Source organism: Akebia trifoliata, chromosome 12, assembly GCF_017979445.1.
Source record: "Akebia trifoliata isolate Shusen 1 chromosome 12, ASM1797944v1, whole genome shotgun sequence".
In the NCBI taxonomy this organism is placed as follows: Eukaryota; Viridiplantae; Streptophyta; class Magnoliopsida; order Ranunculales; family Lardizabalaceae; genus Akebia; species Akebia trifoliata.
Window position 1 is genome coordinate 27,466,978 of NC_141386.1, and position 72,089 is coordinate 27,539,066.

A 72,089-nucleotide genomic window follows, 5' to 3' on the forward strand; every position below is an offset into this window, starting at 1 on the left:
GAGGATCAACAGATTTGGCTGGAACAATCTTTTGAGGAGGAAGAGATGTTCTCCACTATTAAGAGTATGACGAATGACAAGGTACCTGGACCAGACGACTTTTCTATGGCTTTCCTCAAGTGTTGTCGGGACATTATCAGAATGGTTCTTTAGCGGTTGTGGATGACTTCCTCAAGTTTTGTATGTTAGATCGACCTTAAAAAAGTCTATGACCATGTCAATTGGTCCTTTCTTGAGTATATGTTACAAAGGATGGGGTTTGGTAATTTATGGATCAATTGGATAATGAAATTTGTCACTTCTCCTTCCTTTTCTATTTTGGTGAATGAGTCTCCCAAAGGGTATTTTAATAGTTCAAGATGTCTAAGACAAGGAGTCCATTATTGCCCTATTTGTTTTTACTTGTTATGGAAGCTCTCAGTAGAATGATATTGAAAGCAGTTCATAATGGTAGCTTGTTGGGTTTCAAAGCGGAAAGTTAGGGGCATCTCATCTCCTACATTTAGTTTGTGGATGACATTCTCATTTTTTTTAGATTTTTCTGCATCACAATTGAGGTTCCTTAGTAGCATCCTTGGGTATTTTGAAGCAGTGTCTAATATTCACGTAAATCTAAACAAGAGCATAGTGATGAGGGTTTGTGTTACACAAGGGGTTGAGATATTGATGGCATCAATTGGGTTTAATATGGGATCATTGCCTACCACCTACCTCGGATTACCACTTGGTGCTAATTCTAGAAGCAATGAGATTTGAGATCCAGTTTTGGAGTGGATGGGTAGAAGGTTGAGTACATGGAAAGCAACGTATTTATCTGAAGGGGGAAAATTGACAGTAATCAAGAGTATACTTGCTAGCATTCCCAATTATCTCTTGTCTATATTCTCTATTCCCCGTAGTGTGGAAGTAAAGATGAACAAGATTTATAGGGACTTCTTCTAACATGATAAGGAGAATAGAAGAAAGTATCACATGGTGAGTTGGAAAAAGATTTGTTTACCAAAAGTTAGAGGGGTTTGGGGCTTAAAAACTTTGCTACGTTGAATTCTACTTTATTTGTCTAAGTGGTTGTGGAGGTTTGGAGAAGTAGGAAGGTAGCTTGTAGAGGGAGGTAGTAGTTGATAAGTTCAGGTTGAAGGAGTTAAGTTGGGAAATAAAAGAATCTAAAGGGGCATATGGGTATGGGGTTTGGAAAAGCATCTTACGTCGTTTACCTTCTTTTCGTAAGAAGGTGAAGTTTTAGGTGGGGAAGGTTAATAGGGTTTGCTTTTGGGAGGATAGATGGTGTGGAGACACTCCGTTGAAAGAAATCTTTCCGGGTCTTTTGTGTGGTGTCTGTTAAGAAGGGGGGACAATAGACCCATTGAAGAAAGCATGAGATTTTAGTTTTAGGAGAGATTTTAATGATTGGGAATTGAGTAGAGTAGAGCGTCTCTTGGAGATAGTTGATGTGAGTCTTACTCTTTTTGAAGAAAATGATCGTAGGTTATGGGATAGTACAAGAGAAGGGGACTTTACCGGGCGCTCAATGTATATGGCTGAATTACAAACTTCAACATCCTTATTCCTTGTTTCCATGATTTGGGGTACAAAGGTTCCTTTCAAAATCTCGATCTTTACTTGGCAAGCATCCTTGGGTAGGTTAACCACTATGGATCAACTTAATAAAAGAGATTTTTCAAACGCCAAATTGTTTTGCTTTATGTATGAGAAATCAAGAGAAGGTAGATCACATTTTTATGCATTATGGAATAGCACATCGGTTGTGGGTCCATTACCTTAGCCTCTTGAGTATGGTTGGTTGTCTACCAAGTACAATTCAGGAGCTTTTTGACTGGTGCTTGTTTTGGAGTGTTCCTCTTCGCCACTCAAAACGTATTTTGTGGAGCCTATTGTCATTCGTTGTTTCTTGGGGTCTTTGCAAGGAAAGAAATAATCGGACTTTTGAAGGAAAGAGTTATCTTCTGAAGAGCTAAATTTGAATGGGTTGGGACTACTCTTTTTTTTTGGAGTAAGGCTTTTAAAGAGTTTAAAGACATTTTCTTTGAAGACTTTGTCGTTCAATGGGATCTCATTTGCAATTTGGGATATTAGTAATCTCTTTTATTTTTTTCTTTTTAATAAGCCTTGTAATTAAGTGACATCTCATCCTCTTTTTTAATAAATTTTAACTTATAAAAAAAAATTGGGTTAATAATGGAGTGAGGATGAAGGATTATAACCAGATGAAGAACGAGGAGAATGAAGATCAAAGATTGATGAAGTAATGTACATCATAAGTCCATTGGACTTTTGATCATGATTTATTCATTAAGGTTCATTATTTCGCAAATTTTAATATATCTTTAAATTAGAAGGCTGATTCATATATTTTCTTATTTAATGGTTCATTATGATACCCTTTTTAGATCAAAATATAAAGGGCAGCTTAGTGAAATAACCTGGGAAATCATTGTATGCAATGGATTTTTCAATAGGGTTCACGATGAAGATGAAGGACAGGTGTTGAGGGTGAGCGCAGCTTGTTTTCGTTGTTCACAATATTGATCGAGGAGAGTTTGCACGAGAGAGTTTACAACTTTCACCCAAACCATGGTTTCTAAACTCGTCCGAGACCAAGACGTATCACCCGAGTCGTCTCAGTATCAGGCATGGACGAGATGCACAGGTCAATTTTTCAGATGAGATATTAAACCTCACGTTCATTTTTCATTTTTTTTTTAACGAGATATTTCAAACACATCAGAGCACTTGTCTGAGACGACTTGGTATCTCGAATGGACAAGACGAGACACGAAACCGAGTTTTAAAACCATGACCCTAACACGTGAAGTTAAGCAGTTTTCAAACACACGCTAGGTCTTTGTCGCTTGACCAAAAATCATTGGCTGATTGCATGTTCATGAAAAAACAGTGATTTAAAAACAAATAAATATCCAAAATATCCCCATGATTGAATATATATGAGAAACATTTTCCTAACTAACTTAGTAAAGATTTGGGCCTTACTAAGGGTCGTTTTGCTAAAATGGATTACCACCTCAGCAATCTAAGGCATTACTCCGAAAAACTCATAAAAACAGATATAAAAAAACAAAACAAAATCGAAAAAACAGTTCTCTTTTTAGAGATTTTATTTTTCAAAGTTGATAGAATTTTATCCTTGGCAACCCTGAAGCATTGGACCATGCTTTTAGATGCCAAAAGTTGAGCCCAAGGACCCTTAGTGAGGGTGAAATCATTACGATCTTAGTAAGGCTAGTCAGACTCCATATATATTGTCCAAATCCACATAAATACTTGTGTAACAAATATTTTTTACAAAAATATCATTAAAAATTTTGAAATATTTACAAATAAAAAATCATAAGAAAAAAAAATGTCAGTATAAAAGTTCTAAAATACCCTTAGTTTGATTTCAAGGAATTTGATTTTAAGAACTTTCAAAAATAAAAATGAAATTGGATCTCTCAGGAAGAACAGTGAGAAAGAGGAGGGGTTTGGCTGAGATAACTGACATGGGAATAGTTTGGGGTGGAAATGACTCATCTGAGTTGCTTCTGTATCATCCACCAATGAGACGAGCTGAAAAGTCGTATCAAAGACATAATTTGTTCTAATTTAAGACTTTTTTTAAAATCTTGTCCAAAACAACTTAGTCTCGTTCATGGACAATACGAGACGTCAAAACGAGTTTTAAAACCATGTTTTGTAACCCTATAATAACTCTTTTATGGGATACGTCCTTGGTAAAAGGCCCCAAGTATGATGAGCAGTACAGTGGGGAAGCCAATCCCCAGAATAAGCCAAGCAATTCCCCTATCAAAATTTTCATGTAAGCTGAAATGCAAACCATGCACACAATTCCTTATAAGAATTCTCCAAATCAACATTGATTTTTTATTCCAATAAGTTTACAGAACAGGAATAATACAATTTAAATACCAAAACAGCATAGAAGATTGCTAAGGGCCCGTGTGGATACAAGAGTCAGAAGTACTTAAAACATAAGTACTTCTAGAAGTACTTAAAACATAAGTACTTCTAGAAGTACTTAAAACATAAGTACTTTTTCTGAAGTACTGTCTCAAGTAGCGGAATACGTGTTGTACGTTTGGATACAGGATCTGAGAAATACTGTCAGAAGTACTTCTCACAAAATTTTGTGTTAGGAAACTATTCTGTATTCTGTTAAAATGACAAAAATACCCTTATATGTAATAATTACTATTTTTAACATTATAACTCTGACATATGCTAAAAAAAAGTAATAGTTAATGTTTTTATTAAATAAAAATATTATAACATCATTTTATATTTAAAATATACTTATTCTTTTTTTTTTTTTTTTAATTCGATAGAACCTCCCATAAATATTAGACATATGAAAAATAAAACCTATATAAAAACATGACAACTATCATATAATAAAACTTTTATCATCATACATAAAACCATATGTAATAATCACACCTACATATGTAAAATGAAAAGAAAACATTCATAAATAAAGATTATTTATAATTAGGATTAAGCTCATATAAAATCCTAAATCTAGCAAATAGAAATATAATAGAGAGAGAGAGAGAAAGAAAGAATACTTTAATAAATATATATATATAATAAAATTATATTAAAAAATTATAAAAATAATTATTTTCAATTTAAATAAATTTATAAATTTTATAATTCTATCGAAATTTCGACAGCATCTCCTCTTAAAAATGGACATAATAAAATTTTCCTGATAAAAAAATACCTGCATAATACACAATCTAACATCCACGCAACAGTTCATATAAATATTATCAATTTAAGCACCCTAGTATGTCACCAAAGCCTAGACCACGACCTCGAATGAACATGGGACTAAATCTAATATAAATTCATCCCAAAACATTAGAGGATTTTCAACATGAGCAAACCATGAAATTTTTATCTTCAAAAGCCAGAATGAAAAAAATCAAACACATCTGTGGATGAGGAAACAAAGTAAAAAAATAGATTTTGTGATAACCCAATCCACCACAAACTACAATAGAAATTATAATTGCAGGAAACAAAAAAGATATCATATTCAGCTCTAGGAAACTCCATTGCTAGTGTAACCATCTTAGACGTAGATGATGAGTGTTAGCTCATCCATATAAATGAAGGTTTTGAAAAGGTCCTTAAAACAGTTTAATGGTGTGCTAGTGTTACTGTTGTGGCCATTATAATAGCAGTAGCCATAACAACATTACCTTGTTATAGTAGGTTTCATTGTTTATGTTACATAACATTCAGAAATGTGTGCTAAAATAGGAAAATGAAATAGAAATTTGAATCTGGAACCATCATGATATTATATTGTCCATCTTCAAGAAGTTAAAAGAAAAGAAAAACTATATATTACAACCATTAACATTGAAAATGGTATGCTAAAATAATGTTTGGAAAAAAATACCCATTATGATTCGTTGTTCTCACTTATTTTATTAACGTTAATTTCTCAAGAAAAAAAATCATGAAAATATTTTCCTAACAAACCAACCGACACTAATAGATAAAAGAAAACAACAGAAGTCATGAAGGCACACATATTTTACATGATTTATACACACTTGTTACATCCATGAGTCATTGGAACTGATCGACATCATCGAAACAATTATTGCATGCCCCTACAATGGCAACTTAAACAAGTAAGATGGGAGGTTTGAGCATGTGTAAATGCAATAACCCTTGTATACAACAATTAACACATACCCCTTATAATCCATAGGTATACAACAATTTTCTTGATGGTTGTACCCATTGTCCTCAACAACCTCATCTTCAAAAATCCATTCACCCCAAAACCCATCAATCGCACGGTTAGGATTATAAAAATAAAAATAAAATTCTCTAAACAAAAGCCTTTTGTTTGGTACAATGCCAAAGTGAGTGTTCACGAGCTTCACTTACTTTCTTGTATACAATGTATAACATGCAAACACAAACAGTGTTAGAAATGCATGGTACGTGTCTCATGAAAATAAAAATGTTTTCATTCAATGAGTCTTACTGAGATGTTCATCAAGAACCAATCGAACTGGATGAAGTACTACACATGTTTTTTTCAGGCTTGGAGGCGTATTATGCACATTTTGGTCATTTATTAGATATGTAATAGCTAATACCATTGTGCCCATTTGTTCATTTTCTGTAGAAGTTACATCTATTGACATGACAGGATTTGAAATGTTGTCTGAAGTGCGAAGAAACATTGAAGGAAGAGGGATGAAAGTCTATAATGGATTCTCCCACTATAAGAGGGATGAAAGTCTATAAGAGGACTTAGTCGAGATTGACTCATCTAAGATCTGAGATGACTTGTCCACTACTGTAAAAATCTTGGACGAGCCAATTTGTTTAGTGGTTTTTGACATTAAATTCTATTTATTTTTAATGATTTAAATGTTTGTAATCTATACAAACTCGACCATCAACTGAGTTAGGAGATTTTTTACTTAAAATAATCAACTATTTTAATGATTTAAAGGGTTATTAATCTATAAGAAAATAAGCACAATGTGGGTATCATTCAGAACTAAAAAGTGGGGATCTCATCTACAAAATGTCAAATAGCCAAGATTCAAATCACTTAAAATAGATGTTTGCATTTCAGCTTTAAAACCAAAACCCTTGCTGAAATTCCCAAAGGAGGCTTCAGATTGACTCAACTCAACCAAAAATTAAATAAATAAATAAGTAAATTCAAGAATGGTTAAAGAATCAGTTATAGAAGAAATACCCAATTGATAGATACAAATTGGACTCAATTCATTGAAGAACAGATAGAATTCAAGATCATTCAACTGTTTACAATACAGATTTGAAGGGAAGTGATTGAGAACTTCAAAGTGGAAATAAAAAATCAAAAAGATAAGAAAAAGAAATCTTACAAAAAGAAAGTTCAAACGAGGATACCTCTCTCTGTCGAGGTTCAATCGAGGGTTCTATGGAGGGTATCAAATATCAGAGAGATCTCGCCATTGTTGAGGGTTTTCGAGGTTCCTTGAGGGTTTCTGTTGATGAGGTACTAGCCACCGTAGTCGTCCGAAGAAGGTTACTTGTAGGACGGAGAGAGATCACTCTCGAGGGTTCTGTCGAACGAGAAGGTTCCGTTGGGGTTTACGTTGATGGAGGCCTAGCCACCGTAGTCGCCCAAGGGAGAATATACCGTCGGAGGGAGAGAGATCACTCTCGAGGACTCTATCAAGGGCTGCGTCGAACGTGAGTCTCCTCTCTGTTTCGTGTGTGAAGAAGGGAGACTCTTTCGATATGTTCTGTTCTTATGGTTAGTGTTTAAAAAAAAACGATAACAATTGGGGGTAAAATTGGAATTGCGCGAAATTTTTTGACGGAAGAAGTGCTCTCCGCAAAAACAAAAATGAGAAGTATCAATTTCGATACTTCTCCTAAAAGTATTATTTTTACTTTTTTTAAAAATTATTCTTTCCAAGCATCCGATATCCAAATAATAGAGTAAGTGCTTCTGACTCCCTGCAAAAGTCAGAAGCACTTAGAGAGTCAATCCAAATAGGCCCTAAGATTCTCTGAAAATGAGACTTCAGGACCAAACCATTCTTCAAGAAAAAGTTTATTGCATCCACAGATTTTCCCTGGAATGAAGACAACCCAGCAACCCATACTAACATACAATCAAAAAATCCAAGTCAAGGGAACCCATGCAATCTGAATTTGCGAAAGATAAATTGAAACAAATGGAAATAGAATAAAACAATAACAATTATCACTGTGGAATAATACACATGATCATGCCTGTAAAAAGTTTTCATTTTATGTCCATATATCCCCCAACAATGATTTGTGAGAGTATAAATGTTTAGTGTTGAGATGCAAGGATACATCACTATCGCACATTTTGTAAATACAGTATCCATGTCAAGCATTCTCCAATTATGCAGCCAGGAACGTGGATTGGAAAACTTTTTAATACAACACTTTCTGCCTAACCAGCAATCAGTCCGACATGTCATCTTCTGCTCCACTATAGTGATCCATGTCTTGTACTCGGGCAACCTTATGTCGTGGAACTGGAGTTTCAAGGCCATCTTCAATGGCAGACCTTCCTCTCTTTGAATTTGAACTGACATAATCCTGAAAACATTACAGGTCCAAGATATCAGAGGATTACATAACACATAAAGCTTAAAATCCAACACAATGAAACAACATTTTAATGATTTAATGACTTGAGGACATACTCCCGATTCCTTCAATTCCACTGCAGCAACCGTTGATCTCCGCCTTACAGTCACTCTTGAAGGTACTGGATATTGTTCAACCTCTTCATTGGACCTTCCCTCTTTTGGCCTCTTTTTCCTTAAGATGAGCTTTGTCGGAAGAGGCTAAATCACAATGGAAAGTATTAGAAGTCAAACCCAAAACGATTTAATGTAAAGCATACCTCCATAGTTTATTTCCAGTTGAAATACCAAATAGCGTGCTTCTTCTTCATCGAATGTAACAAGGTACGTAGTAGGATCATCTGCATCGTCACCCCTTACCTGTGTGGCATAAAAGACCATTTTCAAGTCTGAATTTAATAGGTTACTTTAATAGAAAATAAAAGACTCAGATATTATCGTTGGCACATACATCCCATTGGTACTCCCTGACCCATGTATACAAGATATCTTCATGCTCATCATACACATCCTTCCATAGCTGACAATGAAAGTAAAATGAATCAGTAGACGCAAGCAAATAAGTGCCAAACATAATAGAAGCATGAAACACAACAACAGCTTAGAAACTCCAAGATTAAGCAACATTAGTGCAGTAGATGCAAAATTAAAAATTAAAATAAATAAATAAATAAATCCTACAAGAAACCAAATAAAAGGATATGTCAACCTCATCTGGCGAAGGGACCATGTACGCCAAAAATTTCTCTGGCTTAGCCTGTTCAGAGCCAGCTCCAATGAAACTCTTCATAATTGCCTGTAATGAAGCATGATTGGTCAGTTTAGCGTTTGATACACAATTAAGCTACTCGCAGCACTTCGGCAATCTTAATAGGCAGAAGGCGACTTCTTGAAATCAAAATTAATGCCGGTAAATTCGAGATCAATATGGTATAACATCAGGCATCATCACTTAAGAGGGATCTCCATGCAACCATCCTCGAGAGCACCAATCACGTGGCCTCTTAGGGCTACCCAACTATTACTCTCACCACAAAGTATGAACTAAATTAATCAGCATTATTTACGCAAAATGTGATGTTGGGGAGGACAACCTAGGCTTTGTCTGAACACCCATTAAAGAGAAAGGAGGTTTAGATCCAGGTAGTATCTTAAGTTCACAAATGGATAACCAAAATAAAGCAAAGATAGATTTTTTCAGTAATGTACAACCGCATCACAGAGTCACAGAGAGTAGATAGTGAACTTGAAGTCACAGACCTAGTAAAGAAACAAATATTGAGCCTCCCGAGCAACCTTAAACAACTCACATGTGATTCATGGTCATCACGGACAGATCTGTCTAACTTGCTGTAGATTTCCGAATCAGCTGTAGGATCACCATCGAAGGCTGCTAAAACAAACTGATCATCATACCTGGTGCAGCAGCATTGTGGTCCAATTAGCTCTCAATTACCAAAAAAGAGAATTTATAGTAGTGTCAAAACGACAAAAATTGACTAACTTATAAAGTAGCACAATCACACAAGATACAACATTAATGTCATTTCAGGCACACAAGTTGATGCAAAGATCAGAAAAACCAACCATTTATTACCCTTTCCATTACAGTTAAAAAAGAGAGCATATACATTTTTTTTCGTTAGTTAAAAAAGGTTTTACATATGTTACCTACTAATCACTAGTTATATGATAGGACCCTTCATCTATGACATTAAATAAAACATTACAACCTTTACTCTGACATGCAAATAAAAGGTTTTCCTTTGCATGAACTAAATTGTATTGCCAAATTCATGAACCACCTTTTCAGGATCAATGAAACTAGACTTTGCATCCATGTCAGGTTTTGACACTTGCGGCTTGACTACTTGTACAACTTAAGAAACTAAGAACAAATGCATATACATAAACATCCAAAAAAAATATGTAAAGCCCGTACCGATCAAAATCAGGTAGCAGCGGCAGAATCTCAACAGGTTGTAATTTATCACTAGTTGCATGAACTGGGCGCGACTTGCATGCCTCAAATGATGCTTCAATTTCTTGGATTTGGTTTTCCCTAGTAAACATAATTAATGTTTTAGCATACACAAGAGAAATGCCCATAGAGCATGTTTGCATAGTTTTCTTTGCTTGTATGGATCAAATGAAACAAACCCTTTTTTTTTCTGTTTGCTAAATAAATGAAACAAACCTATTATTGAGATTTTCCAAAAGATTGCGGCCTCCCCTTGTTTCTCGCAGTTCTTTAGCTTGCTTTTCAGTAAGGGACTGCAAAATGCCAACACATTTTGATTAATGACATACATGCCCAATACATCTTCCCCTCAAGAAAAAAAAATGGCATTCTCTTAGATGAACCAGGTGTCTCATACCATTTTCGCTGCATCTGTGCTAAGAGGAGAAATATATTGTGTCTTAACCAACCATGAAACACCTTTATCCGTAGGCCGCTCTTTTCTTCTTATGCCATCTTGTTTGATAGGGGTAGCTAACTCAGCATCAAGCAACAACTTTTCATCTTCTGCAGTATGGGGTGGTCCAGTAGTATTAGAACTGAAAGCAAAAGAAATTATAGTTAGAGTGATGATGGGAATGGGAAAAGATGAGTATATAACATAAAATTTGTTGTACATATCATACTTGTATACACTGATGTCAAGTAGGTCAAGTGGTACCCCAATATCTGGCTCGACAAACAGTTTAGGCTTATGCATTTTCTCCAAGGATGTGATAGTGTACTTGGTGTATCTGCAACATGGATCAGAAAAATTATCATAAAATTGCATACAGGGATAAATGCACTTTAACCCAACAAATCAAAAAACAATGAGGAATACAAGTTGGATGACACGACAACCTTAAGAGAAAATAGGCCTTATCTCAAGACTCACTAAGGAACAAGATTATACAAAACAACCAAAAATAAGAAGCTTTGTGACCCACCAATCACAATAAATCTACTGGTCGAAAAAGTAGAAGATCAGCTCTATGAACTAAATCAAGAGATTGCACGTCCTATACATTAAGTAAGAGAGACCACCTTCAGTAAAGCAAGATTGAATACTTCTCTTACACCTGTGAAGGCCACTAGTGCCACTCCCATCTCATCATTGGAAGTCTATCAAAAAACTTGCTGAACCATTCTCTTCGCTCCTTTTTTTCCTTATTGTTTTTAAAGTAAAGAGAGTATCATATAAAAATGGCTGAACCTTTCTTCTTTTCCTTGATAAGTAAACAGATTTTATTTGTGAGCAGCAAAAGAAAAGAAAAAAAGATTTGGAAAGATAGTGGTCCAGGGTAAAAAAAAAAATATTCCTGTTTTCACTTTCTCCTAGAAAAAAAAAATCAATCTCACAAGACGCAGATAAAAGCCCACAGCTGAATATGGATTCAGGTACTCTCATCAAATAAAACTTGGCTAGCATAAACCGTTTCCTGATAAATTAGTGGAGACAAATCCCTAATCATTCAATAATTTTATTTCTCTTACTGAGACCTCCAAGTTTTTCAAGAATTGTAGTCTTGATAGAACATTGGCAAGAGGAATATGAGGTTCAGAAGTGTGAGTGGGAGCAAAATGTTGAAAATAAGAAGCAACTTCTCTATTTTTTCACACTATTACTCGTTTCAACAGAACTGGAGAACATGCAAGGATCCACATCGAACTCCTATATGTGTATCCAAGCACCAATTGGATTGGTATATAATAATTTTTACCTATAAAAAAACAAAGCCTTATCCCAAAGATTTGGGGTCAGCATATAATAAACTTAAACTAAATAGATTAATTCAATCAATCATAAATATGATGTGACATAACATCCATTTATCAGTATATTGATATCATTATTCAGCCTTCCAACCAAAGGGAAAATAAGCGTCACATGCTCATGTAATACCACAATAACATGCCAAGTCTTTATGCATTGTCATCTGCACATTTTAATATTCTGGTTTTTCATTTTTTTTTTTAAAGGAAAAAAAACTTGAAAGATGAATTTACAAAAGTAACTAGAAGTTATCCAAGGTTCTAAGGATACAATGAACATACTGCTCTTTGTAAGTGTTCAAAGACAATAACTTTGGCTGTGCTGTTGGATCTGGAAGTTCATTCCTAAACCTTCAAAGAGCAACCGATAGATGGAATAGTGTCAGTATTGAAAATAAAGGATGGTGAAACTTACCAACCTAAAAGATGTATAGAAAATCACTTTTTTTTACTAAATAAATAATACTCACTTTAACTTGCACAAAAATGTTGTGGGCTTCTTCAACCTGTTCTCGATCCTCTCTCCACTCAAAAATGGTGTAGCTTTTTTCTCCCCAACTCGTGACCCCACTATCGACCCATGCCCCTTCATCCCAGACGACATAATATGCGTCTTATGCAACACTGTGTTCTGAGATTCCTTCAACAAATGCCTTTGCTTATCTTCTTGCCTCTGCTTTTCATACTCCCTCTTCTTACGCAACCTTCTCTCTTCCTCTGTCTCAACCCTCCTTGCAATTGCATTGGGTACCCGAGGAGCATTCGCTGATGGCATCGGAACAGCAGACCCCTTTTGTTTAGGAGGAAGCCCATGTTTCGAATGCCCTGATTCACGCCAACCGCTCCCATTGGCATCCCTAGGACCCTCTCTATTGTGCGACCGATGATTATCATGGAACCTACTTTCTTTAGCCTGATTTGGTGGAGGAGCTGATGAAGAAGAAGGTGGTGGTGGAGGAAACGAAGGAGAATCCAAGGGCGGCGGCGGAGGAGGAATAGAAGAATTGGGGGGAGGTGAAGAAGGAGGAGGTGGAGGTGGAACAGAAGGTGGTGGTGGCGGCGGTGGTGGTAACGAATGAGGGTCGAATTGGGAATACTGGGAAGACGGGTAGTACATAGAAGGTGGTGGTGGTTGCGAATTTATCGAAGATGGGGGCATGGGGGCTGGTGGTGGGGGTGGGGGTGGATATGGGTACTGTTGTTGTTGGGTTGTTCTCGAAGGACCATGATGGTGAGAAGATGAGCCAAACCCAGTATGGTGGATACTTGAATTGGGTTGAATTTGATTAAAATTTGGGGCAAACCCCTTATTATGATTCTGACGTGTAGGTTGTTGTAGTGGTGGTTGTGGTGGTGGAACGTGAGGGGTCTGATTCAGTGGTGGACGAAACGAAGATTGTGGAGGGAACGATTTGAACGATTCCATGCTCTCTCTTTCTCTTTCTATAATCTATAAAGTGGTTTTACATTCAACTTTTTTTTAATTAAGCAACTAATTAATTGTAGAATTTGAATCTATAAAACCCCAGAAAGAAGAAAAATACAATCTTTTCACTTATTGTTCTTTGAAAACCCTAAGAGCAAGAAATTTGTTATTGTTATTGGGATCAAACGAAGACCAAGAAATCAATATCAGAGAGACAGACAGACAGACAGACAGAAGTAGAGATCAATTCTAACCTCTGGTGCTAGAAATTTTTGCTGGAATTTGATCTAAAAAGCTGCGAATGAAGAAGGGGAGGATCGAAGTAAGCTTACCCTCACCATCAAAAGCGAGATTATAATTGTCATCGTGTAATTTGAACTTGGAAGTAAATGTAGAAAGACCCGGTTATACGCACCCCAATTATTAATTAGGGCACCACAGTATTAATTAGGGCACCCCCATTTACTTGAGGCACCCCCACAAATTGTTTTGACAATCAGGGCACCCCAGTGATCAAAACACCCATTTTTTATTTTATTTTTTTTAATCAAATTGTTCATGTCGTCGTAGATCAGGCAATGTTGACATCTCCACATAGGCCAAAAAGTCTTTTGGAGGGTCAACATATTCATATCGACATAGGTGGGGTGCTCTAATCATGATAAAACTTAAGTTTTCAATAGTTCATGGGCGCTCCTAACGCAGCCTTGCAGAAAACTTTCCTTAAATCACTAATCAAGTCAGATTATTTCAAATTTGGCCGTTATTTCAAATACATAAATGGTCCCACTATGGATGAGACCACCTAATTATACTAATTAATGTGCAAATCATGAGTAGGATCTTAGGGTTTTGATCATTAATATCATTTGTTGATGACACTAGTGGGAGAACATAAAAATTTACCTAGTCCAAAGAATTATAGATGTCGGATATATATCGTAACTTGGGAGTTCAAAATGTTTGGATGATTTTAATAAGTCGTTCAGTAAGATCTATAATCTCAAAATGACGATGTATGTTATAACAAGATAAACAATACATAAACTAACTATTAAATTATAGGGAATTCAACCCGAAATTTCCAACTTGTAAAAAATAAAAAATAGAAAAAAAATACACGTCGAAAAAAGAAAGCAATCACACGCACAAGACAGTATTTACATGGTTCGACAATTTGTCTACGTCCACGGAGTTACAGGGATTTCACTATTATCGAGAAGAATTACAAAGTGCGGCTCAAGTTTCAAAAATGACAATCAAGACCTTAAAAAATCCTAATCACCAAAAACGACTTCTATATACTGTGTACAGGATTCACAATGGATTACAAAACGGGCCAAAAAAAATTTCCCCTGGGGCGTTGCCCCCTAGGAAGCTTGTCCATGAGTGCTCCGGTTTGGGCCTGTCGGCCCAAGCCTCCACTCCATCCCATTAAAATACCACGCAATATTATTCGGGTCAGATCAGATCTTCAACCGGATCAAACATAACTAGACTCCACAAAGCCTAACGTTAAATAAGTAACAATATCACATCTAAGTGTTGGCACGTAACTGTTATATACAAATAAGAGAACAAACAACGGATATATCTCAAAATTTGAGAGTTTGAAAGTTTGGATGATTTCAATATACATCCCGAGAAAAGAAACATGTGAACAAAGCTATTAAATAAGTAGCACTACCACATCCATCGATATGCACAACACGTGATTGTCATATACAAATAATTTTACAGGAAATCTCAAAAGAATCGCGGTTAAAATTCTTCTATATAGATGCTGACAAGAAACCAATGTTTCTAAACCAATGTGTGGTTTTCAAGCTTAATATTTCATCTTCGCAAGATCAGTTTTTTATTTTAATTGCAAGACATTTAAATCGTTAAATAATAAGTATTTTTAAATTAAAAAGGTAATAACCCAATTGACTCGACCAAGTTTTATTTACTCGGATGATATTTTTAAAATATTCAAATAAGTTATTTCGAATCTTGGACAAATCAATGTGAATGGTGATTCACATTGAATATCCAACCCATTCATGAATGGTATCTCAGACGATATTTAAAACCATGATAACTAATCACACAACCCCTTCGATCGTAGTTTTCTCTTATATACCATTGAAAATGTTCTAAATACCCTCATTGGATATAACTTGTTCACTGCCAACTTCAACTTTAAGATCATATCTACTTCTTTGCAAGCCTTAAGAATTGAAAAGTAAAAAAGCGATGGAATTTTGAATGAAAAATTAAAGGTTATATACAAGGCTGATAAGAACAGAGTGAAGATGAGGTTGAATAGACTAAAAATAATTTTACTGTAGAGATTGAAGAACTTGAAGATGACAAATTGTTGGGAGAAAAATTAAGGTTTTGGTTAAGGACTCAAGACGAAGGCATTTAGATCATTTTCGTTAGTGTGTATTAGAACGTGGCATGTGCAAATGCACATGTATTGGAGGGTTTATTTGTAATTTAAAATTTTGTTTTAAGGATTTTTTAAGATTACATAGTAAAAAAATATACTTACGTAATATTGAAAGGGTTGTAATTTTCTCATTTTTACCGAAATAACTTTTATTATATTAAATTTAAATATAAAAGTGGGCACATTTATGACCACTTAAATTTTGATATCAAATCACTTCTACTCCGCCTTCTCTCATTATAATAGTAAAGATGAACAAAAGTTAGCAAAACTACAAATAAAATAAAATAAAAAACTTTGGAGAGTACTTACTATGAGTCAAACATTGAAGAGCTTATTTGTTATTTAAACTATTAATCAAATGTGGTTTTGAAGATTATAATTTACAAAACTAACCAGCACGATTTTACTTTTTAGAGATGTGGGATTGCAAATTTTTGTTGGTTTTTGACATATTAAGTTTAAGGAAAAATTATTAAGTTTGGACAATAGCTTGATAGTCCATTTAGTAAACATTTTTTTTAATGGTCCCTCAACCCCACTCACCTTATAATGTTTTCGAAATATCCAAACTACTATTTTCTCATCTTCTTTAAATTTTCCAATAGGGATTGAAATCAATTCTAGCGATAGATGTTTTGTTATGAATGATGAATGGAGAATGACATACTTCAAATTTTGAACATCAAGATATATTTTTTGATTCAGTTCAATTATTTGTAAGAACATAGGAAGAATGAAGTTAAGATTCTTTTTTTTTTTTTTTTTTTGAAGATTTCATCGTAATTTTTTATACAATTATCCATTTCACAACTATAATATATGGACTTTAGGTATTTTGAGAGATCTATCCGTTTTTTATAACAAGGTGTCTGAATGAGACCCTCCCTCTAAGCACGTGCAACGCCCACACATCACACACACCAAGTAAGTGAGGGAATGTCCTTGCAAGTGGCTCCAAGAAAATATTGCTCATATGAGGTATCAAGCACATAACCTACAGACTCTCACCACTTACTGGATTTGAAATTGTCTTTGAGCCACCCCCTTGGGGTTATCTATATAGTATCATAATAAAAAAAATGAAGAAAAAAAATCACATTTATAGTGTTGAGTTCACCACTTCTTTATTGTCTTAAAAATTGTTGAATTCAACAATAAAAAATGTTAAACTCGATAATAAAAAGTGGTGAGATTGACACTATATAAAAATTTTGAAATCTCAACTTTGTTCTTTTTTCTTTTTCTTTTTTTTTTTTTTGTAATAGAACATCAAAATAAATCAAAAAATACATCAAAATGTATAAAATTAAATATATATCATTTTCATTTATCATTTATGATAACAATAAAAATTCTTTGAAAATGATTGCAATTGCAGTTGGAAATCTTAAGTATGTTAAGAAAATGAGAAAAAAGAGTAATTTGGGTGGTGCAAGACAAACATTGATTGGTAGGTGAGTCATCAAAAATAAAAAATTACTAAAAGTGATTTAAAATCGACAGTCCTACATTGTAAGAAATAGTAGGATTGTTCAGCATTTTAACTTTTTTTTTTTTTTTTAATTGCATGTTCAAAATGGTCCTCTACATAAATTGTTGGACTTTATTGCATTCTAATTTCCCTAAATTGGTGGAAATGTAACAAATTTAAAAAAAGTTGGATTAAAGGTGGGTATCCAATTATCTGATTAGCCAAAGTACTTGAAAGTGATTAATCGGTTTTGGATCTACCATTATGGCTCATATCATATTTTTGGTCTAGTTTCGGGTAACTGTCTTAAGGACTTGGTAAGAATCGGTCTTGTTCAGGTACCTGACAAGTAATCTTATTTCCTTACTACTATAATGAGAGAAGGCGGAGAAGAAGAGGTTCGACACCAAATTTTAAATGGTCATAATTACCCCTATTTTTACATTTAAACTTAGTATAATTATGGTCATTTTGGTCAAAACTCAAAAAAATCACAACCCACATGTTGATTAGTTTTTAAAATTATAAAAATATCCTATTTACTTTATAATCTTTACACGCTCTTTAATCAATAATTGACATTAGGGGTGCAACTTGGTCTAGAATTGAACCAAATCAAGAACTTTGGATTGGTTTGATTCAATTTATAATGAATTTCGGTTCAGTTCTAGGTTAACAAAATAGAGAACCCGATCAATCTGGTTTGATTCTCGATTCATACCTTGTAAGAACCGAACCAAATAAAGAATCGAATTATTATATTAATAAAATTATAAATAAATATTATTAATCTATTTAATAAATTATACCCATTTTTATAGATAAATTGATTTCTTTTATATGAATAGATTAATGACATTTTTTTTTTATGGATGGGATTAATGACTTTCTTTAATTGATGAAAAAACGATTGACTTTTTTCTTTATTTTTTGGAATGGATACGTTGATTAAGGACTCATTATATGAGATTTCATATTCATATTTATTTATTTTTATTAAAAATATGTTGATTCAATTAGATTTTGAAGATATTGACAATCTATAGAACTGAACCGAACCAAACCAACCTTAGTTCAGTTTGGATTGATTTGGTTCTATGATAATTTGGTTTTGTTTTAGTTCTCATTAAATGGAATTGACTTAGGCCGGTTTGATTCCAATTTGATCTCAAACCCAACCAAGTTGCACCCCCTAATTTAAATTACAAATATACCCTTCTTGTACATGTTGGTTTGCACATGCTACCTTCTTATTATTTTTAATAAAACTAGTGGTCTAATGAAATACTAACATAGATATATATATTGAAGTCAATGTTTTTGAAATTAAATTAAATTAAATTAAATTATAAAGTGAATATGAAGCATTTAGTTTTTATCTTTTCTCTATGTGAATGTCCCATTCATTCACACATTATACAATTTCAACGTCAAATAAATGATCTATATCATAATTTTTTACTTTTTTTTTTCTCAAAAATTCATTTTTTTAATAATTCATTGTTGATCTTAACCTTCAATTGAGGAATTACAAGTTAAATTATTACATTTATAAATAAGTATCTATTTAATGGAGTACTTATTTTTTTCATTTAAAAAAAAAATGTTATCTATGTTAATATGACCCGTCACATGGCATACTCAATCGACTCCATGACATGACAATTTTGGGAATAGTAGATATGTATGCCTCGGGATACATGATTGCACTCATCAATCTCAAGGCATGCATATTTATAGTTCCTGAACTTGTCTTTGTCAAGGAGTCGATTGAGTATGCCACCTAGCAAGTTATATTATCGGGACTCTTTAAATTAAGATTTTTGTATTTTTTTTTTTTAAATTATTATTTTTAGAGATAAATGAATAAAAGACAATATGACTCGGACGAGTCAACTCAATGTATTGGAGAACGAGACAGAAGAAAATACCGAGTTTTAAAACGAATGCTTCTGCTGCCCTGCTCTTAATCCTCTAACCTCTCCTCTTCCCCAGTTGAGTTCCTCTCTGGCAATGGCCTCTGCAACAAGGCCATTGTTCTTCTTCTTCCTCTACTCCCACCGATCCTCAGCAGCAGCAGCACCACCACCATTATATCTCAATTCGAATCGAATCCATCGAACCCTTGTTTCCCTCTCTACCACAACTACTACTAACAGAAGCACCAGCAACAACAATGGCAGAAAGAAGAACAACAACAAGACGAAGAAGACCAAAAATCAAAATAAGGCAACAAGTGCTGTTGCAGTATCTGCTTCTGCAGAATCACTGGCGTTGGTGAAGAGGAGAACCCGTTCTCAAAGGGAATTCGACCATCAACATGTCCAACGCTATGGAGACATTGGTGGACACATGCCCGTGATGCTTGGTGAGGTTTTGGAGGTCTTTGCAACTTGCCCATGGCGTCCACTTCACTCCTTTGTCGATTGTACTCTTGGTGCGGCTGGTCACTCTTCTGCTGTTAGTCACTCACTCTCAACCATTTTAAATTTGTCAAAGAATCTTTTTTTTTTTTTTTTACAAAAATAAAAAATTTGTGACTTTTTATTTATTCAATACATTAAAATGTGGCAAAATGTTTGGGACCATTCTCATGTTATTAGATTTTGTTTTGAGAAGAAATATGGTTTTGGTTTGATGAAGACTATGAAAGAGTTTGGGGGTTTTGTTAGATATAATTTCATGTTTGGGGGTCTTGATTGGTTTTTAATTTTATAAGGTTATGGAAGGAGCACTCAACCATGGTTTTAGATGGAAATTCCTAGAGAATTTTTTTTTTTTTTTTTTTTTTAAATCATATTTCTCTCTTCCCACCTCGTTTTCTTTCGAGAATATGTGGTTGAACCATCCCAATTTTGCATATTTATTTAGTAAATGGTGGAGTTTATTCTTATTCAATAGGAGATGTGGGTTTCGTTTCATATGCAAACTCGAAGGCTCTTATGGAGAAACTTAAGACTTGGGACAACAAGGCGAGTAGAAATATTTTGATGATAAAATGAAAATAATAAATTTGAAGGTAAAGTTCCAAAGATATGTGAGTCTCTGGGAGATTAGATGGAGACAAATCATAGGTGAGGTGATTGGAAGAAGCGGGTTACAATGCAAAAAATTTCTATCTTACAACCAATAGTTATATAATGACCAGTCTCATTTCCTGGTTGACAATTAATGGAAATGTGCTATATGGCGAAGATTGTATCAAAGGAGGTGAGGTGAAATTTTACAAATCGTACTTTGAAGTTTGAACATCACAAGGTGAGACCTTTTTTTGGAAAAATCTCCTTTTGAAAAAGAAAATTCTTCCTATTGGTCGGCTCCTCTTGGATAGCCCTTGTGAGATCCTCTCTCAAGACGTCCCTCTTTTTTAGTTTTAATTATTGTTAACTGTTTGCAATAAAACCTATGGGAAGGTAAAAATAAAATAAAAAAACTATACAAGAATTGGAAATTAGGTAGTTGGCATCTTCTTACAATGAACACAACTATAAGTTAGTTTATTGTTTGAAAGTTTCAAAATTGTAGAATTTTTTTTAAGGAAATATTATATAGGAAAAGTATTCCTAGGAAAAAAGTTTATGGGCTTTCATGCACAACCATAAATTTATTTATTTTAAGATAATAGGAATTTCTGATTTATTTTGCATCATTTCTCCCTCCCTTCTTCGTTTTGTACTCTTATTCAGTGAAACTAAGGTATGATGCACACAACAACTGGGGATGCATCCAAGGATGTTCCTTCAGTAACATCTACGTAGCATGACATCCTAGAAGTGCATTTTAATTCATATTCATATTTCATAGGATTGGTGATGAACTTTGGACTCATTACTAATAACAGATCAACTAATCCACACTTGCAGAATTCTCTTGCCTGCCTTTGTGTATATGTTTGAAATTTCAGTGCAGTTTTAATTTATTTTTTATTTATTTCTTTGCAAGTTTTGGTCTTCACATTTATCTTTTGATTTCTAGTCGAATTTGTTGTTGTTTCAATCTTTTAGGCATTAAAGCTCATTTGTTTCCATTTTTTTTATTGCAAAAATTTAACAGATGATTCAGGCCCATCCAGAATTGAAGCTATATGTTGGTTTGGATGTTGATTCCATAGCACATGAAAAAGCTCAAACTCAGATAAATTCTGTCTTAAACAAGGATTCAGATGGCACACTTTCAAAGTTGAAAGTGTACACCCTTTTGAAGAATTTTAAGGAAATAAAATCTGCTCTCACCGAGATTGATGAGCAACTCCTGATCCATGGGGTTGATGGAATCTTAATGGATTTGGGAATGTCATCTATGCAGGTTTGCCTTCTTAAATGCCCTATTGACCTTTGTTGCTTTATCACATATATGGTGTTGCTTCATAGTCTCCTCCATTTTCTTATTTTTTGGTAGGAAAATCTGACAGACCATTCATTCGTAGGATCATTCCAATGTTGATTCCCTAATTTGAGTTTTGATTTGGAATGTAGTTGTCCTAAAAGTTTTGTTGTTTAGAATGTTACAGTTATTTCCAATGCTAGAAGGAAAAAAAGAAGAATTGTTTGAGTTCTTCATTTGGGCTGTCTAGATTTTACTTTCATGTCAAATATTTTATTCCTCAAAGTGCCTTTTGTGCAGGTGAACAATGTCGAAAGAGGGTTCAGTGTACTCAATGATGGACCTCTTGATATGCGGATGAATCCTCAGGTTAGTACTTTTATATTTATTTATTTTTAATTTCCTCATACTTGATTTCTTTGGGCATTGAACTATTAAGCCTAAGATTCAAAAGACTACCCTCAGAATAGGCCCCCATTTGATATACTAGAGCAAACTTCTGATGAAATTGTCATTATTGCCAACTTGATGTGGTACAGTAGTTCTCATTGATGTAGATATTGCCTGCTTGATTTATGGATATTAACTCTTTGAACATAACTTCCCAAGCATGACTTGGGTATTTCGTATGCTGATCAATAGTAAAGGCATTTTACAGATTATTGTGCTATATTTGATACATCCACCACTTCCATGGGCCTGAAGTGCAAATCTAAGTCCCAAAAGAAGGCTTAATATGGGTTCTGTGGTCCGCTTATTCAGCCCAATTGGGGGCCCATTTGATCTAATTTTCCAGCTGCCCCAAAAGGAGTGTTCTCTCAAAGTTCTTGGGCCTGAAGTGCAATTTCATGAAACACTCATGATGAAAACTGGGATCATTGATTATGGGAGCTGCTATTGGCACCCCAACTTTTACTTATTACACCCCAATTAAAATAAAGAAAATAGGTGAATGGTTGAGAATAATAAAAGTTAGGGTGCCAATAGATGCTCTCTCGTATTTTTTTTCCTGCTAGATTTCTTTTTTGGATTTAGGATTTTATGAGTCTAATCATAATTGTAAACTACTGAAATTTGTTTGAACGAGTGTTATAATGTTTTGTAATGTTGAGATTATAATTTGAGCCAAACCTAAGTAATTTTGATGAGTGTATTTTAATCTCTAATTGGAGTGTGATAAATAATTTAAGAAATTGGGGTATAATAAGTAAAAGTTGGGTAGCACCGTCAATATTATGTGGATATGTTATGTTTTCATGTGTCACTTGTCAGGTGAATGGAACTTAGCCTGATCAGTTTATGTAACACAAACCTTTTCTGCATGTTAACCTACACGGAATCCTCCCTTTATTTGACTGATTGAAACAGGTTTATGGCAGGCAAGTTTGAAAGCAGAAGACATCTTGAATTCTTGGCCTCCAGATGAAGTGGGGCGAATTCTACGAGAGTATGGGGAGGAAAGCAACTGGCGTTCTCTTCAAACCAAGATTGTTAAAGCCCGTGTAGGTGGAGGATTGCATTCCACCCGTGAACTAGTAACTCTTGTGAAGAGAATGTCCCCTAAGTCTGGAGGTGAGTTCCTTTCCCATTCTTTCTTTGTAGTTTGGCTTTGGATTTGTACCATTTTCCAGGAATCTTTATGCAAACACATCATTCTTGCGAAGGTGCCAGCCAGCTACGTTGGTTGAAGTCCATGATTGTTGATACCTATGTTACCCAATTCATTGGTACTTGGTACTAATCTGATCCACGAACTGGTACAAACCGAACCAGTTCGTGGTACGGTTCGTACTGGATTCATAAAATCAAGCGATCCACGAATCCACAGAATTTTGATTGGGTTCAGCGAATCGAACCAATTTTATTATTTATTTTTTTCCATTTTTTATATTTAAAATTTAAACTATTATATTAATTTGTTTCTTAACTTAACACTTTTTTTTAAAACTTTATAACTTGTATACTTTAATTATATTATATGCACAAGTGAGCCAAGCTAGCAAACCAATCTATAGGGAACCAAAGCAAACCAAGAAATGAATTATCTCTAGCTACCCCCCACGAACCGGGTTCATTCTAGAGTGGTGAACCAACGAACTAGGTAACATAGGTTGATACCACATCTTGGGTTCAAAACTCACCTTCACTTCCCACTGACCAACCACAAACTTATTTGCTTAGAAAAAAATAATTAATTAATTCTTGCTCTCTATTTCTCATATAGTACGCCTTACCCTACCATTTAATAATTTAATTAGTTGTCAATTGAATGATGAGGACGTAATGTATGTCATGAATGAATTATAGGAAGGCAGGGTTGGATCAAGACAGCCACACGGGTGTTTCAAGCATTGAGGATAGCAGTTAATGACGAATTGAAGACACTGGAAGATGCCCTCTATGCTTGTTTTGACTGCCTATCTTATGGTGGTAGGCTTGCCGTCATCTCTTTCCATAGCTTGGAGGACAGGATTGTAAAACAGACGTTTCTTGACATCATTAACACGGGGAAGGGAGACGGGAGTGAAGTCGAATCTAGAGTTTTAATGCAAGATAGTGATGCAAACGAGGAAGAAGCATGGATTAAACAAAAATAAATGGAAGGAACGGGACTATCCTCACAAAGAGACCAATAACACCAACTGAGGAGGAAGAGAGGTTGAATCGTAGGTGTAGGAGTGCTAAGCTTAGGGTGGTTCAGAAGGTTCGAAGTTAAATATTTCATACCGAACGTGTTTCATTTTGTACTATATCTCCCTTGTACCAAGCTCGAAATGCTAGAATATATCTGAAGGTTATGTCACCGAGAATATTGTCTTATTTATTCATCTTTTTCTCTGAAGAAATCCAGCTTTCATTTACCCAGTTTTCATGAAATCTGTCTAATGCTTTTTCTAAAAGCTAGTTGCAACATTAACACAAGGCTTCGAAAATGAATAGTAAAGATTCCCTTGCTTCACTGTGTAAGATCAATTATTACTATTATTAGTAAAAAAAAAGTTAGTAATCATGTTGTTAGCCCTCTTTTACACTTTTTTTTTTATTGAGTCTGACTAGCCTTACTAACATAATGAGGAAAAAAAAAAGGCTTTACTAAACCTCATCCCGAGACCTTTTACACATCTCGAGGTCTTTTGACAATGGATGAGGTTTAGTAAGCCCTTTTTTTCCTCATTATGTTAGTTAGGAATAAAATATTATTTAAAAATGAATAATGCTGAAGTGACCCCAGGCTAGAATTTCATATCGCTTTTCTTGACTAGAAAGTATATGAGAACCATAGATGCTTTTCATCTCATCAAGATACGAGTGAAAAATCATTTATGATTCCTATCCACTTTCATGTCAAGAAGTGCGATATGAGGTCACTGCAGCACAATTCTTCAAAAAAAACAAAGAGAAATAATGAATTATTTTCGGGAGTCAAGTTGCATGCCATTTTGAGAAGGAAAATGGTGAACTACCATAAAAATTGACATCAATCCTCACATTGCTGATGCGAATGTACGAATGGAACCATAGATACATTTCATCGAGATACAAGTGAAAAGTGTCTATGGCTATGTGTACACCTCCACATTAGCAATGTGAGAATCGATGTAAATTTTAATGTGCACAACTCTTTTGAGAATTCATGTCCATACAGCAGCAGTTTAGAGAAAAAAAAAATCAATATAACGTAAATTTATAGAATAAAATCATAAAAACAACCAATTTTGTAACTAATTTTTTTTTTTTAAAGAAATGCATTTTAAAATTATTTAAATTATTTAAATTGCATTAAAAAAATTTATTTTAATTTAACTTTTGTGATAATTATATAAAAAATTATGATAAAATCATTTTTTTGGGGAAAGATTTGAATTATTACACCAAAATTTCTTAAATTATTTATCACTCCACTTAAAGATTAAAACAAATTCTTCAAACATTACAAAGATTTGGCTAAAATTATAATCTCAACATTATAACACTTATTCAAATAATTTTAGGTATTGTTTACAATTATGATCAGACCTCACATAAAATCCTAAACGAAAAAAATAGATCAAATCTAACAAATAATAAGATAATTTATTTTGGCAGCCCAACTTTTACTTATTATTTTCCTTTTATATTTAAATGGAATCAATAAAATTTAGGGTGCCAATAGCATCTCTCTAACCTTATTTATGGTGAAAAACCAAATTATACCCGAGATTCCTGTACAAGTATTTGCAGGCTGGGAGAGTTGTTGAACTAGTGATAATAATTTGAAGAAAAAGCGGAGCTACTGATTAGAATGTGTGTTAAAGGTAAAAAAAAATTACAATCGATAACTGTAGGGCCTGTAAGAAACTCAAAATAAAATTATTGCTGGGAAATGCTACTTATTCTTTTTTCCATCTATAAATAAGAAACCATTCTACAAAATGAGAAAAATGACAGCAAGTAAACAATAGTAGGAGCTGTGCCCTCCCCTCCCCCCTCGAAATTTTTTCCAAAAAGGATAAAAGGACTTGACTACCCAAATTTAATTTAACAAAGACCTTTCGAAAATCTAAAACCACTTATGTTACACTGGAATAGAGAGGACAAATCAAAGAATTGCCTCAATGAGGCCCAACATGGATCAATACTCGTACTACGGCTAAACAAGTCGGAAGGATATGGTTAGAAGAAGCTGAACTCCAATCATAGATGAAGGAAAATATTTCTCGCAAGTGACATCAATCAACCTTGGCCTTGGAGCATCTACTAATTCAATTGCTTAGTTCTAATTCAACACACGGGCCCCTATTTCTTGCCCTTGTGTGATGGCCATCCGTATATACAAACTGATCACCCGGTGTTCCCCGCAACCTCTGCAGCTCGTTGTCTCATCATCTCATTCACTGCAGCCCTTCGCCGAGACTCGGATTGCTGCTGCAACCGCCTCAAATGTTCTTTCAGATCCCTGAACAATAATGTGTACGTGGAACAAACTTAGAATATTTATCTGAAACACTTTCCTTACTAACCTAGGAAAGATTTTAAGCCTTCTAGTCGTTTTGCTCAAATGGATTACTATTTACTTACATTAGCAATCCAACACCACAGCCCACTAAATATCATCAAAAAGCTCAGTTTAAAAAAAAAAATTGGACTTGATCCAAGGTTTTGAAATGGACAGTTACTAAACTTCCACCTAACTCTGAAAATTAAAATTAAAATTCAACGGTGAAAAATAATTTTTTTTTTCAAAGTTCATATAATTTTGTCCTCTACAACCCTGAAGCATTAGATCATGTTTTTGGATGCCACAAGGTGATCAGAAGGACCCTTAGTAAGAGTGAAATCCTTACTAAACGGTTTCAATATGTATTGAGATTTGATGGAATTAATAAATGCTTAAGATAGGTAGATACGCACTTGCACCGTGGCACATGGCATTGTGATTCTCTACAAGCTCGAGCATGCAATTGGAGGATATACCACATTTTCTTACAGAGAACACAACCTCCAGAAGCACGGACTTTGCATTGTATACCATGGCGGAATAGCCCCTTAACCTTGCGGCAGTTGGGGTACATGCATTGTGGATAACGACATTGAGAAGCGTGCACCAGAAGATCAAGCATTTTCCTAAGCTGCAATAGCAAATAATTACAACATTTGAGTAACTTATCTAAAAAATGTTTCCATGAAAAGTATCAATTTTCAGATAAAAAAGAAATGGATAAACATCTTGGAATGATAAAGAGAACTTACTCAGAATAGAGAAATTGTTAAAAATTATAGAAGATAGGTTTGTATATTTTCAGACACCTCTACCACCCTCAGATTCTTTAATCATCTTATTTTGATCTCAAAATAATTTTTTTTTATTCTAACAATCATTTTTGGAGTCATCAACTCCAACTCCTTGGTTAAGTACATTTCGGAGTCATTCAGTAGTGCTATTCTGAACTGCAATGGGGCCATTATCCTAACATTTAAGGATTAATTTGCAGGAGTCATGCAAAATTATAGAAGCAATATAAACAACTTATTTACCAAATGATGGGGCCTTAAAAACTAATGAGAACCTCGATTGGCACACCAACTTTTAGTTATAACATACCTATTATGAGACACTAAACTCATCTTCTAGGATTTCTTAGAAAAACCTAAGAAAAGAAACTCTAAAAAGAGAAAAGGAGGGCATCATAGTCACCAAGTCAGGGTTCAAGAATAAGTCAGCAAGGGGGAAATTCAGAAAAATCAGGAAAAAATGGGGCTAGGGTGAGAAGTGTTGATATCATGACCACCCACCTTCACATTGACTACTAACTACCATGCTTGACTTTGCCAAAAGTTAAAATGTTTGTGTACCAATAAGTGCTACTAAACTAACATATCATTACAGCCTAAAGAACAAACCCATAACCTTCATTTACAAGAGTAACGGAATATACCTGCACAACTCGTTTTTGCCGAGCTTCTTTGTTCTGTGCATCACGATCAGCAATGGATGGATGAGTTGTCAACTTATGAGGATGATTAACAACCCCATCTTTATAACAAGTACTGCAAACATCATAATCGGGGCAGATTTCACAACGCCAACCCTGACCCGATTCGATGTCATTATGGCAAGTGTTGCATGTGGTCACAAAAGCTGGAGCCGTTGGGTTATGAAGATGATACAAGACCATCATAGAGGAATGCTTTGCTCGGCGTAGAGTATCATATTGGTAATGGTTTCCTTGACAAAGACTCAGAAAAGCCTGTCTCGTGTCGAAAAATTCACTCTCAAGAATCTCATCCTTATCCTTGGTATCTGAAGGCACATCATTCACTTCGACCTGCACAAAGATTTCTTACATTATAAACCTTCTATAACAACTCAAATTTCAACATAAGAAATAGGGAATTGAGTATGTTGGGTTGCAAACGGAGAAATATTTTTCGATTATAGAACTCACAAGATAAAATGTATGCTTGTCCCTAGTATTGCTAGGGTGTCTATCCCTCTCTTCAAGCCTGTGTTCTACATCATGACATCTGCAGTGGAAAAAAAATTAAAACATTAATTGTAAGTAGAGGGCCACGAAAACACTAAAACACTAAAACACAAAAATCTCAGATATGTTGGCACCATCAATTCTCCACAATTCTTAAGTAGTCCTACTGTTGTGCAATTCTGATTGGGCAGAGGAAGATAAATAAACAGTTATTTATTTCAATGGCGGTCTACTGGGGCTCTAGAACAAATAGGTTGGAGGCTAGGAAGTCCATCTCATTAGCTCTATGTAACATCCAGACCGCAGTTTTTCCATGTAGGCATGGATACATGTGTCAACAGTCGACACAACATGATGTGTATGGTATTATCACACTTAATTTTGAATACTTTTTATATGGAAGTAATGACTTGGTTGACCTGTAAATTATAAAGTATGAGTGATGCAAAAGTGCATGTAATAATAAAGGCTCAAATATTTATGTTCCCTTTTCCCTAGTCCTCTCAAGATCAAAGCAATTCCTTATATGCCATCTCTTCGGGCACCGAGCCATGTTGGTTCCCCTTGACAATTGGGAATATGATCAACAAAATTAGATATTTTCCCCATGAATTTACATTTTATGATAGTGGTACTCTCTTTATTATGTAAATAATGCATTGATCTCTAGCCAACAACATGCGCATAGATACTCTCTGTACAAGAACACCATTTGAATAACTAATAATCACCATTTGCCCTGACAATATTATTTTTTTTGGTAGACAAGATACAGTTTTAGATCGAATCAATAGATGACAAACGAACGTATACTTAAACAAGAATAATAAATATAAAAAAAACCTATATATACTTAAACGAATGTATATTCTTCAAGGGTATTAGGTCAGCAAGAATCAAAATCGTTGATAGGACTAGAAATGCGTCTAATCATTTCTATGGATGGTTGTTTTTTCACTTCCTTTTTTCTTTTCTTTTTTTGATAGATAAATGGAAATAAAAATTACAAATGAAGATCGAGATGACCTTCGCAAAGAAAACAAAATGTAAACAAAGAGCTAAGACTCTGACAAATTACAAACACTCTCCCATCGGAGAAGGAAGTCCTAAAAAAACACCGCTTTGAACTCCTTAAAGATCTTACACCAGTAAAACAAGAGCCAGAGAACCGATACAAAAATCCCATGACTAGACTGAACCTTCCCTTCAAAAGATCTTGCGTTTCTTTCCTTCCAAAGACCCCAAGTTATTGGGAATGGATTTAAACCCCAAAGCAGTCTTTTAGAAAGACAGAAGCTCGCTCCCAACTACAACCACTCCACTAAAACCTAGTTAATTGTGCCCGGCAAACAACCATCCACACCAAATAAAGAAAATAACTGGTCCCACGCCTCTTTTGCCATTGATTAGTCATCTCCTCATTGTGTAAGCACAAACAACAATAATTCAGACCACAAAAACCCCTTCTCCTCAACTTATCAAGAGTTAAAATCATTTCCACACAAAAAAAGCCAACCTAGATGGCACCCTTGGTACCCACATGACAACATGAGGAAAAGTAGAATCCCCACCCTGATTTAAATCATTATAGAACTCCTTAACCGAGGACAACCCTTTATCATTAGGCACCCAAACTCTTTATCATCCCCAAGAATGTCTATTGAAGCATTATTAAGGCACTCCAACAACTCCATAACCTCCAGCAACTCCCAATCATTCAACAACCTTCTAAAGCCCAAGTCCCAACTAGTACCACCACTATCCACCCCACAAAAACTAGCAATCAGTAAATTCCTTTACATTGATAGCAAATAATGACAGAAATCTTTCCTTCAACAGACCCACGCCACACCACACCACATATCCTCCCAAACGCTTACTTTATCGTCCCTCCCAGCCTTAAATGCAATCATTTTCTTGAATTGAGGTAGCACCTTAAGGATACCTTTTCACACCCACACCCATAAGGATTCTTGGACTCACCACTCTCCCACCCGAAAGCCTCTTTCCCAAATTTAGCTTTAATTACCTTACGCCACAACCCCTCCCACTTCCTTCTAAATCTCCATAGCCATTTCCCTAACAAAGCAACATTCAAGGACTCCAACTTTCTGAACCCAACACCCCCCAAACTCTTAACTGTATAAACATTCCTCCAACTAACCAAGTGCATCTTGCTCATCCCTTCCCCATCATAGCACAAAAAGTCTCTAAAAAGTTTGTCTAACCTGAGTTCCACTCTTAAGAAGCGAGAAAAGAGAATAGTAAACCGGAATACTAAAAAGCACTCTTTTGCTTAAAGTTAGCTTACCACCCTTTGACTGATATTGTACTTGCCAAGAACCCAACCTTCTAGAGATGCTCAATCACCGGCTCCCAAATGCTTTTACTTTTGTAAGGCTAGCCCATAGGATACACTCTGCTCTTACGTAAATTCACCGGTAACCCAGTTACTTTTTCAAAGCACCACAATAATCCTCTAAGGAATCTAATTTGATTAATTTCATCATCCAAGAATACCAAAGTATCTTCCGGAAACTTCAACTAAGTAACCAAGGGCCCACCTGCACTCAGTCTAAAACACCCCAAGTCTCCATTCTCAACCGCTTTGGCAATCATCCTCCCTAAAGTCTTAGCCACCACCAAGAAAACGAATGGGGATAGCAAGTCCCCCTTACGCAACCCCTAGAGCTCTTATAGAAGCATTTAGAAGAACCGTTAACAAGGATGGAAAAAAATAAAGAGAACTAACACACTTCATAATCCAATAAAACTACTTATGACCAAACCCCATCTGACCCAACAAATCTTAAACAACTCCAACTAACGTGATCATAAACAAACTAAACCCAACACTCTGGATTTTAACCTCGAAATAAAACATTGTTGGCAATTAGGACCTAGTCCATGATCTATCTCCCACTCAAACAGGTTCCTTGACTAAGACCAATACCCCCATTCAACACCTCTTTCGTACTTAAAGCTAATAATTTTGAAATAATTTTTTAGAGGCTCCACCAAGCTAATAGGTCTAAGATATGAAATGTCTTCAATCCCCACTTTTCAGGAACTAAAGCAACAAAGGAACAATTTGACCCGAGATCCAAACACCCCATGCTCAAAGAAGTCATTCATGACCACCATAAAGTCTACTCTAACCGTGTCCCAACATGATTTTAAAAAACCCAAAGTAAACCTGTTCGGCCCTGGTGCTTTATCCGAACACAAACTAGAGATAATTGTCACTACTTCCTCTTCCTAGAATGATCTTTCCAACCACAACCTTTGAGCCTCAGAGATAGAATCAAATTGCAACCCATCTAGTTTTGACTGCACCTAGTGAGTTTTGGTATATAGACCTAATTAAAACTCTACCACTCCCTTCCTGACCTTTTCATCCCCTTCTACCCAAACTCCCCCAATTTTGATTTTGGAAATGTGATTGGACCTCCTATGAGCGTTAGCCATACAATGAAAGAATTTGATATTTTCATCCCACTCTTTAAGCCATCTAATCCTGGACTTTTGACGCCAACACACTACCTCCATATTAACCTTTTTCTTAAATTCCTCTTTGAGGGATCCCCTTCCCCCAGAGATAGAGCCCTTCCTATCCAACTCCTCGAGCTCCAACAAGAGCTCTTTCTTCTTCACTTCCACCCTCCCGAATGTTAGCATAGTCCAACATTGCATGGGTACTCTTGGGATGTGCAATGTATAAAGCAGGGGCAACCCTCTTCTTGCAAGCCAGTTACAAGGATGAGTTAAGCTCATGGGCTTTAACATGGTATCAAAGTGGGTGTACCTCAGGGATGGATCGGGTTAGTATGTCCAACCCTACATTGAGGGGGAGAGCCGAGTGTCTCCAGCCCTGGCACTGAGAGGGAGTGTTAGCATAGCCCATGGGCCTAACTCATCCTTGCAAGCCAAATTACAAGGATGAGTTAGGCCCATGGGCTTTAACGCCAAACACCTCTCTATTTCACACCTTTCATTTTCTTTCACGTCTTTTAACTTCAATCTATACACTTCCCCCATTCTACCAACAAAACTCGAATTTGACTACCATTTATCAATAAGCTCCTGAAAAAACCCGTACAAGAACCACATGTTCTCAAATCTAAACAAGGAGGATCAACTTACAATTAGACCAACCTACAAAAGGATTGGACAATGATTAGACACTGGAAAACACCCTCCCACCTAGATGAAACTAAGGATATGTCGAGCTTATTCAAAGTCAGAGATTCCCAATTGTTAGAATGCCTTCCAGTTAATGGTAAGTCTACCAACTCATTGGATTAGACAAACTCCCCAAACTTTCTCATCTTCAAAGAGATACACGAACCCCCCAATTTTTCAAAAGAGAACCGGATGACATTAAAGTCACCCCCTAGAAGTGCAATTAAGGGAAAAAGGCACAAAGGCCTCCTAGTACCTAAGGCACACGCCTAAGTAAAGTTGGCACAATAAAATTAAAAGTAGTGAAAAGTGGGTTCTAGATATTCTACAATTATAGCATGTATAAATGTGAGTTTTTACAAAAAAAAATTAAGTATTCAACACTTCAAGAAGAAGAACAATCAATAGTGAAAGAAAAAATAGACAGTAACAAGGAGAATATAAATAAGGGAAGGAAAAAAAAGTAAAAGTAGGTCAACAACATAAGTTGTTGATGCTACGGCAGAACAATTACTATGGCTATCAATGAGTGGGTTCTGGTCAGGCTTGGTTGAGCACTAACCAGACCCTAAAAAGATAGGCTCAACCTTAGACTAGCCCAATACCCTTACCGAGCCTAAGCCAACTAAGTCCTAATGGATTTTGGCAGAGTAAAAATCACCAAATGTAAAATTCAATATTTTTAATGGTAAAAAATTGAACTTTCCAAATAAATTTTATTTTTTATAAAAAAAGTATACAATCAAATCTAAAATTAGTGTCTTAATTAAATTAATTCATTCATTTTTAGTGAGGCGCACGCCTAGTGTGCCTTGACTTAGAGGTAGTCAAGCCGAGTGCCTTGGTGCGCCTCACTTAAAATGCCTCGCCTCACATGTATTAAGGTGCCTTCGACTCGGCCCACCCCGCCTTGAGGCACACCTAAGGCGTACAAAGGCACTCGCCTTGACTACATTGTCCCCTAGGCACCAAGACTTATCCCAATACACCTTAATGTCACACAACTCCCCCAGAATTGGTTCTTCTCCAACTCCTTATTAGTACCATACATTCTCGAGAACACCCATTAGAAATCACGTATAGACAACCTACATATGATGAAAGCTAGAAAAGCACCGAACATGATTTTCTCAACAACACTACTTTTATCCCACAAAACAATGATACCCACAGCAGACACACTACACCACACAACCTCTTTGCAACCCACAACTCACTGACCATCTGCTTATCCATTACCTCCACCTTAGATTCTTGAAACAAAATAATCTGAGGATTGATGCTACAAACCATAGATTTAACAACCACCCTCTTTTTCTTGTCATTTAGATCCTTAACATTCCACAATAAAATCTTAAACAACATTATAAACAAACTTTCTTTGCCCTCCTAGGGAAAGCCTTCCACTTCTCTCATAATCAAAAGCTTTCTCCCTCTTTTAACTTCCTCTTGGTTGACCCCCAACACTAACAAACTATCAACCTCAACTACGAACTAGTACAAAAAGAGAGAACACTCATGAGCAATCATCCGAAAAGACAATTTCCTCCCTCCTGCTCTGTCGCACCGAAGCCAATCTACCTTCCACCACCTAATCCCTGAAACATGCCACTATTTCCTTCAAGACCTCAATCTCAATGAGCGAACTAACCACCTCCAACCCCATTGACACACCCACCTCAAAAACATTTTCCAGGTTCCAAGCGTAAGGAGTCACTACTTGCGGGGGTACCTATGTCCTTTTGCTTCCCAATTCATAAGGGGAACCTGAGACCATTAAAACAATGCCCCACAAGCCTCCAGCGATCAAAGATGGAACAGCGAGACCAGCTGACAAAAGGCCCAACTTAGCAGAGTGTTTCTTCGAGAAAAATCCAGAACCACTCAACTGAGTTGCACACAAGAGCCTCCTTGGGATAAAATGAAAAACGACACCCCCAAAACCCATATGCGAGGAACCACACTAACCTAGACGAAAAGCAGACATAAAAGCCTCCCCTACTTGTCCCTGCGCAATAAGGGGTTGTTCGTTTGCACTTCTAGCACAGCTTTTCATGCTTTTAAGCCAGAAAATCCTCTGGATGCGAGTTCGATTGGGCTTTTTGCACTTCCGCAGATTTGTTTTGAAGCAAAAAAAGTAGCGTCAACCTGAAGCCGCCCCAACCCTGCTTCGCGGGGAAGCTTTTGCACAAAGTCAAAGACCGAAAAATGGCTCTACTTGAAGGGACGACCATACCCTTTTACAAACATAAAAATTACAATGTAAAAAAATCAATTATAACTCTCTTTAAATTCACAGAACACGAAATTTAGGCTAGGGCACAGTCGATAGAAGAGATTTTGATCTCAGCCCTATGAGCAATAGAGATTTCGCTCTCAACCCTCTCGGACAGTAACACTGTTGGAGTTTCTGATTACAACCCTCTTATTGGATATTCCTACAGTGGATCAAGTTTGTATTTGATTGCCGTCATGTCTTCCATTTTTGCATAAAAGAGAGTTGATAAAGTCAATATGTATTCAATTTGCTAGTGAAGGAAAGTTATCTTGTTGCTCCATGAGTAAGGATGAAGGTGAGATTTCATGCTTTGAGTACTCTTTCATGTATTAGAGCAACATTTGAGAAACTTCTTCTTTTCCTTTTATTTTATTTTTTTGTGATAATTGAAGATAGTTGTTTTCACTGATAATGGTTATAAACAACTGGATTATCTTGTAGCTAACTACTCATTTTGTCCTAATATTTGTAGTCCTCAAATATCAAAATATATCATTTGATAATTTCTGCACATGTAAGGGTAATCTGGTCAATTGTCAGAATTCAGCAGTTGGAAGCTGTCAAACAAACTTCAATTTCAAGCTTTTGCTTCAAGCTCAATATTTTCAGCTTCTGTAACGAAAAAGGTTTTCCCACCAATCTTCTCCCAGACACAGAAAGCTGAAGTTGCAAGTGGTAAAGAACAGACCCTAAACTCCCCTAACTTGAATTTGAAATTATTTGACGGAAGAAGCAATGATTATGCCCTTCCCCCTGACAATATCAATTCTTCCCCAACCACCGAAGAATCAACTCAGTTACCTGGAAATGGTCTTTCCACCTGAGTTAGGCGAGAACTCTGAATCTCTTATCCTCCACCTTCGAGAACGAAACTGTTGAACTGAAAATCTAGGCACGAGCCCCCACCTCCTCCCCAACAACCTCACCTGAAGGTCCCACCTTCATTTTTTTCCTTCCAAGTTCACAAATCCCTAAATAACAAATTGTTGAAGATCATAAATGAGAAAGCCGACATCATACCTAAAGCCCCCTCCATACACTTTCAATCCACCAGGAATTCTCCATTGATAAAATCTATCTTTAATCATGGATTGGGATATATCCTCCATGTCCGTAGTTCTAGATTCCACTTCTGGAAAGCCTCCAAGTAGTCTCCCTATGTAGTTAAAGACATGGTTCCCCCACAAATTAAGTAGTAATCCCAAGATCTTTACCCAGGTGCCTTCTCCTTTCCACTTAGCTTCCAGCTTATTGACATTGGCAAACCAATGAAACAACCTCACTACCACCCCATCTACCTTCACTAATTTGAGACAAGCGATTGCGCCTGCCACGGATTTGTTCTCGGCCAGGAGTATTTTGTTCAATTTCCCTCAAAGATAAGATTTGAACTTTAGTCGCCCCTTTTGGTTGAAGCTTACTAACTTTTGTCTGACTGTCTCTTTCAGAAACCCCCAATCCAGTTCATCGCCACTAGCTTCACAAACCATCGCCCATTTCCAAACTCTGACTCCGAAGCAGTCCTCCTCCTTAACCAAGCACCCCTAACCACTTTAAAATATGAAACAACAAACTGAGCATCTTTCTTCTTCCGCAAAACCTTGGCCCACGGAACTGATTTATCCAGTCCTTAATCTGCCACCACAACCTTCTTCACAGCCTCCTCCATCTTCTTCTCTGGTTTAAAGTCAACCTTCAACCCCAGACCCAACTCTCTTCACCCCTTCCCATCAGCACCTTCAGGGAAAACCAGTACCTGGGTCTTAACTATCTCTCTATAAACAATTGTAATTTAATAAATTTTCCATTTCTATTCTTGTTTCCTGAAACAACTAAAATTCAGCCGTTCAAAGTATGCTTTGCCCAGAACGCTATAGTTGAGTCCCCTGCTGAGGCTAACACCCTGCTCAACCAAATCCCTTCCTCAAACAGTAACGTTACCTTCGTCTCTCCTCTTCTTCACACCTCTTTCAACTCCACACCTTTTTGATTCTGTAACCCGCACGAACTTCCTAGATCCCACCTTGATATCGAACATCTTTTTCACCCTGTCTGCTTCATTTGCCCTACTGAATAGATTTCAAAAAATGCACGAAGATACAAGGAGATGTGATCACTTCAGCCGTGTGTGTGCGTGTGTGTGTGTGTGTGTGTGCGTGTGTAGTGAGAAAATAAAGAACAAGTGTTCCCCTTGCATAACTAGTCATCTTCATTTGCCCTGACAACATTTTGGTTGGTAGACGAGATAAAATTTCATATGGCATTACTAGATGTAAAACAAAGGTATAGACGGTATAGTTACATAAGAAAAAAATCTAAAAAAATAAAACAGTAGTTCTAAACTACAATTGGATAATGTGGTTAGAGAATGCTTACTTATCACAAAGCTGAAAGTTTTTGCATTGATTGCAAACCCAACGGTTTCCAGACACCATTAGATTACAACAATGAGAGCATGCATGCTGCAAGTGTACCATGATAAAATCTTCCTTCATCGGATAGATTGTTTCACCAAGCTGTGGAAATAATAAAATGTCAAGAAAATAAATAAATAGATCTAAAAAAGTAAAAGGTAAATCTGAAGGATGGTCATTGAAAAATATTGAGATTGAATCATTCTGAAGCATAAGAAAAATAAAAATATTAGTAATCAGTGACAAAAGCTAAACTTCTACAATGGTTAATAAATCTAAAATAGACCAATGCACTCAGTATGATAAAGCAAACACTCTTCTAACTTCATGAGCACTTAAATTTTCAATAAAAAAATTAATTTAAAAGGAGTAATAAAATTTACTTTTTGCATTAGCAGAGCATCCTTTGAGGCATTGCCAGAAAGATCAGTTTGACCAGCAGCTTTTAAAGCCCTTTTTGTTATAGTCTTTTTTGTTTTTCCTTTCTTCTGTTGTCTTCTACCATCTTCCTCTTGACGAAGCAGATTGATCATATCCTCAGCAGCACCAGGCCAGTAATCGCCGTCAAAATATGGTAAGCGAGCTGCGGTTACCTTAGCCTTACATTCACCGGAGGATACAAAGAAATGATCATATAAATTAGTGAGATCCACCACAATCTTTTCCTTGACAGCTTTCCGCAACATTGATAGATACCTGTGAGAAAAAAAATTCAAGGGTAAGGAAAATAAATTCAGCATTAACATAACTCATACTAATTTTGGAGATTATCAAGCTCACCACTCCCTCAGTTTATCAGATTTTGGTGTTTTCTGAATTTCTGGATGGCAATATAGAATATAATCTTCACCCTTCAATGGAGGGCAAGCCCATATGTAGCAGCTAGAGAAACCCCGCATCTTGCAATATTCAAGGTATCCTATCTGAAAAAAGAATCACAATAAATCCCAAAGTCACATTTTTAATCTGATATAGAAGTCCAAGAACATTCTATAAGTAAGAAACCAAAAAAAATCAACTATTTCTAAGAATATATGAATTTAAGAAAACAATGATTAAAAATCTAAAATCAAAACTTGCAAAGTAGAAAGGAAAATTTTCAATGTACCAGAATTTCATGGTAAACAAACGTTCGGAGAGCCTCTCCAGTGATTGTTCTAATTTCGGGCCTGAAGTATTTGACAGAATCCAGATATGAAAGGTACACACGCCGTTGATTTGGGAACTGGCATTCTGCACCAAATTCTTGAACGTACATGCCAAAAAGACATACTTCGACACCTTCAATCTTCTGGAACAACAGAATGACCTAGTAGAAGTATTGGTGAGTTCATCATTTTAAGAATCTTCAAAAGGCAATCTTCATTATAAACTTGAAGAAACAATACACTACAAAAAAATATATGCTCATTTGGTTTTTACTAACATCAAACGTCTTTGACGAAATAAGAAAAGAAAACAAAATTATCTTCCTACAAGATTAAAACATTTGTAGTCACCTTGGATTTATACGGAAATTCTATCGGGTAATTCTCTTCTTGAAAAATCTCTAGAAATCTTTGCTTCACTTCCAATTTTTTATCAACTGATGACACAACTCTGACCACAAGTGCTTCTGCTCCTGGAACCTGATAATATGAACTAAAAATTAGCTTATATGCAACAAAAATAAAATGAGCACTAAAGTTTCACTTTTCTAGAAAACAAGCCTGAGCAACCCATATAAATGATACATATCTTGCTTAGAAAAGATATGGACAGTTGTGCGTACACGACACAAATATAAGTATCATACACATTGACCTCCAGAAACTTGATACACAAAGAGAGAAACAATACAATAGAATATATCAAAATACGTTGATATACATCATATATAACATATAATATATACAGATATATATTGAGGATTGGGGGACACAACTAGTTGTTATTGTTAAAACTTTTGTTACACCACCACACATGGATGCAGTCCACTTTTTCAATTTTTTCTACAACACCGCCAGATGTCGTTGGATCTTGTAAAATGGATGGCATCCGAGAAATGTAAATAGTTGCAACAAATAGTTGTCCCTCTATCCCGACCCTATATATCTAGGGGGGCGTTCAAGGGCCAAACATTTCGGAACATATAGGTTAAAAGTTTCGGAATGGGCTGATTTTTTGTGAGGATGATCTCCATGGTGAGGAGATCATCCTCACAAAAATCAGCCATTCCAAAACTTAGATCCTCACAAAAAATCAGCCATTCCGAAACTTCTAACCCCAGTTTACAAGTTGAAGAATCATGGACCATCAATTATTTATAAACCCCTTTTGATGGGGTTAGAAGTTTCAGAATAGGCTGATTTTTTTAGAGGATGATCTCTTCACCATAGAGATCATTCTCACCAAAAAAAAAAAAAAAAGTCCATTCTGAAACTTCTAACCCATATAGGACGAAACACGTTGGCAAAATGTTTGGCCCTTAACAGTCCCCATATATATAGACAGCATTCGGTAGCTAAAGTTGTATACAAAGTCTTGTCCTAAATGGCTAAAAAGTTACAGAATGGGTAATGGTAAAAATTGAGGGTCCACAATTCTTCAACTTGTAAACTGGAGTTAGAAATTTTGGAATGGGCTAATTTATTGTGAGGATGATCTCCTCACCATAGAGATCATCCTCACAAAAAAAATCAGCCCATTATGAAACTTTTAGCCCATACAGGACAAAACACTTTGTCCACAACTTTGGCTACTATTTTGGCTCTTGAACCTGATCCTATATATATATATATATAGCTGTTTTGAAAAATTGGGGCATTAGTGCCCTTGTTACAACATGTCTTGGAGGCCAAAGATAGATAATCAACGGGGGTACATATAGAAGTAAACTAGGCCAAGAAACACCAACACAATAAGTATGTGCAAAAGCAAATTACAATAGAAAATGGTCAGATAGTCATGGGCCTAAGTTGTAATTGGCAAAAAGAAGCTTTGGAATCACTTTTGGATTAAATATTTACAAAAACAAAGAAATGCTTGGGAGGAATATATTGGAAATATATTGGAAACCATTAATCTGAATATTTCAGTATCAAGAGTTTCCCGAGGGACCAACTAGTGACGACCTTTAAAGTTTTGAAAATGGACTGCTGACACATGGCAGCGAAAAAATGCATTTTTTCCCAATTATCAAAGTAATTTGCAAGTTCCTCAACAATCAATATCAAAAACATTACAAAGAAAGTCAAATAAATCACCTCATCAAAATGCTTCCCTAGAAACCTTGCTCTGTCCTGCCTCTCTTGTTTAAGTCGCCTAAAAAGCCGCTGCTCTATGTGATCACTGAGGATCGTTCTTGGCAAATCTTTTGCACCAAGAACAGCACTCTGCGGTAAGGGCTGACGTTCTCCTCTTTTGACCTCTTCTATGTAACAATTAGGGCAAGTATACTCAGCTTGACCTCCATCGTTCCTTCGACCATTAAAGAGCGCACATATTTGATGTTGCCAGGCTTCACATTTATCACATTGAACCCACTGTAGATGAACTTAAAATCATTAACACATGTGGAGAGTAGATAAAACATAGGAAAAGAAGAAGAAACAGAACTTACCCATTCTTCAGTTTCCTCGTCATTTTTCTTCTTCTCCAGCCTTGGCTTTGGAATAACAATCCCATCAGCCTCAATAGTGTCCCCACGAGCCTCATTGTAACATGGAATGCAGAAGTAGTGTCGTGTATCACCATGACCAGCGGTATAAAACATTGCATTTCGCTTGATGCGAGCACCGCATGGTGTGCAATATATGGGGGGAGGCTCAAAAGTAAGTTTTTCCACTGCACACAGTTGACAAGAGTTCTCACTCATTGAATTTTCCATGGCTTGGTTTTTTTCAGCCTTTGCTTTACTCTGTAAAATGTAAAATTAGTGGCATAATAAAATCAGTATCTGAAGGATTGTCTATTATAGAGTAAAAGAGAAACAATGCAGCATTATCCTTGATATCAAGAAAACTCAGCAACACCTACATACTATTATAAAAATTTTAAAATCCTAATAATAATCAATTACTCAGGAAAAAAAATGATATAAAGCTAGTTCATGCAATCATGTAAACAATCATGATACTTGGCTGACCCTTCATTACAGGATCTAGAAAAGCTCGCCCCACATTGCACAATTTCCAACAGAGGTTTACCAAGCCAATTTACTTATAAGCTAGCTTGGTATTTAGTCAGGTTTATTTGATGCAACATCTTCACAGAAACTAATAAACACCAGAGAACAACATTTACTTGATTTTGCAAAATAAACAATAGGAGTAAATTGCATCGTTACCATAAAGATACCAAGTGCCTCCCTTGCTACACAGTTACTAGAAATATAGCCATGAAATTGATAAAATTGCAACAAAATAATTTGGCAATTTTTTTGGTAAGAAAAGAGAGGTTCATATGCTAACCTGACCAACCCACTGTCTGAGACCAGTAATATGCTGTCTTACTTGCTCCGGTGTGAAAAGTTCAGTCAGCGACACACCCTTTACTTTTGGCTTCCCTGTTTTAGTTCCAACTGCACTTTCAATAGGTTGCACGGTGGTTTCCTGGATATCCTGAACAATCCCGTTCTCAACTCTTTCTTGCTTAACAAGACCATCACGCTCGTTTGGAGAAAGAACTTCAACATCAGGCCTAGTAATGCAGACATCATCAGATTCATGTTTCTTAATCTCACTAAAACTAGAATACCCTCGCTCAGAACTAACAAACGGTTCTGTCTTCACTTCTGTAACCTGAAAATTAGCCGACGTGTGCATCCCAACCTCTTGGCATGCTTGGGGCAATGTATCCCCTGAAATCTGAGCTGTGCCCATTGCAGTACCTGATACAGGAGAACTTTCTCCCCTCGGCATAACAGGCAAGCATGGATGTTCATGTTCCATCTTCATTCGTTTAGATGTTTGTAGATCTTCAGAAGTTTCAACAGTTGGACTAGTCTTTGATGTTGTAGCATCAAAGGGTTTCAAGGATCCATTAACTGAATTTTGTAAATCACTACTAGATGGAGGACGAGCACATGCCTTAAGTTGGGATGCTATGCGACAACGCACGGGAACACAAACGGGGCAATTAGAAACCCTACAAATTTTAAGATGGTGATACAGCATTTTGGAAGTATGGCAACGGGAATATGAACATCGGTCTACTCTGCAGTTTTTCATATGTTTCAACAACTTCTGCACTGTTAGACAATTCACTTCTGGGCATGTTCCTTCTGGAACCGTACACCGATTGGCATGAAACATGAATAGTAACCACCTTTGCTGGTTAATATAATTTCGAGAATTTCCATGAATATAGGATGCACCACTTGAAGTTAGTGGCAATGGAGTATTTCTAGAAACACCAGTTTGACCAGTAATAGATCCTTCTGAAGATTGATGAGGTCGTTGAGCTTCATCTTGTCCTGTTATTCGTTGACGGAACTCGTCTTGGATATGTTGCTCATGTATTGACTGGTCTTGTAGGTTTGACTTTTCTTGTGACTGAGACAGAGAATGCCAGATGCCTTGCAGTTGTGCTTCTGGTGCTGCTGCTCCAACAGAGAGACAACTAAAATTACTTGGAGAATCTGTAGTCTCTTGAAGTGGATGCAACATCTGCTGCATATGCTGTGAGTTATCCTGTGAGCCAGATGGATGAGAGAGCATTTGAGAACCTCTAGAATGATCTTCAACAGCAATGTTGTTCTGCTGGAATTGATTCTGTAACATGGAAAGTTGGAATTGATCGTGAACTTGTGAATTGAGAAGTTCATTATGGGATAATTTCATTCCGTGATCACCCATTACTTGACTACCCGGATCAGCTGATTGTTGAGACTGCTTTAAAGCATCATTTCTCAAAAACGGTTGCTGGTGCTGCTGACTTTGCTGCTTTTGTTGATGTTGAACAAATTGTTGTTGTTGAAATTGATTCGAATTTTGCAGATATTGTTGTTGTTGAAATTTTTGCAACTGTTGCTGAGAAATATGTGATGACTGGAAGTTCATCTTTGTTGAAGGATCAACTGTTTGAGGCTTTGCAATTTCAGTCTGTTTTATTGACTGCAAGTTAGGTTGGTTGGGTATCAAGGAAGAGTTAATCTTAGACTTGGATTGCAAGTTCAAAGGATTCATATTCTGGTTATTCAACAAAGATCCAGAGGAAGTCACAGTGCCCAATAAGTTTCCAGACCCAGATAGATCAGCACTGTTCACACTATATCCATCGCTTGTCATTGGAATTAATTGCTGAGACAATGCTGTTGAACAAAGAATTAGAAACAGACCCTCAGTTTCAAAAGAGATATATATATATAGAGAGAGAGAGAGAAAGAGTGAGAGAAATAGGGTATAAAATGGGTCAGAGTTTATCTGAAATCAAAGCAATCCGAATCCAAATTTAGCGGATTTTAACCTTGGAGTAGATCCAAATAAAAATAAGATCTAGTATGGGTTGATGTCCCATGGCCCGAGTCAGATTCGGGTCGGATATGGATCCGTCCCTATAACCACCTAGATCCGAATGATATATCGCTTTGAAAATTACATTTTTATGTTTTTCAAAATATCTTTTAATAATATAACATGAATTCTTATAAAAATAAAAGAATTATAATGGTACAATTGAATAATAGAGCAATTAGAAACAAAAATATATATATATCTAAAGCAAAAAAAAAAACTGAACGGCCTAGAATTATTCAACCCAAATCAAGTAATTCAGTCAGGTCGGATCTGGATACGGATTAAGTGAAAGCAAAAAATGGTTCAATTATGGTTTTAGCTAATGGGATCCGAGTCGGATACGGATTTGGATCCAGTTATAAAATTTGGATCTGGATATGGATATATTCAGATCCGGCCCAAACCCAACCCATTTTACGCCCTAGATAGAGGGAGTACTCTGCATTAGTTGTTGCTGCCGTTGCTGATCAAAGTGTTGATTTAAAGCCTTGGGCAAATTTCCATACGGTGACGCAGTCAGGTATCCCTCAGATGTTGTTGACCCATTGACCATTTGCATCTTGTTTCCCATCAACCCTGACCCACCATTGAAAGCCCTATTCGGAAATCCATACGAAGAAGGCTTCTGGTTAAAGCTAGATCTCATTGCAATGCCAGCTTGGTTTCCAACGCTGTGCAATGCACGGTTGTTATTATGACCACCAATGTACTGCTTTGGTTGTAGCTGCGACACCGTCGTTGATTCAACACCAGAAAACCCACCATTATTAGAAAAATCTGAATTTATGGAAGTCTGGGCATTACTCAATCCTGGTGTAGGAATCATTTGGCTTGCCATTCTTTGCGCAGTCATGGGTGACATCATATCGTTTCCATTAGGTAGGGGTCCTGCAGCACTAGATTTTGTTACTTTCGGTCGAAGCAAGCGAGCTAATATCAGTAGTATATGAAATAGTAGAGTTGGAATTACCATCAGAAGCATTGAAGGAACCACCATGTATTTCACCAGTTGAACCATTGGCCGTTGGCAACAAGCTTACATTGTTGACAGTATTAGGTGCTAAATTCAAGGAACTTTCCATAGATGCTGGCATTGTCGAGTTCAAGTTTCCACTATGTGGCATACCAGGCGTCGGTATCATTGTTGTACCAATGGCTGAGGATGAAGAAACAAGGTGCGGTAATTGTTGGCTGTGATTAGTGGCAGGCATACGTCTGGTCAATATACGTAAACGAGTCTCCAATGTGTCCATGTTCGCATATTCCTCCTAATGGTGCACAAAAATGGATGAGTTAAGAAAGATACCGAGGGATGAGCACAGATGGTTGAAGCCTGATAAGTTCTAAACAAAAACAAACAAAAAAAGGTGAAAAAGACATTTTTGTAAAAAATTCACCTTTTGTTTTTTTGGATAGGTAAAACGTTAGTGGCTAGTAAGTAAGGTGGAGTTGGGTTCAAGGGGGTTTGAAACTAAAAGCCCGATTGGATACACTTAAAAAAGTAACTTTTTTTTTTTTACTTTTGAAGTTAAAAAGTAAGTTTAGATTCATTTTAGAAAACTACTTTTAAAAAGTAGAAATCCTAATCCTAACTTTTTAAGAAGAAAAAGGAAACTACTTTCTACTTTTTAAAAGTTACTTTCTTCCTAGCTACTTTTTTACTTTCTATTTTCTATCCAAACGGGGCCTAAGTGTGGGAACAATACTCCACACGTCTTACCAACTTATTAGCTAAGTTGACACTTCAAAGAAAAAGCATATCCTAAAAGAAAAGAATTGAATCCCACGAAAACAAGACAGCAATCTAAGTACTGCCCCACAGAAGCTCAATCAGCCCAAACCAAGAACTTTAATCACAAGAATAGCAGACCTTTGAGGAAGCACTCTTGAATAAGGCCTCCTCCAAGCGCTTTACAATATCTTTCACCTTTGCTAGCATTTCAGGAGTTGACGGCCACTGACGGAAAAGTTGGAGGCTGGGAAAACAATGAAAAAATTAAAAACTAATAAATTAAGCGGTAATTCATAACTAGTAGACAAATAATTGATCAGGAAAGCACAATGAAAAAATATCGAATTAATGTTAGTAGAGATCTATTGCCAACTCCAATACTTGGCATAACATAGATGATTGAAAGGACGATAAATATTAGTTTCTGGTCATTGTTTATTAGATTCATTGTGTCAAAAGGATCTGTCACAAAGAATAAGACAAGAATACAAGGATGATTCACAAGCTCTTGGTTATTCCAAAACCAGGCAATTTTCGTGACCTATAAATACATATTGTGGGCGTATTATGTATAAACAGACAAATATGCATGGTCAAGATTATTGGTTCATGCCAAAATTCTGATGGATTACATTCCATTTGCAAACAGTCAATGAAAGTTTGTTATCTCCATCGCTGTGACTTGGTTCTTTTATTGCTCAATAAATCCATATCGGAATAATATCAATATAGTTTAATGCTCACAAGCAATGTAACAAAGGTGCAGTGCATACATGTGTATCAGTGTCTGACACTGATGTGAAATGTGAGAACACTAACCCCAGAAACCAGATATGTAAATACATGTATAAAGTTTATTCAATATGTTGAGAGCTATATTATTTCTTTTTTTTTTAAACCATATTTTATGAAGGTGACGGCTTGGTCAAATTCTATGAGTGTTGACAACTTAAGCACAACTTCACCTACTAACTACTTATCACTAACGCAATGCTTGCCCATCACACAAACAAATCAAATACTTTTTTTTTTGTATCAAGCATACAATATAAAAAAAGATTGTATATAGATACACAACATAAATTTGTGAATGAGTTGAGATTTAATTGAAAGTGTGTCAACATGGCTGATGCATGAATATGGCATTGTCTGACGAGGTAAATTCTTATGAAATGGAATATCCTATAGGTGCAAAGCGCAAGAGAATTTGATTGCAGCCATGCTCACAAACTAACATAGTAAGATTTTTCTCAAAAAAAAAAAAGATTAACCATTGAAAAGACTTACATTCTTTCTCGCATACGCATGCGTGTCATCTCAAATTCAGGTTCCATACTGAATGAGCTACGGTGACCACCTAAATTTGGAATCTGGGGTTGTAGAGTACTACCATTCTGCTGAGTGAGGACGGGTAACTGAGGCCCCGCTTGATTAGGTACTTTTCCCGACATATGTGCCTGCGTGCATCTTTAGTCCATATACTGGACCACTTTTATATCTCAATCAACCCTTCACTGAAGTCTTCACTAAGTGATTCTGTGCAGTGTATCCAACTCCCTAAACTTGCAATCAATCTAAGTAATGAATCCTGTAGAGAGAATGCACCAAGAGTCAACACAAACTTCAAACAATTTTAATCCAGCTGAATGAAAATCACTATGATGTGCATTACTTATGCAATATGACAAGGAACAAGGATGGAAAGCCAACATGAGACCATCCCACCCCGCCTTCTTTTAGAGACAACTGGTCAGTAATACCACCCAAGTTTTCCAAATGGCGAGAACTCGCGCGTGAATATTATATATAATTATATTTATTTCAGTAAATCCTAACCTGAGTGGGCACACTGATAGGGATGAACTTCTGAAAGAAAGGCAAATTATGAGCTGATGTATAGGGTTGGAAAGCAATGTTGCTATTTTTTCTAGTTTTTTTTGCTTTTAACCTTGTCCTCCTTTTCTTCATAGATTTACTAATAAAATTTCTTTATCTATCCAAAAAATAAAGTTTTGAATGGTTAGTAACTTTGAACTGCAGCGTTTCCACAGAAAAACCTCTTCCCACTAGTGCAATATGTCATTGATGAATCAATGTCACAATGGATAACTGAATCATGACTTATCCAATAGATGTACAGTATACACCATCATGATTTAAGGTCGCTAAACATAAAAAACTACAAGGCCTTGAAATCCAATCGATTGCAACATGGACAAACAACCATCTAGACTGGAAAAAAATTCATAGAAAAATTATAATTCCATGCAATTCAATTGAGGTGAAGGATCTATATAAGCTCCAGATTCACAAACTGCAAACTCAAATGTCCCCATCTTCACCATCATTTGGTAACAATCAATTTTTCAAAAATAAATTCAATACCCATATCCAATCTTTGATGATTCAGAACATTTGAATAGCAAATAAATTTATAAAAAAAACATGGGGATTGGATAAATGACACTGCACCGCCCAATTGAGGTGTTTGCAGATGGCAATCAATCCATGAAAAACAAAACTAAGTTGGAACTCGAATGACTTACTCAACATATAATTAGAACTCAAATCTCTACATAGTCATTTATAAAACATAAAACTAAAGATTAACAATGGGATAATTGAATTTCTTCGGCGCACGCATTTCTACAACTACAATTGGACTGCAAAATCAATGATATATAGATAAATTAAAAAGTTTAAACGTATAAAGATCGAATTTTGAAATTGAAACCCTTCCAAGACAATAACTTTTTTCCTTTAAATATTGGACAAGTCCCTCAGGAATCAGCAAATCAAAAGCAGAGATAGAGTTGCTTAATTTGGAGAAGACTGAAGGTCCAAACCAATTATGATTTCAAGTTTGGGTCGAAACCTAGGGTTTCAGATTAGAAATGAAAAACCCTAGAAAAAACAGGGGGATTGCAAAGGAAACACAAACCTGCAAGCCGGAGGGAGTGTTCGCGATCGTCGAGAGAAACACAGAGCGATTTGGATCGAAGATTTGATTAATCAATTCGACTGCAGAGAAAAATTGCACGCATGAATCAATCAATCGGAAAGTTTGGGGCTGAAAATTTCAGTCTCATACATTGAGATTGAGGAAAAATAATCCAAATTGGGACTTAGGTCAAAAACTCGTCGTTCGAAATTTCAATTTTTTGAGAAAAAAAAAGGGGAAAAATTAGTAGGACTGTAGGAGAATGACTCAACTCGGAATCGGAATCGGAACCGCCACTCCAACTCGAACTCCTACCGTGATTGAACCCTATGTTGCTTGCTTCGTCGGTTTGATCAGTTCGAATTCGGGTTCGGAGTTCTTTGTTCGCCCATCTAAAATGTACCCGGTTCATAGGGTTAGAGAAATTTGTTTTCGAGTCCGCTTTGATTTTTTATATATATAGGGTGGTGTTGGAGGCCTAAGGTGAGCCAAACTTTGTAACAAATATTTTTTAAAATATGGGTTAAAAGCTTTAGAATAAACTGATTTTTTATGATTTTTATGATGTCCTGAGATCATCCTCATCAAAAATCAATTTATTCCAAAAATTTTAATCCCATCAAAAGTGATTTATAAAAATTGGACGGTCCACAATTCTTCAACTAGTAAATTAGGGTTAGAAGTTTCAGAATGAATTGATTTTTGGTGAGGATGATCTTTTCACCGTAGAGATCATCCTCACAAAAAATTAACCCATTATGAAACTTCTAACCCATGTTTTCAAAAATGTTTGGCTCTCTTTAGGGCCTCCAAACGCTCCCCATATATATATAATTCAAGTATACAAGTTATAATTACAATTATAATATTAAAAAATTATACTTTAAATAGAAATAAATTAATCTAAATTTAAAATACGAACAGTGAAAAAAAAATCAATAAAAAAAATATTTTGTTCGTTAAACTTAATTAATGGGTTCGTCGAATTTCATGCTTTGGTTCATCGAACCTGACCAAAATTCAATGGGTTTGTGGATTTTACAAATTGTACTGCAATCTAGTTCACTTCGTATAGATTTGTGGTTCAGACTAGTAGAAATGAATTGGGTAACATAGATCGAACCGAATATTTGATGATTGAATCACAGTCTGATCGAGTTCCATTCGGTTGGACCGATGCAAGTTCAATTTGGGTTTCATTAAAAACTTATTTTAAAACTCGTGGACATTTTATAACAGAAAAATTATGATTTTCGCATTCATTTTTTTTGAGTTTTTGTTGTTTTTATGTGCTTGCTTGCAACAGTGATTGAATTTATATGCAAATGATGGTAAAATCAAATTAAAAGGTAGGAAAATGGTACAAAAATTTTGTAAATTAGTATATATATATTCACGAGGTGTTTGGAGCTGGACCGTATGCTTGGCCATATAAGCCAAGGATAAATCCCTAGGAGAGAGGTTTGAACTCAAGACCTCCCGTTTTTTGGAGGGAGGCCTTGTCCACTATGGGCAACTCTCATTATTTTTCTTTTTATTTTTTTAATGTGAAAACTATAATTTATATATTTAAGTATAAAAAAAAACTAAGAATTGTAAAGATTATCGTAAATCTCAAAACAAAATGATGAGTGGATAAGAAAATTAAAAAAAATATATATTTAAAAACAAGATATTTAATTATTAACTTTAATTTATTTAAGTAAAAAAAAAAAGTAAAAATATATTATAAATTTTGAAAGAATTGGTGAGTGGTCTATAAAAGATGTAAAAAAATTTAACCAAATAGAATATTAATTATTAAAATAATAAGAGTATAAATAAAATTAATATAGATCTCAAATAATTTGATAAGTGGCCAAGAAAATATCAAAATTTAGCAATTAAAAAATTATTTGATTATTTAAATTTATTGATAATCAATATATTTAAGAAAAAATAATTAAAAATCATAAAAATAGTAAAACTTATGACAAATCTTGAAAAAATTGGTGAGAAAACTAAAAATTATATAAAGTATCAAAAAAAAAAAAATCAGTATTCAATTATTAAAATTAATTACAACTAATATCAAAATAGTAAATATTATAAATGATTACTGTAAATCTTAGAGAAATGGGCTCAACAATGAAAATATGTGTTTTCGTATTTTGTATTTTTTAATCAACTCAACATCTTAGAGATGTTTTTGCAAATATTTCTCTCGACGAGCTCACAACAAGTTCATTTTCCTAAAAAACTCTATGTTTTTAATTCGAATATATTATTTAGTAGAATCACACAAGTCTTCTTTTTTCCTTTAAGTTTTTATATTCTGGCACAATCCCGATGCGGCTAGATCGACTGCTTACGGTGGCCTAAGTCAATAGAGCCTTTTCGATCATGGAATATTGCTATTTAAGTTCGTTCTTATAAGAGAAAAATTGTAGAGTGTGAATCAATCAATCAAGAAGTTTGGGGTTGAGAATTACAGAATGATAAATTTAGAGAGTTGTTATTGCCACACCAACTTTTACTGATGCCACACCAATTGTGTGCAATTCTTTGGTGATTTATATTAAGGGTGCAACTTGATCCGGTTCAAACCGAGAATCAAATCAAACTGATAGCTTTGGGATGGTTTGATTCAGTTTGGAATAAGTTGCGGTTCGATTTCAGGTTATGAAAATGGAGAACCGATCAATTTAATTCGGTTCTCAGATCAAGCTTGTATAGAACCGAACCCTTATGCAATAAGTAAATATATATGTATATAATAATTATTATGAATTATTTTAAGAGTTAAGAAATAGATTGACGATCTTTTATAGATAAACTAATGATTTTTTATGGATAGATTAGTGATTATTTGTATGAAATTGTATGCTTACTACATATTTGTTTTTTCATTAAAAAATGTTACTTACAATTTATAGAATATTGGCAACCCATAGAACCGAACTGAACCAAACTTAATTTGGTTTGGGTTGGTTTGGTTCCAATGGAATTTCGTTCGGTTCCGGTTCTTATTTAGTGGAACCGACTTATATTGGCTCGGTTCCAATTTGACCTCTAACCGAACCAAGTTGCATCCTTAATTTATATAGGAATTGGGATGGCATTAGTAAAAGTTGGTGGGGGCAATAGTAGTTCTCTAAATTTAGATTGAGAAAAGGAAATCAAATTTGGGATTTAGGTCAAAAGAATCGATATTTGAAGTTTCAATTTTTCAAGAAAAAGTGGGAGATTAGGACTGTAAGAGGACTCGAAGTCAGAAATTGAGTTTGCATGTTAATCATTGTGAAATTCCTTTAAAAATAGAGAAAAAAAAATGTACAAATTTTTTGCGGGTTAAAGAACTCTTTTAAAAAATCGTAAAATAATTCTGTTAAAATTATCATTAACCTCAAAAAAAAAAAAAAAAATGAGTACCCTATAACATATATAAAAAATATGAAACAAAAAATGAAAATATTTTATTACAAAATTGATTTATTTAAGTAAAATTAATTAAAATCATGAAAATAGTAAAAGTTACTATAAATCTGAGAAGAATTAATGGGTGGCCAAGAAATTAGGTAAAATTATTAACCAATCAAAATATTATTTATTAAATTACTTATAATATATTTATGTTTAATTAAATTAAATTTAAGATAATAAGAGGAAATAATTACCATAAATCTTAAAAATGTTGATGATAACTGATAATATATTTAATTATTGTAGTTTATTTATGTAAAAAAAATTAAAAGTCGTAAAAATTACCATAAATCATTGAAGAATTGCTGAGTGGTAAAAAATGTGTAATGATTATCAACCAAAAATATATATATAATTTATTTAATTAATAATAAAAAATATATAAATATTATAAATTATCATAAATCTAAGAAAAACTTATAATTAGCCAAGAGACCAACTTGAGACCACTCTCTAAACTTAGACCAACTAAGTGAATTTCCATAGTATGGTTAATAATTAGGCATGTGAATATGTTTTGATAGATATATCGGGCTCCACTTTGACGAGTCCTTTTAATTTTTGGGAGGAATCGTGACAATCTGACCACCTCACGTGGTAAACTCAATGGACTACCCTGACATGACAAGTTTGGAAACTGTAGATTTGCGCTCCTCGGGATACACGGCTGCACTTCCCCATAAAATAGTGTATCTTGAGGGAACCATGTATCCTAAGGAGGACAAATCTACGGTTCTCGAACTTGTCATGACAGGTAGTCGATTGAGTTTGCCATGTTGGGTAATCAGATTATCATGAATTTTTTGAGAGTGTTTCTACTATATGATTTGACAATTAAAGTACCAAGTTCAAATTTTCTTTCCCGGAAAGTTATCTTGAAAAGTGAAAATTTCAATAAAAATAACAAATCTTTACGTTGTGTTCGGATTGAGAGAAATTGAGAGAAGATAAGAGAGAGAATAAATGAGTTTCTCTCCATTTCTCTTGTTTGGATTGTTAGGTGGGAAGAGAAGAAAACTAATGGTGAGTTTTCTTTCTCTCCAAAAATGGAGAGAAACCCTTATCAAATATTTAATAATTTCAACTATTTCTCTATATCTCTTTAAGACATTTTAAAATTTCAAAGTTGTCCCAATTTCTCTCCTATCAATCCAAACATAGTAAAGAGATACTAAGTTTCTCTTCCTTCTCTTAATGGGTTTCTCTTCTCTCCACTTCACTCAACTCAAACAAAGTGTTAGAGAATTCTAATTCTATTTGAACTAGATTGGGATTTTATTATAAAAACCAATATCACGTTTACAAAAATCAGTTCAACACTCAAAGGTTGGCTAGATGGCAAAGACCATGTCTTAGGAAGTAGAAGTCTTGAGTTCGAATCCCACCGTGGAGCTACCCTCAAGGATTTATCCCAGAAATTACTTTGTGTGGGGGTGGGGGTGGGGGTGGGGGTGTCCCAAGGATTAGTCGGGTGCTTTAAGATGCTCAAATTCCTCCATTTAAGTTGGCAAATCGGTGTTGTAACATATCACGAATCTATTCTATCAAATATTATTGTGAATGGACTTGGTAAGAAGTCACTCCATTTGATATTTTTTTCTTTCAAGTGGTGATGCGTTTTGGGATGGGTGGGGGCAACAGGTGCCAGTCTAAACGTGCATCTAACTTCTACATCATAAGTCTTGAAAAACTCCAGAATATTAGTCACACCATGTTAAAATAAATCTTCAAAGAAAATTCTATCGGAATTTTTTAAACACTTACAAAGAGCAAGCAAACCAATTATACAAATGATAGGACCTCGGAGGGAGTGCTTATTTCTATTGAGATATATTTACGAAAAGTTATCAACTTTTGACGAATTTACAATTCTGGCTAAATGTTCATTTTAATTATCAAAACGTGAATGATAACGAATTCATAGGTTTTTAAGGTGACTATTTCGCATGTTTAAAGTGACTATCACTTTAAACTTACGAATTTGTCGCTTTAAACCTCTGAAATAGTCACTTCATTTGAAAAAAATTTAACGAAAACATGATTGTTCACATTTTAGTAATTAAAATGAACAGTGAGCTGGAATCGTAAATAATTCATTTTCAACTCACAAAATAGTAATTCACCCTATTATTTTTCTATGATTGTTAAGTAATAACAAATGAAATCAAGAAAATGTTCTTACCCAGGATCTATTTCACCTCCTCCCTGATTTCGGGCTTAAACATAAAAAATTGACGGTTGAAAAGAAAAATATATTATCACCACCCAGAAGACATTCATTTCCATGACTCATATTACAATGTTATCCCATAACCAAGGTGTCCAGACCTCTTAGAGCAGTTGACAAATAGTTGGGCACATACAATCCCCTCCCCTGACACGCACCAAGTAATTTTTGGGTAAATCCCTGAAGTGGCAATGTAAGTTCTACATTAAAAGGAGCATGAAAGGAATAATAATTGTGAGGTGGACGAGCTAGGGAACTTGTTGACAAGTATTAGCGAGGTCATTTTGAGGAATAACGTTATATAAGGTTTTGGGTTGGCACTAAGGATGGTCCCTTTTTTCGATTTATTCATTCTACTTGCTTTCTTGTACTTCGTTCGTAGAGGAATTTCTTGCACTTATAATTTGGGGTCCAAAAATTCACTCCAAGACATCAATTTTCATATGGTTAGCAACATTGGAAAGAATACCTATCTTGGATAAACTAATTAGAGGTTACATAATGCCAAATTATTATTTCATGTGCAAGGAAGATTGGGAATCTCTAAATCATGTTCTTCTTCATTGTTGAGTGACAAAACAGATGTTGGACCATTTCTTATCTCTACTTGGTGTAGTTAGGGCTTAAAATGGATTGGGTTCAGATCGGATATGAGTATGTCCATATCCATATCCTAATTTATTTATTTTTCTGGATTCAAATTTGAATCCTCTTTTAAGGTTATCACAAATGAAATTGCTAAAATATGATCAAATGATGACTTGAACTCAAGACCTCTTCATTTTGAAAAAAGTCTTGACCAACACCCAACCATTGTTGGTTGATAAAAGATAACTTAAAAATTATAAAAATACAACTTGCAAAATAATATATCATTCGGATCTTAACAGATATAGAGATGGATCTATATCCGACCCGGATCCGACTTCGGTCAAGGGACATCAACCCATATCTGAATCATATTTTAATTCGAATAAACTTGAAGGAACCAAACCCCTAATTTTGAATTCGGATCACTCAAATTTTCAATAAAATTCATCCCATTTTAAGCCTTAGGTGTAGTGGGATGCTTACCTAAGTCTACTCTAAAGCTCTTTAAGACGTGGCTTTATTGGGTCTCTCCTTTGTTTGGGCAAAATAGATTTTGTGGCAGCTCACTCCTTTAACAATTTGTTGGGCCATTTGAAAGGAGAGAACATACATACTTTTGAAGGGTATGAGCTTTTTCAAGATATTATTGTCTCAATCTTGATTTTTTTTTCTTTTTTTTTTTCTTTGGAGGGGGGGGAGAGAGAAAGAGAGAGAGTATTTAGGGTATGTTTGATTGCATGGGAAGTAATTTTCCATGGAATTTGATATCTATGAAAAAATAGTAATGGAAAATAGGTAATATTGGAAAACCAAATTTCATTATCTGATTTTATCTAGAAAAAATCATGAGAAAAGAAAATCTGATGAAGAAGGGGAGGGAGAGTGTGTGTGTGTGTGTGTGTGTGTGTGTGTGTTGGGGTAGAAGAAGAAGAAGAAGAGAGTTGGGACTAGGGCGGAGAAGGAGAAGGTTGAGGTGGAGGGAAAAGAAAAAGAAAAGAGAGAAAAAAGGCAATAGCCGACAAGGAAAATGGTGACGATGGCAACGGAGAGGGTGAATATGATGGTGGTTATGGGGGAAGAAGAAGATATGAAGTTAGGATTTTGATATGGGTATGAAAAATAAGGGGGATTTCATTCGCCTATGTGAATGGATTTCATTTTTCAATGGATATGGGTGGTAAAATGAAAATTAGGTTTTGTGAGACTTTTGGAGGGAGGTGGAAAATCATTTTCCATATAAAAATGCAATCCAACACATGGAAAATGATTTTCCACCATTTTTCTATAGAGGTAATTTTGTGTTACCTCTTTCAACGCAGCTTCTCCTGTTCGACCCACGTTCCTTGCTCCCATCGATCAGTGGTGTTACCGATGTGGTACTTGCCAAAAACTATCCGATGATAAAGTTAACTTTCCAGATTATCAGTAATGGACTCCCTCACTTTTTGAACTCCTTCCCTATCAATCTCCTCATTTATTTATAGTTCTCTTCTGAGAAATCTCTTTGAATCAGGAATCTCCTCAAGAAATCTCTCCAGCAGGGATTCCTTACATTTAGGAGAGGATACTGATAAATGAAAGATTCTCTTGGACTTCGTTATCTACTCCCTTGATTCTCGGGATCTTCCTTGAACCTTAAAATCAAGGGATTTGGGTTGATTCGGAGACAACCCAAAAGTCTACCCTGCTCGATTCATATATTGGGTAGAGCTGACATTCGAACTCTGTCCTTCAGACGAGCTGGGTATCCTAGGTACCATTTAGGAGAAATTCATTTAGTTTTGATCTCCTATTAGTCTAACTTCTGGACATGTGTAGGGCCCAGATATCTTACTAATTTAACCCTCTACAATTACCCCCACTCGAGATGATGTTGATCCTCAGCCGTCGTCTCTAGAAATAAAGCCCAAACATCATTAAATGTCACTTACATTTTGTCTTTTTGTCATTGCGTCGTTTTGTTTCAGATTCCATCATAATTATAAACTAGCTTTTCAAATTTCGAACGATGCAAACGATTCGATTTCTCCCGCTCCTGATCTGACGATTGTCCCAATAACTTGCGCCTTGTCGTTCACAATTTGTTGCTATAAATACAGGGGTTTTAGGGATTCAAAAGCCTTTTTCTATCTCTATTTTTTTTCTTTTTGTTGTTCTTGAGCTTTGAAGCCCCTAAGCTTTTTCTTCAGCAACTCAATCATTTTTCCTTCTTCTTTGAATTTCTTCATAGGTAAAAATCATCTTCTTTATCTTTTTCTTCTACAATATTTAACATTATTAACACCATAGTCACCCTTCACAAAACCTATTTCATCCCTAAAGAGGTCAAAATTCAGACTCTATGGGGATTTCAACGACCGTCGTCCTGGGGAGATTGTGGTCTACGTAGGTCAGATCGTAGCTAACCTGTATTTTCCATTGTTTCCTCATCTCAATGAAGTATTGAGCCGAATCAATAGGGCTCCAAGACAGATGTCTGGTAACTTTTATAGATTGGTAATGGTTGTATAGAGGATAGGCATCTCCCCTACCAAGTTCCTCTTTAAATACAACGTAAAATCCACTTTTATCGCGTGGGGTATTACTCCATGTCTTCGAAACTAGGGGCAATGCCTTGGTAAATCTCCCCAATTCTGATAAGGGTTGGTTCGTTGGCCCCCTAACCATTTTTGGGGATGGGGAGTATGGGGTAGGGGTGGCGAATGAGGGGTATATGGTCCCAAAGACCTTCCAAGGTAAGGACTTCTCTGTTATTATTGAGAAATCATCCCTAGAAAGACTATATAAATTTTCTTTGCATGTTTCAGAGCGGTCTACCTTTGTTGTTGCCAAGTCTAGGAAGGCCCAATGAGTAAAGGAGATAACAAAGGAGGTCAAAAGGAAGAGAAAAGTCGAAAAAGCCATCATCCTTACTCTCCATTTAACTGATCAAGGCTCAAAGTGCTCTACTCTGCCCTTAGACACATTTTCAGACCCAGCCCTGTCAACCAACCCTCCTACCCCCATCAAATCCCTTTCACCAATCATCCAATATCTCCTTTCAGTTCTCTTTTTTTCCCTTCTCCTGCCACCATGAATACTTGGATGATTTCACCATCATTGACACTCCCCCAGCTCAGCCCATTTTTGGGGTGCTGGGGCAAAGCAAAAAGAAGCACAGTCGCCATGTCGAGGTCGCACCCCTCCAACAGGACTCCCCAACACCTACCTTGCAGATACTCATATTGTCGAGGTGACACTCGTATGTGCCTAACAAACTCCCCTCTTCAACCCAACAGATGAGCAAGTGATAGCACAACCCACTGAACAGGCTACCGCCTCTTCTGCTCAGCTGAAGAATAAGAGGAATGATCCAGAGGGATTCATCGCTCTTCCTGACAATGAGGCTGAGATCCCCGTAGGACCAGTCGCTCGTGACTTCTAGACTCCCATAGAGCTACTTGACCATCATTGGCTAGGCCAACGTAGGGTTCTGAAGGGCAATCCCAAATGAGTTTTCCTTTCCTCATTCCCTCTAAGGTCTAGGTTGGTAGTCAATAACATGACTGCCCTCAAAGACCCCCAGGTTGGTGTTGTCCTTCTTTCCAATATGATCCTCCCTTAGGATATGGAGTCTATGGAGATAGCTAGCCCTGAGATCCTCCTAGCCAAGTTTTTCCCAAGGGCTATTTCAGGTGAAATCAGACTCTTACCCTCTTTTTATTTATTTGTCTTAATATGGAACTAATCTTCCAATTCTCTTTATATGCATGCCCTTGTCTCTGGAACTGCAACGATCCTCAAGCTGCAGTATGTTATAATTGAGTAGGCCTCTGTTGCTTAGTTACATGAAGAGAAGATTGGAGGACTCCTTGCCTCCACTTGGTTTGCTGAGCTCTAGGCTACCAAGCTTCAAGACATCAACTAACAACTCTTCAAGTATCTTGAAAACTTGACAATCAAGTACTCACACCTGAAGGCCAAATTCAAGCGGGTAGAACCTAAAAATCTAGAGCTCAAAAATCGTGTTCTCCAAAAGGACACTAAGTCAAAGTACAACCAAGAGGATCTCTCTACCCTTCGTGGTCAGTACGCTACTCTCCAACAGGAGAATGCTGCTCTATGAGCTGAGCAGGAAAAGAGGGTCAGTCGAATCGTCGAGCAGGCCAGAAGTGAACATGTTGTTGAGGACACCAAGCAAATCAGGGAGCTTTTGTCAAAGATGAAGGTGGAGTACATCCTTATCCGAGATGAACCCAAGAAGACTGGCTACCAAGAGGGCTTCCATAATGCAAAATAACAGTATGATGTTGCGTCTTCTTTTGAAGAGGAAGACTCACTGCCCCCGCCTTACTAAGCCTCTAACCGTTGAGTCACTTCCAGGTTTTCTTTGGTTAGAGTGTCCATCTTCTGTTGCATCTCCCCACACAATTTTCTCATCCCCTCCATCTGAGCCGCCAATTATTCATCTATGTTTGGTGCAGGAAAGACGGGAGGTGGTTGAAGTTGGTTGGTACCAGATCAAGCAAGTCTCTCCATCTAATTAATCTCAATCTCACAAGGAAGTAAAGACGAAAAAGAAGCTTCAAAAACAACGTATGATTTCCACGGACGATGCCAAAGATATAAAGGTGATTTCGTGTTACCGCTTACAACTTAACTCCTCAAATTCGCCCCACGTTCCTTGCTCCCTCCAATCAGTGGTGATACTGATGTGGTACCTGTCAAAAAATCTCTAATGATAAAATTAGCTCTCTAAATTATCAGTAATGGACTCTCACTTTTCGAACCCCTTCCCTCTCAATGTCCTCTTCTATTTGTAATTCTCTTCCGAGAAATATCTTCGAATCAAGAATCTCTTAGAAGGATTCTTTACCTTTAGAAGAGGATACTGAGAAAGGAAAGATTCTCTTGAACTATCCACTCCCCTGATTTCTAAGATCTACCTTGAAATCAAGGAATCTGGGTTGATTAGGAGACAATCAAAAAATCTACCCTGCTCGATTTATATTTTGAGCAGAACTAACATTCGAGTTTCTTAATGTCAGTTCTGCCCTTCTAACAAGCTGGGTGTCCTAAGTATCACTTAGAAAAATATCATTTTAACTATAATCTCATTCTAGTCTAACTTCTGCACACGTGTAAGATTCAAATATCTTATTGATTTAACCCTCTACATTTTCCACGTGCAATCAAACATAGCCGAAGGTGTTGAGGATATTTTCTTAGAAAGTTGAGGGGTATTTTCTTTGAAATTTTCGTTGTAAGATGGGAAGATAAAGTACGTAAGTTAGTGTGTAATTGGTCTCGGATGCAGTTGGCCTAAGCCGCCCAACTTGTAATTTTTGGTCGGTCACCTCACCAAACCATTTTCACTTTTTTAATAAAATTTTGCTGATAAAGAAAAAAATAATTAAAGCGAGGATCTGAAACTAGCCCTTTATATCATCTGTTCCTGTCCAATACAAGCTTTATATCAATCTAACATCCCCCAATAAAAGTGTGAATCTTAAACAAGTGCTACGATGGTGGACGCTGTAGTAGTAAAATCATCTCACTGACAGTCCTCGAGATCTACACATCTCAAAGTGTCATCCAACAATCCAAATCAGACTTGAAAATATTTTCAGAAATGACAAACCCTAAAACAATCACATCATCTAGATATAGTTGGAAGACAAAATTTGATTGAATAATAATGCAAATGATGACATCCATCTCTATTTCTCATTGCTATCGCTGAAGTCTGCATCAATGACATCTCCATCTGGTGCCTTGCCATCGGCTTGTGAAGGCCCAGCAGCATCACCGCCAGGTGCAGGACCGCCTGCGGGGCCAGCTGAGCCTGGCTGGTTGTAGAGGGACTGACCAAGCTGCATCACCTCCTGGTTGAGTGCGGCCATTGCATCCTTCATTGCTTGAGTTGATCCACCAGAGATGGTTTCCTTAAGCTCTCCAAGTTTCGACTCTACCTTCTCCTTAACGGAGGCTGGGACCTTATCTCCCAACTCCTTTAACTGCTTCTCGGTCTGGTAAACAACGGATTCTGCTTGGTTCTTCGTGTCTATTGCATCCCTCTTCTCCTTGTCCTCCTTTGCAAATCTCTCAGCTTCCTGCACCATCCTCTCCACCTGCACCGATTCTCAAATTAATTCCAGCTATTAATAACACGATTGAATGGGAGTGTGATGTTGTACAGTCAAGCCACTATTCTCTACATAGGTCAAGTTTTTTTTTTTTTTTCTCGCTTTTTTCATAGATAAATTGAAAGTAAAAGCTACAACAGGAAAAAGGGGGGCCGAGATGACCAAAACCTTGAAACAAAAAAAAACAGGAAAGCAAACACTAAGGCCCAGTTAAACTCCAAACAATGTCCCCCACCAGATTAGAAAATCCTCAAAAAACACTCGTTTGAACTCCTTGAAGTTCTTACTTATTACTCCGACCAACAAGATAAATCTAAAATGAACAAATTCTAAGTTCAAAAGCGAACAAATTCAACCCAGGTTTCATATGAGAATTTAAATCTTGAGTCAAGTTGTAACCAGGGCTGTCAATGGATCGGATCAGACCCAAAACCCAATCCAATTAAGTCAGGTCTGGATCAATGATTTAGATTCCAATAAGGCTCCAATCTGATATCTTATTGGATCGGATCAGGATTGACCATGTCCTGATCCAATAAAATGTTAGAAATTATATACTCATTTAAATATATGAAGTTCATTTAGATTTTGTACATCAAAACCGGGTTTGATCCAATCCGGACCCAATCCGATTATTATTGGATAAATTTAATAAAACCCAGTCCATTAAAAGCCTGATCCGATACTTATCGGATTAGTTCTGGATCCAATCCTCTTATTGGATGGTATCGAATCAACTCCTATCTGATCCAAACCCGATCCATTAACAATCCTAGCTGTAACTCAACCTAATATATCATAACGTGCAGGTAACCTTACTTTCCAACCCCAGATCCAAAGAAACCAAGGCACATATTTCAAGTACTGGCTCGAGTGAACAAGCGTAATATGACAAGTTAAGGATCATTGTTTAGAAATATACCTCATCACCAGGTAGCGTGCTAGCACCAGTAATAGTGATGTCCTGCTTCTTTCCTGTACCCTTGTCAACAGCCGTGACCGAAAGAATACCATTGGCATCAATGTCAAACTTAACTTCAATCTGTGGGACACCACGCGGTGCTGGTGGTATACCATCAAGACGGAAGCTTCCGATAGATTTGTTATCCCTCACAAACTCTCTCTCGCCCTGAAGGACATTAATCTCAACACTAGTCTGCCCATCTGCGGCTGTCGAGAAAACCTCTGATTTGGAGGTAGGTAATGTCGTGTTCCTTGTAATAATCTTCGTCATTACACCTCCCAAAGTTTCCAAACCGAGGGACAAAGGCGTCACGTCCAGGAGCACAATATCGCTGACATCCCCAGACAACACACCAGCCTGGAAATTGAAGTTCAGGGAAACAGAGGTCACATACAGTTCCACGCATTTCATTGATAATTATTTGAGAACTTCAGAACATGGTTTCAAAATTCGGTTTGATGTCTCGTGAACGAGACCGAGTTGTCTCAGACGAATCAGCTCGTCTCACAGACTAGATAAGCCATTTAACTCGGTTTACAATTATTCGTTATTAAATATTTATATGAAAATAATTACAATTTTTTCAGAAAATAAGGTAGATTAGAATATGTTTATTAATAAAATCATATTTAATTTAGAGAATAAATATTTAAATTTCAAAAAAATAATATATGTTAATAAAAAGGTGCAAAATTCCAGTTGCCTCGGATGAGTTTTACAGACTAAGACGAGAATTTCAAAATCCTGTCCGAGTCATCTCGTTTGTGTCGCTGGATTTTGCACATGTGAAACACCATGTCTATCCGTCTCGTGCATGGACGATACCAAGACAACTCAGGCAAGTCATCTCAGTATCTAACGAGATTTAAAACCATGCTTCAGAGACGTAGGTCTCCATCTTAATGAATACGAAGTCAGAAGAACATGGATGGCAGAAAGAATAGGGATAGAACTGACCTGAACTGCAGCCCCAAGAGCAACAACTTCGTCGGGATTGACAGTGACATTGGGTTCTTTGCCAGTCAGTTTCTTTACTAGTTCCTGAACAGCTGGGATACGTGTTGATCCGCCAACAAGGATCACCTCATCCAAGTCCTTGAACGCAAGCTTTGCATCTCTTAAGGAATTTTCCACTGGGGTTCGAAGTCTACAAATAAAAACCCCAAAAATAAAGTTGCAGCAATCCCAGATTCACCAGTAGAACATCATCGGAAAAAACAAAAATTGAAATCATGTGGTTATCAAACCCAACACAATAACCATATTTATAGATAGAAAACTTACACACCTGTCAAGAAGATCTGAACACAACTCCTCAAACTTGGCCCTTGTAATGGTGGTTTCAATGTGTTTGGGGCCATCCGCAGTTGCAGTGATGAAAGGTAAACTGGGAAACAGAAAAGTTCCTCCCGGTAAAACATCATGCATGAGAGAAATTAATCAACATGAACCATTAAAACAATCAACACACCTTATATTTGTCTGAGTTAAAGATGATAACTCCATCTTGGCTTTCTCAGCTGTCTCGGTGAGACGCTGAAGAGCTTGTTTGTCCTTCAAAAGATCAATGCCTTCATCTCTCTTGAAGGCCGAAGCAAGCCAATCGACAACTCTCTGTTTGAGTTGTAAATGCATAAATGCTATTCAATAACTAATCGATAATACACAATATCAAGTAATATTTTACAATTGTTGGTTGTAAATAGGATCAAAGAAAATTATCCCAACCTTGTCAAAATCATCACCACCCAAATGTGTATCTCCAGATGTTGACAGCACCTCAAACACTCCATCACCAACTTCAAGTACTGCAATACAGGCAAGCAAGTGTTGCAAAAAACAAGAAATACAAAGTTGGTCACAGATTGCACATTTGTTTCATTAAAGTACTTAATCCAGGATAGGCCAAGTGTGTATACTAGAAACATAAGAACCACATAAGAATATACCAACCAATATGTGTATGCTTGAAAGATAGTTAATCACACTAAAGCTTCATAGTGAATTTTTTTTTATCAATAAAGCTCATAGGAATATTACAAATAGGCTTACACTACATCTATTAAAAAAATAGGCTTACACCTAGCAATAATTTCATAGAAATAACATGCAATATAAGATAAATAAAACAACCATAGTGCATTACATGAATTCCATTAATAACACCATCATTATTACCAATAAAAAAAAAATTGAAATTGCCTGATTTATATGAACATTAGAAGATTCTTCTTCTTCACAAAAGATAAAGATTTATAAATAGAAAGAAAAGGAGGTCGAGAAACCTACCTACAAGGGAGAAACAAACAGAGGGAAAAAAAAAAGGAAATGCAAAAGCATAGTTCACAAAAGGTAACAGCCCTATAAATCCTCACTACATATGAGATCCAACCTAGACAAAAAGTACTTTAAAAAAAAAATCTTTAAATTCCTAAAGAAACAAACTAACAAAAAAACACTGGTTCTGCTCACTGTGATTGCAACCAGTTTAAAGATGCTTTCCATCAGACCATTAGGATAGTAAGAGGTGGATTTCAGTTGTGAGAAATCCAACAAATGGCCTAACATTTATATAGTCTAAAATCTAAAGAGATGACAAAGTGCACAACGTGTACAGCATCCACGTCCTAAAACAGCACAAAGGTCATGATACAAGAGTGTGCTATGCAACATAAAACCACAACATGGAAGAAAAATACTGGTTGAAAAGGAAAACATCCAATGGAAAACCACTAAATTAGATAATATAAATAGGGAAAAGGAGCGTTTGGATAGTATTCAAACCTGAAACATCAAATGTGCCACCTCCAAGGTCAAACACTAGAATAGTTTCATTATTCTTCTTTTCAAACCCATATGCCAATGATGCAGCAGTTGGTTCGTTGATGATGCGGAGAACATCCAATCCAGCAATTCGACCAGCATCTTTTGTTGCTGTCCTTTGGGAATCATTGAAGTATGCAGGCACAGTAACAACAGCTTTAGTTACTTTATCATTCAAGAACTTCGATGCATCATCTACAAGCTTTCTCAAGACCTGAATGCAGTAAGAAAAAAGACAATGGCTATAAGCTAAAGGCAAATCAAAAACCTCAATAATTGAAGTAGGAGAAGTACTGCCACAGGTCATTAGAATATATACTTGGTAACAAGGGACACCAATGTATGAAATAAAGGTCTCTGTTAGTTTGGCTCAACAAGAGATATCTTTGAAACATTTTGCGGGAAAAATCTGTCCAAATATAATCAAATCACAAAGAAAATTCTCTTTCCAAGAAATAACTTCAATACCCTACCCAGTTTTAGCTGATCCGTTTCTGAATATTCTGTTGGTTCTCCAAATAGTCACAAAATTCTCCGAATTTTTTTCAAAAATTTGTAAGATTCACGAAATGAGAGACCGGAAAAGTAAACGGGTGAATTGAGGATTTATTTATTAATTCTCGGTTATGGTAACATATTTATCCTTCAACCTCAAAATGTTATCTTCCTCAACCTTCTAATATCAAGAACAAGATAGGATTTTTAAGAAGGTCAAATATGATGGGTTTTGAAGATGATGTTTAATCCCCAAAAAAAAAAAATTATGAACCTTTTCCGACTAATCCAAACTGAAACCCCACCAAATAATTTCCGAACCCGAATTTGTTTACCATTGTTCACCAAGAAACCTTTTAAAAGTAGGAAAATTTACTCTGGACCAGGAAAAAAAAAGGGTAATTGCAATATGAAATAAAAGACCCATTTACACTACACACCAAAAAAATAAAATATCCCAGTTCCCAAAACATGAAATAAATAAGAACAATATAACCCAAAGCAAATATTTTCTTATAGGAGAAAACCCAACAAGAAATACAAACCTGAGCAGAAATCTCCTCAGCTGCAAACTGTTTCCCAATAGCAGGGCACTCAAGTTTAACGTTCCCATTCTCATCTCTCACCACTCGATACGAAACCTGCTTCGACTCCTCGTCAACCTCAGACATCTTCCTCCCAATAAACCTCTTCACAGAGAAGAAAGTATTCTCGGGATTCACAACAGCTTGCCTCTTGGCAATCTGCCCAACAAGTCGATCACCGTTCTTCGTATATGCAACAACCGATGGAGTTGTTCGTTGTCCCTCAACATTGGTGACGATTGTTGGTTTTCCTCCCTCCATTGCTGCAACAGCTGAGTTCGTCGTCCCGAGATCGATTCCAACAACCTTCTCGCTTACGACCTTCACAGGGCCAACACCAACTGATAAATCCCTCTTTGAATTTCTTTTCGTTTTCAAGAACGAAGATCTGAGGGAAAGTCCACCATTGTTCAATCTCTGCCCGAAGAACACAGTTCTTGAAGAATTTCGGTTTCCGTGACTCGATTTCTTCCAAGTAGAAGTAGAAGGGAAGGAAATCTGTGCTGCAGACATCGCCATTAAGATTTCAGGATAGGGTTTTGGAGATTCAAACACAGAGAAAGAGTGAGAAACCCTAACCCTAGACGAAGAATGAGGAGAAGAACAAAGGCGGAAGAATCGAAGAAGATAAGAGAAGATGGTAGAGAAGTCTCGAGAGAAAGGGTTTTATTTTGTTGTGTTGCGGATTTGTGGGAGTTTGGTTTAATTGACCAAAATGCCATCATTGACAAAGGGTAAATAGTTTGGACGTTTAGAATAGTTGAAGGGTATTGTAGTCCAATAAGATGAAAAAAATTCCTGACCTTATAAAATGGAGTTGAGTATTGCAGTACTTTATTGGTGTGGGTAGGTGGTAATGTGGCATGTGCATCTACTACACACAAAATAAAAATAAAAATAAAAAAAATTAATAATTAATTTTAAAATATTTAAAAAATAATAATCTTATTTTAAAGAACTTCTATTGGCACCCCAAATTTTTTACTTATTACATCTATATTGAATTTATAAAAACAAAAATTAATAAGGTGAGATATCACTCTCCCTTTAGGAAAAAAAACATTCGGTTTGAAGTGTAGCTGAGATTAACATCAAGAGGTTGGAGTAGGCGATCATAGTTGATGTCAACTTGTTCTTTTTATGAGTTATTGTTGATAGTATTTATTCATCGCTTTTTTATCTTATGCCAAATAAAATTTTGATGTAAAAATGTCAACTCCTATTTTAAATTATGTATATTAATTTTCAGTTGGATTGCGATAAATAATAAGTAACAATTATGATGCAATTAGAATTTCTCTAATTTTTTAATATTAAAGTTAGGCATGGACTTCCTTTTTTGCGTTAAGAGGGTAAAAACGTAAAAAATAAAATTAGAAGCATATTATTGAAAAATTTTAAGAAAGGGACAACATATGGAAAACAATAGAATAAGTAAATGGTTAAAAGAAAAAATATAGAAAAATTATAGGAGATAAAATGTAACGATAATATAATAGATCCCACAAAATTGTAGTTTGATGGAAAGGTTAAAGGGCAAAAATGAAGAAAAAAAAATTTGAAAAATATTATTAAAGAATTTTGAGGTTAAAGGAATAAAAGATGAAAAATAATAAAATAGGTTAAAAAGGATAAAAGATATAATATGAAAGTAAGAAATGAAGAGTAGATATAATAAAATTAGAGAGAATGACATAAAAACAAAAAAAGTATAGTGTATGCTGATGAAACATTTGTCTAACCACAAAATGTAGTTGATGAGACATTTATCCCAACTAAAAAAAATATAAAATTATAGCAACTCAATTGTATTTTATTATATAAATATTTTATAATTTAAAAAGTTGTTATTGTCACATCAACTTTTACTAATGCCACACAAATTCTTATGTAAATCATCAAAAGTATTGCACACAATTGGTGAGGCATTAGTAAAAGTTAGTGTGGCAATAGTAACTCTCATAATTTAATATTGGTTGATTTTGAAACTATGCATTTTGTTACAAAAATAAAATTAACATTTTATGTAAAATTGTTACTTTTAATACTTAATTTTAAAATATTAAAAAAAAAATGTTGTTTTCATTTGGTTGGTCATTTCGACCACCATTTGTATTTTTTCCCATATCAATAAATTTATACTTATCAAAAATAAATATTTAAAAAACATCTAATTTTATAACATTTATTGTCATTTAATATTGGGTTATTAAATCCTTGATTTTTCTTTCCAAACCAATTACCTTCAAGTTTTTCGATCTTTATGATGTATTTTTTTAATCTACTCGACCTTATTTTCAATTCACCGCTTTTTATTATCCAAAAATCCTATTTTTTTTTTCTTTAAGAAGATTGAGGTAAAGGTAGTCATATCATCAATTTCAAAACATTGAGAAGGGGTATCACTAATATTCATAAGAACAAAAGAAGGGGATGGGGCATTGGACATGCTAAATCACTCTTTAATAAATTACTAACATGTTGATTTATGTAAGATTAATTTTTATAATTTAACATAAATAAATAATCTAACTTTAGAAAGTATACCAGAGTTTGCACGTGCCTACAACATGGGCATCCCCTTCTGGTTAAGAGGGAAGAAAAAGAAAAAACAATGAAGTTAAAAGGATATTGCTAGAAAGGGAGAAAGATGAAAGATAATATACAAAGTTGAAAGGTATTTTTGGAAAGGAGATAGAAGAGGAAGGTGTGGATGATGCAAAATGTACACATCCAATATGGCGATCATGTGGACATGAAGTGAGCCTAATGTGGATTTGAAGACAATGCGGCATCCTTGAATTTCTTTGTGAAGTCACTTAGGCCATCGAAGATGACGTCCAGTTGGGACATCATTATAGAATGTGCATCGAAGTGATGACATGGCATTACCTCATTGGGATGTTATGAAAAGGGGTTTTTCATAGTTATAAATACCTTTCACAAATGAGAAAATGGACTCAATTCCCAAAGAGTCTTATCCATTCCAATTATTATTTTTTGACCCCAATACAAAAGACAATAAAATTTAGGGTATTCTTGAAAAGGGAAGTAGGGATGTACATTTGGGTAGAGTCAAACCTAACCAAATTTTCGTGTTCAATCAGAGTATGGCTAAAATCGAACCGAAATTTTCGATTTCGGGTTTTATTTCTAAGATAGGGCCCAAAATCAAAACGAACCAAATCAAAATTTTCCGGTTTATTTTCGGTTTTGAGTTTGGGTAACCCGAATTCTTTTTTGAATTTTGAATTTTTTAAAATAAAATATTATATAAATGATTTACAATAACTTACATAGTATATTTTATATATTTTAAAATATATTATTACCATAAAATGGTTATTTTGTTGCCAATTGTATAAAATATAAAGATAGATATAATTTTTTTTATTCTATTGCTTATTGTATATATAAAGTATAAAATATAAAGATAGAACATTTTCTTTTCTATTTTGTAACAATTATTACGATAAAATAGTTACTTTGCTTTTAATTGTACAAATCATATATATATATATATATATATATATATATATAGAAAGAAAAATGGTTATTGCGTTGTTGTTGCCTATTATGTTAAGTATAAAACATAAAGATAGAAACAAATTTGTTATTGATAATTATTTATTATTATAAAATAATTATTTTTTTACTTATTTTATGAAATATAAAATATAAAGATAGAACTTTTTTTCATCTATCGGGAAACTATTTACTACATAAAGGGATTTTTTTTTATTGGTAACTATTTGCTATTATGAAATTGATATTTTTTTCCCAATTGTATAATTATAAAGATAGAAGGTGGGGTACGGAGAAAATATTTTAGATATTAAAAAAATAGGTTTTAATCGATTCAATTCTGGTTCTCAATTTTCATTTTGGTTTGGTCTCGTTTTCAAGGGTGGAACCCGAACCCAGAGCGAAACATTTCAGCTTGGTCCATTCCGATTTTAGTCCAAGTTCAGTTCTAATTTTTCTGTTTGATTTTCAGATAATTGGTAATTTATACATCCCTAAAGGAAGGCAACAAAATTGAAGTAGTCCTCGATATACATTCTCTATGGGGGATAAATATTGAGACAAAGGAGAGGAATACCCCTCCTATTTTATTCTATACATTATCATTTCATATTTTAAAATATTAATTAAGATAGGCCCAACCCTTATCTCATTATAATATTAAAACAATTTTTTTGTAATTTTAAAAACTATCTAACGTGGTTACAAGAATAGTGGGTTTGTGATTTTTTTCTTTTGACAAAAAGGATTTCAATGAGTAATAAGATTAAATGTAACATGGGGTATCATAGGATATCAAAATTTGATGTCAACAAAATATTACTTCAACTTTCTGTCATTATAATAGTAAGATAATATATTTCTTTTTTTTTTTTTTAATTTAAAATATTAAACAAGACTATTTTACACCATCATTGGTAATAGACTCTATGGGTGCAACTTGGTCCAGTTCAAATCGAGAACCCAACCAAACCGATAGTTTTGAATTGATTTGGTTCGGTTTGGAATAAGTTGAGGTTTGATTCTCGGATCAAGCTTGTATAGAACTAAACTAAACTAAGAATTGAATCATTATCTAATAATCAAATACATATATCTATATTATAAAATACAATTGAGTTGCTAATATTTTGTGTTTTGAGGTGGGATAAGCGTCCTCTCAACTACAATTTTGTGGGTGGACAAATGTCCCGTCGACCTACATTACATTTTTATCTTTCATCTTCACTCCCTCTAACTTTATTATATCACATCTTTAACCCATTTTATTAATTTTCCTTTTTTACCTCTTAATCTCAATTTTTTTAATAATCTCTCTCTTATTTTATTTTATTATTTATTTTTTTTTTTTTGCCCCTTAACCCTCAAAGAGGATTCCCGTGTCGTAGACACAAACAAACTCTAGTATATCTATATAATAAAACACAACTGAGTTATTACAATTATGTTTTTTGAATTAGAGATAAATCTTCCTTCAACTATAGTTTTGTGATTGGACAAATGCTATATAAACATACACAACACTATTTTGTCTTTCCTCTTCACTCCATCTAACTTTATTATATATTTTTTTTACCCATTTTATTATTTTTTCTATTTTTTACCCCTTAACCTTAAAGAAATTTAATAACAACGGTTGGGCCCACTTTTGTAGGAGATAAATCCAACTAGGGTAAACCTCCCATAAGTTGTAGTTTCGTAGGGCCACTTTATTTCATTTACTTTTCACTCCTAACTTTACTATATTTTCTTTTTTACCCATTTTAACCTACTTTATTTTTTTTCATATTTTACCTCTTTAACCTCAATTTTTTTTAATAATATACTTCCAACTTAATTTTTTAACTTTTACCCCCTTAACCTTCCATTCAAGCTATAATTTTGTGAGACCACTTTATTGTCTTTACACTTCTCCCTTATAATTTTTACCAATTTAACTCACTTCATTGTTTTTTATCTTTTACCTCTTTAATCTTAAAAAATTTTAATAATACCCTTTCAATTTTATTTTTTACGCTTTTACCCCCTTAACCCGAGAGATGACGTTCGTGCCGTAAGCACATCGATAAGGCCCCACTTTCTATAGCTTTATGGGGAATTAAACATCCCATCAAACTACAATTATTATGGGGCCTACTTTATTGCCTTATCTCCTCTCCTTTCCTCTCCAATTTTGCTATATTTCCTCTTTAACCCTTTAACTCACTTTATTTTTTTTGTCTTTTACCCCCTGAATCTCAAAAGTTTAATAATACCCTATCAAGTCTTTTTTCACTTTTATCACTTTAACCTTCTCATCTAGCTATAATTTTGTAGGCGTACTTTATTTTCTTTACTCTTCACCTCTTCAAATCTTACTACATTTCATCTTTTACTCTTTTAACTTTAATTTTTTTAATAATTACCCTATATATATATATATGGGAAATGCTAACGTCCAAGACCTCATAGGGACATTAGCATTCTTCAATACTTTTTTTTCAATAATAACCCTATCTATTTTATCTTTTAATGAAAAAGACAAGAGTATATTAGTCTTTTTTACATAATAAATGCTCATTATAGACATTCCAATTTGAACGGACCCCTACTCAAAAGGGCCCAAAAATAGTAGTATTCTAATAAACTTGGTCAACAGGCCTTAAAGGCACGAA

At 35.4% G+C, this 72,089-nt stretch overlaps 4 protein-coding genes across 4 annotated transcripts; 1 reads left to right on the plus strand and 3 right to left on the minus strand.

Moving 5' to 3' along the window:
- Window positions 1-7,739: 7,739 nt before the first annotated feature.
- LOC147389239 (protein PAF1 homolog) lies at window positions 7,740-13,765 on the minus strand. Its single transcript, XM_086418074.1, has 12 exons — window positions 12,441-13,765; window positions 12,253-12,321; window positions 10,842-10,949; window positions 10,574-10,754; window positions 10,393-10,469; window positions 10,138-10,257; window positions 9,506-9,611; window positions 8,905-8,991; window positions 8,647-8,715; window positions 8,484-8,555; window positions 8,253-8,396; window positions 7,740-8,145 (listed from the first exon to the last, which is right to left on the minus strand). Exons 1-12 carry the CDS (start codon window positions 13,394-13,396, stop codon window positions 8,008-8,010), a joined length of 2,127 nt encoding a protein of 708 aa, XP_086274200.1. The 5' UTR covers window positions 13,397-13,765; the 3' UTR covers window positions 7,740-8,007.
- Window positions 13,766-19,274: 5,509 nt separating this feature from the next.
- LOC147389240 (mraW methylase family protein) lies at window positions 19,275-24,476 on the plus strand. The gene is given in 6 exon segments (XM_086419100.1): window positions 19,275-19,767; window positions 21,361-21,612; window positions 21,931-21,999; window positions 23,010-23,202; window positions 23,938-24,219; window positions 24,222-24,476. Coding segments are annotated over 6 exon segments (1,368 nt in total). The 5' UTR covers window positions 19,275-19,320; the 3' UTR covers window positions 24,347-24,476.
- Window positions 24,477-25,994: 1,518 nt separating this feature from the next.
- Window positions 25,995-48,861, minus strand: LOC147389241 (histone acetyltransferase HAC1-like). The gene is made up of 17 exons (XM_086419820.1): window positions 48,640-48,861; window positions 46,986-47,286; window positions 45,837-45,942; window positions 44,937-45,234; window positions 44,405-44,854; window positions 41,921-43,761; window positions 41,071-41,367; window positions 40,715-40,993; window positions 38,969-39,097; window positions 38,578-38,778; window positions 38,250-38,392; window positions 37,853-38,165; window positions 37,432-37,571; window positions 28,557-28,635; window positions 28,047-28,436; window positions 27,022-27,239; window positions 25,995-26,566 (listed from the first exon to the last, which is right to left on the minus strand). The coding sequence occupies exons 2-17, from the start codon at window positions 47,147-47,149 to the stop codon at window positions 26,452-26,454; spliced, it is 5,163 nt and encodes a 1,720-aa protein (XP_086275946.1). The 5' UTR covers window positions 47,150-47,286; window positions 48,640-48,861; the 3' UTR covers window positions 25,995-26,451.
- Window positions 48,862-60,323: 11,462 nt separating this feature from the next.
- On the minus strand, window positions 60,324-66,557 carry LOC147389242 (stromal 70 kDa heat shock-related protein, chloroplastic). Its single transcript, XM_086417705.1, has 8 exons — window positions 65,872-66,557; window positions 64,793-65,045; window positions 63,737-63,816; window positions 63,480-63,622; window positions 63,297-63,395; window positions 62,966-63,155; window positions 61,967-62,365; window positions 60,324-61,029 (listed from the first exon to the last, which is right to left on the minus strand). The coding sequence occupies exons 1-8, from the start codon at window positions 66,427-66,429 to the stop codon at window positions 60,619-60,621; spliced, it is 2,133 nt and encodes a 710-aa protein (XP_086273831.1). The 5' UTR covers window positions 66,430-66,557; the 3' UTR covers window positions 60,324-60,618.
- Between the last annotated feature and the right edge of the window lie 5,532 nt (window positions 66,558-72,089).

Excerpts from the sequence above, each read along its gene's own strand:
- LOC147389239 (XM_086418074.1), bottom strand. The coding sequence starts at position 13,396 with ATGGAATCGTTCAAATCGTTCCCTCCACAATCTTCGTTTCGTCCACCA. Across the intron at positions 10,950-12,252 it reads TTGAACACTTACAAAGAGCA|ATACACCAAGTACACTATCA; the intron begins GTATGTTCATTG and ends TCCATGTTGCAG. Across the intron at positions 9,612-10,137 it reads CTGCTACCTGATTTTGATCG|GTATGATGATCAGTTTGTTT; the intron begins GTACGGGCTTTA and ends CTGCTGCACCAG.
- LOC147389241 (XM_086419820.1), bottom strand. The coding sequence starts at position 47,149 with ATGTCGGGAAAAGTACCTAATCAAGCGGGGCCTCAGTTACCCGTCCTC. Across the intron at positions 39,098-40,714 it reads TAGGGAAGCATTTTGATGAG|GTTCCAGGAGCAGAAGCACT; the intron begins GTGATTTATTTG and ends TCATATTATCAG. Across the intron at positions 38,166-38,249 it reads TCTGATAAACTGAGGGAGTG|GTATCTATCAATGTTGCGGA; the intron begins GTGAGCTTGATA and ends TTTTTCTCACAG.
- LOC147389242 (XM_086417705.1), bottom strand. The coding sequence starts at position 66,429 with ATGGCGATGTCTGCAGCACAGATTTCCTTCCCTTCTACTTCTACTTGG. Across the intron at positions 63,817-64,792 it reads TGGCACATTTGATGTTTCAG|TACTTGAAGTTGGTGATGGA; the intron begins GTTTGAATACTA and ends CCTGTATTGCAG. Across the intron at positions 63,156-63,296 it reads TGTTCAGATCTTCTTGACAG|ACTTCGAACCCCAGTGGAAA; the intron begins GTGTGTAAGTTT and ends TTTTATTTGTAG.